General features: G+C 38.8%; 1 protein-coding gene across 2 annotated transcripts; it reads right to left on the bottom strand.

Annotated features, from left to right (window-relative positions):
- Nucleotides 1–22,968: 22,968 nt before the first annotated feature.
- Nucleotides 22,969–71,216, bottom strand: ATP6V1C1 (ATPase H+ transporting V1 subunit C1). Of its 2 annotated transcripts, none has more exons than XM_001155312.6 (13): nt 70,968–71,216; nt 51,199–51,369; nt 49,759–49,826; nt 43,224–43,309; nt 41,032–41,126; nt 39,350–39,441; nt 38,189–38,287; nt 36,234–36,302; nt 29,140–29,232; nt 28,959–29,052; nt 27,375–27,472; nt 25,809–25,935; nt 22,969–23,600 (listed from the first exon to the last, which is right to left on the bottom strand). In XM_001155312.6, the coding sequence occupies exons 2-13, from the start codon at nt 51,328–51,330 to the stop codon at nt 23,505–23,507; spliced, it is 1,149 nt and encodes a 382-aa protein (XP_001155312.1). In that variant the 5' UTR covers nt 51,331–51,369; nt 70,968–71,216; the 3' UTR covers nt 22,969–23,504. The 2 variants fall into 2 exon arrangements, with proteins under 2 accessions (XP_001155312.1, XP_009454031.1); XM_009455756.5 differs by having other exon boundaries at nt 70,631–71,134.
- Between the last annotated feature and the right edge of the window lie 823 nt (nt 71,217–72,039).

Genomic DNA, 72,039 nt, shown 5'->3' with positions numbered 1-72,039 from the left:
GGAGTTTGAAAGAAATTGATTCTAACCCTCATGGGTGACTTTGAGGGGTTCAAGACTTCAGTGGAGGAAGTAACTATAGATTTAGTAGAAATTGCAAGAGAACTAGCATTAGATAGAAGTAAAGCCTGAAGATGTGACTGAATTGCTGCAATCTTATGACCAAACTTGAACAGATGAGGGGTTGCTTCTTATGGTTGAGTAGAGAAAGTGTTTCTTATGATGGAATCTACTCCTGGTGAAGATGCTGTGAACAATGTTGAAATGACAACAAAGGATTTAGAATATTACATAACTTAGTTGATAAAACAGCGGCAGGGTTTGACTCCAATTTTGAAGGACTGTCTACTATGGAGACAATGCTATCAAATAGCATCACATGCTACGGAAATCTTTTGTGAAGGAAAGAGTCAATGTGGCCAATTTCATTGTTCTCTTATTTTAATAAATTGCCACAGCCACCCCAGCCTTCAGCAACTACCATCCTGATTGGTCAGTAGCCACCAACACTTCAACACTGAGCCAAGATCCTCCATCAGCAAAAAGATTATGACTCACTGAAGGCTCGGATGATGGTTAGTATTTTTTAGCAATAAAGTATTTTTAAATTAACGTGTGTACTTTTTAAAGACATAATGCTATTGCAGACTTTAAGTCTTTTAAAGACTATGTAAACATAACTTTTATATGCACTGGGGAACCAAAAAATTCATGTGACTCACTTTATTGCAGTGGTCTGGAACCAAACCCATAATATTTCTGAGGTATGCCTACATAGGATTTGTAAAGGTGGTAAAGCAGTTAGGATTAAAATAATATCAGTAGGGTAGTTCATGTAGTTTTTACTTCTTGAGTATATACAGTACTCATGTGGGCTAGTTTAGTTGTTACTATTAATGAAATGATATAAAGGACTGAAGAGCTAATTAAGAAAATGATGATTAAAGTGTAATCATGGAAGTGTAGAAGTTCTATCACAGGTGATGTTGCATCTTGAAAGCCTAATTGGAATGGGTATGCCATAAAAATATAAAGAATTTTAACCTATAAATTAACTTTGCCAAAGTTATGTAATTATTTTTCCTAATGTCTTACTTGTTGAAAAAGTCATAATTGTGATGAAATCGGCTTGAAACCAGTTAAGAAGTACGTTTCCTTCCTTCCTTCCTTTTTCTTTCGTTTCTTTTTTTTTTTTTTTTGAGTTTTACTCTTGTTGCCCAAGCTGGAGTGCAATGGCGCCATCTCCACTCACTGCAACCTCTGCCTCCCAGAGTCAAGCGATTCTCCTGCCTCAGCCTCCAGAGTAGCTGGGATTACAGGCGTGCGCCACCATTCCTGGCTAATTTTGTGTATTTTTAGTAGAAACGGGGTTTCACCATGTTAGCCAGGCTGCTCTCAAACTCCTGACCTCAGGTGATCCGCCCACCTCGGCCTCCCAAAGTGCTGAGATTACAGGCGTGAGCCATTGTGCCAGGCCCCTTTGTTTCTTACTTTAAGCTCTTGCGTAAGCAGGCTCTTCAAATGTCTGATATGCTAATGGGCAGCCAGGAGGCCATTCAAGTTGTAGTTGAAAGTTCCACTACTGAGAATTCTCGGTACTTTCTTGGCAGTTCTTGGCTTCTTTCCACTACCATGAAAGTCTCTCAGATTGTGAAGATTATTAATATTACTGTCATTGATGAAATATATAAGCCTATCAATGAGATGGAATTGCATGTTTTATATGCATCAGGGTAATTGGAGTAACTCAGAGAATTCTTGATAAATTAAGGAAGTATTGTGGAAAGCAAGCTAAATTAATACCTACAAATAAAATGGTAAAATAAATTTTGGCTTGGGTTGAATTGAGTGTGTAACCTGAAAATAGTGGGAATCAGTGAACAAATCCTCTTATAATGGCAAAGGCTGCTCCTATTGATAGAACATAGTGGAAATGTGCTGCCACATAATATGTTTTGTCAAGAGCAATGTCTAGCAATGAGTCAGCTGATGCCATTTCTATGAGGCCTCCAACTGTAAATAAGAAGATAAAGCCTAAAGCTCATAATATAGCTGGAGATCATTTAATGTTACTTCTGCAAGCGGTTGCCAGTTGGCTGAACCCTAACTCCTATGGGAATAGCAGTGATTATAGTGGCCGGCGTAAAATATGCATGAGTGTCAATGTCTATCCCTATTGTAAATATACGATGAGCCCATATGATAAAGCCTAGAAAACCAATTAATATCACGGCTCACACCATTCCTATATAACCAAATGGTTCTTTTTCCCCAGGATTATAGGTTATAATATGTGAGATTATTTCAAAGCCAGGGAAGATAAGAATATACACTTCCAGGTGGCAAAAAAATAAGAATAAATGTTGATATAAAATTAGATCTCTTGCAGCTAGATTTTTTTAAAAAGTGATATTAGGGTTTCAGTCTTTTAAGAATATGGCTGTTAGAACAGAGTGGGAGAGAAGTGATAATACAGCTGTGATTAGCACTTATCAGACAAATAGTGGTGCCTGAGATTGGGACATGGCTGGTGGTTTAATGTTAATAATTGTAATAAATTAATAGCTTCTAAGGTTGATGAGACACCTACTAGGTGTAATGAGAAAATGGCAAAATCTACAGAGGCTCCTGCGTGCTCAAGATTTCTGCCTAAAGGTGGCTTATCCTGTGCCAGTGCTGGTTTCCACTGTTGAGGAAGCAGGAGTAGAAATGATGGTGGGAGAAGTCAGAATCATATGTTATTTATTCAGGGAGATGCTACATCAGGGTCTCTGATTAATAAGGGGACTAATCAGTTGCCAAGTCCTCTCACTAAAATAGGCATAACTATTGAAACGATTATTATGGACACAAGAACTGATTAAAGTGTAATCATGGAAGTGTGGAAGTTCTTCTATCATAGGTGATATTGCATATTGAAAGCCTAATTGGAATAGGTATGCCATAAAGATATAGTGCTGATGACATTATAAATTTGATTGTCACTTGGCCAGGTGCGGTGGCTCACACCTATAATCCCAGCACTTTGTGAGGCCAAGGCGGGTGGATCATCTGAGGTCAGGAGTTCAAGACCAGCCTACCCAACACGGCAAAACCCTGTCTCAACTAAAACTACAAAAATTAGCCAGATGTGGTGGTGGTGCACACCTGTAGTCCCACCTACTCAGAAGGCTGAGGCAGGAGAATCGCTCGAGCCCAGGGGGCGGAGGTTGCAGTGAGCTGAGATCGCACCACTGCACTCCAGCCTGGGCAACAGAGCGAGGCTCTGTCTATAAATAAATAAATAAATTTGATTGTCACTTAATAGGACTCCTGGTTGACCTAACTCTGCTCAGATTACAAGATTTAGGGCAGTCCCTACTATTCTGGCTCAAACACCACGTGGAAAATTATAGTGTCACTATCCTGTGTTGTTTGTTGAGATTGATGAAGGGTTAACGAGCACAGGTAGAGGATAAAGTAGCTGAATAAGCATTGGATTGTAAATTTAAAGACAGAGGTTGAACCCTCTTTCGACCCCGTCTTGAGGTGAATGTTCACACTGAATTGCCAATTCAAAGGAGCAGCTTCAATTCTGCCCGGGCTGCTTCTGCCTTTTTTCTCTCGACAGCGGGAGAAGTAGATGGAAGCTAACTGATTAGAATGTTTTGGCTTTTAACTAAGTTTTTGTGACGTTGGATCTCACCAATCTACTACGGATTTCACTTAATTAAAGTTTTTTTTTTCATTCAATTGATGTAAGAGTCTTGGAATCCTTATGTTTCAAGAATTAAGTATAGGGTACTTGCTTAGAGCTTTGAAGGCTCTTAGTCTATCTAACCTAAATCGCTAGTTTGATGTTGAAAATATTGGTGAAAGTGGGAGGAAAAGAGTTGATAGTAAAACAAGTGATGGGAGAAAGAACATTTGTTTTATACATATATATTTTAATTTTTTTATTGAGACAGGGTCTCCCTCTGTCACCCAGGCTGGAGTGCAGTGGCATGATCACAGCTCACTGCAGCCTTGATCTCCCAGGATCAAGTGATCCTCCCGCCTCAGTCTCCTTGTAGCTGGGATTACAGGTGCATGCCACCATGCCCAGCTACTTTTTTTTTTTTAATTTTTAGTAGAGATGAAGTCTCACTATGTTACCCAAGCCATTTTATATTTTTCAATTGTCATTTTGTTTTTGTTATTGGTTGTTGAAAATATAGTTAATAATAAAGAATAGTCATACATAAAAATATAAGTTGAGAAATACTATAATAGTTATGAATGGGGGGCAAGAAAAAAAGAAAATAATTATGAATGCTGGCATAATAACATTCTTGAATGTTAATTTACTTGGGTAGAAATCCTGTAAGTAGGGGTAGGCCTCCTAAGAATAATAGTTATAAGGATTATAGAAGTTATTATTGGTAGTTCATTTCATGTGTGCAATAGTGATAGTGTTGTGGTATTTATGTTTTAACTAAATATTATTAATATGGTAATCATTGGAATGATATAACTTAGAAGGTTTATGATTATTGTGGGGGATTATAAATAAGGATAGTTATTATTCAGCCTATATGTGCAACTGGTGAATAAATAGGCTAAGAGTTTTCATAGTTGCATTTGATTAAATTCTCCTCATCGTCTTATTAGAATAGATAATATGGCAATTATTTGTATTATATTTAGATTAATTGATGGATTAATCGATGATAATGATACTGAAAATATAATTGAACTTGGTCCCAGTTTTTGTCATGTTAATAGGATTATGCTCGATATTAGTGAAATTCTTTGTGTTACTTCTGGGACTCAGAAATGGAATGGGGAGAGTCCAGGTTTTATCATTAGTGCTATGGTAACTACCGGGGATGCTGTTTGTTTGGGAATTTTTATGACTGTTAATTGCCCAGAATACAATATGTTAATGATGCTGTCTATCATTAGGGGTATAAATATGGTTGCTTGTGTTAAGAAATATTTGGTAGCTGCTTCTGTGGATCATGGATTTGCTTTTTTCATTAAAATGGGAATCATGGCTAATATATTTATTTCTAATCCCATTTAGATTATTAGTCAATGTGAGCTAAATATTATGATTGTTTTCCTATGAAGACAGTAAATAGAATGGTAGAAAAAATAGGGGATTAATTAGTATGGAAAGAATATAAACCAATGTTTTTGGGGATATGGGCCTGGTAGCTTATTTAGCTGACCTTACTATAGAATATGGTATATTAGGCAGCACAGAGATTTTTGAATTTTTTTTGTTTTTTTTGAGATGGAGTCTCTGTCTGCCTCCCAGGCTGGAGTGCAGTGGCCAGATCTCGGCCTACTGCAACCTTTGCCTCCCAGGTTCAAGTGATTCTCCTATCTTAGCCTCCAGAGTAGTAGCTGGGATTATAGGCATGTGCCACCACACCCAGCTAATTTTTGTATTGTTGGTAGAGATGGGGTTTCACCATGTTGGCCAGGCTGCTCTCGAACTCCTGACTTCGGGTGATCCACCCGCCTTGGCCTCCCAAAGTGCTGAGATTGCAGGTGGGAGCCACCATGCCCAGCTGATTTTTGAATTCTTTAGAGTAGGTTCAATTCGTAACATTCTGGAAATAAGAGGACTTAAATCTCTATCATTTACTCTCTTAAAGTAACTATTTTATCAGACAAATTTCTTATGTGTGTGGTGGAATATGCAGTAGTAAAATAGGTACTGAGATGTGTCATATGCATAAGGCTAATTTGAGTGGTTAGAAATTTTTTCATAGAAGGTACATGAGTTCATCATACTGGAATCATGGGTATAATGCTCAAAGTCAAGAACTGTAAGATAGGAAAATGGTGTTCACGATGAAGTTGAGTATATAAATTTCTGGTATGTGAATATCATGGAGTTCTTCTAGGCAATGGATAATGGTTAGGGCATTTATTATAATGACGTTGGTGTACTCTGCTATATAAAAAAAAAAGGACAAATTGGCCTGCAGCATATTGGATGTTAAAGCCTGACACAAGTTTCAACACCTTGTGTCAAGTTCAATGAGGCTCCATTAGTTTTTGCTACTGTTGAAGTAAATTATATTATGGCTAAGGATCATGATGAAAAAAATAGTCGTATGTATTCTCAGGTATCAATTAAAGTTGTTAATGTAAATGATTTGCTTATTGAGAGAACTAATAATGGTGGCTGGGATAACTTCATATAAATTTGTTTGTGCTACTGCTCATAGTGCACCAATTAACGCACATTTTAAAACTGATGTTCATCCTGATTGAAGGATGGAATATATGGTTAGGCTTCATGTGGTTAAAATGAATAGTGTTCCTATATTCATGTTAATTAGTGGGTACAGTAAGATTAGTAGAATTCACATAGTAAGTGCAAGGGCCAGGGCCAGGGTGAGTGCAATGGCATATGATAGTATAGAAGATGTTGGTGGTCGTAATGGTTCTTTAGTGAATAGTTTTATGGCATTAGTGAAGAAGTGAAGTGGGCCATAGGGGCCTACAGTATTAGGTCCTTTATGAAACTGTATATAATCTAATACTTTTTATTCAGCTGTTAGCAATGCTATTGCAAGGAGGGGGTGGCTAATAGGTAGAAGATTAACTATAAACATGCTGTTAAGAAGGAGTTGAGCTGATTGTAAAGTTTTAAGTTTTATGCAATAACTGGGCTCTGCCATCTTAATAAGCCCTTGTTCTTGGCAGGACATTTAATAGTATATTAGGTTGAGATTATATATAATCTATTAAAATTGAGGAAGTTTTTTGAAATGGGCTCTATTTCTCTTATTCTTTTGTGCTAAGAGAAATACTGAATAGGTAGAAATAGATCTGGATTGCTCCGGTCTGAACTCAGACCACGTAGGACTTTAATTATTGAACAAACGAACCATTCATTAATAGTAGTTACACCTTTGGAATGTCCTGATCCAACATTGAGGTTGCAAACCCTGTTGTTGATAACAAACTCTAAAATAGGGTTGTGTTGTTATCCCTAGGGTAATTTGTTCCATTGATTAAATTGCTTAGGTTAATAAGTGATTATGTTACTTTGACTGGTCTAGTCTAGATTTTAATCATTTGGATGTTGTGTTGTACTCTGAAGTCACCTCAACCAAAATTTTTAGTCTGGTAGATTAGGTGTTATTCCTTTGAATAGTTAGGTTAAAGTTGTGTTACGTAAACTAATTCATTTATGTTCCATAGGGTCTTCTTGTTTTATTTTAATATCCCTGCCTTTCCGCAGGGGCAGGAAGGTCAATTTCACTAATTGGAAGTAAGAGAAACTTGAACCCTCTTGTGGTCATTCATGCAAGTCCCTATTTAGGGAACAAATGATTATGCTACCTTTGCACTGGTCACAATACTGCAGCGTTAAACATGTGTCACAAGGCAGGTGACATACTAGTCTGATACTAGTTATATGAGAGGTAATGTTTTTGGTAAATAGGCAGGGTTTGTATTTGCTGAGCTCCTTTTAGTTTCTTTAATCTTTCCTTAAGTAGTGCAGTAGTGGATGCCTGTGTAGGATTAACAATTGGTCTTTTTTGTTTTTTAGAGAAAAGGTCTCACTCTGTCACCCAGAATGGAGTGCAAGTGGCGTGATCATGGCTCACTGCAACCTCCAACTCTGGGCCCAAGGGATCCTCCTACCTCAGTTTCCCAAGTAGTGAAGACTACAGGCACATGCCACCACACCTGGCTAATTGGCTTATTTTTTGTAAAGATGGGGTCTGGAACTCCTGGCCTCAAACAATCCTCCCCCCTTGGACTCCTAAAACATTGGAATTATAGGTGTGAGCCACTGAACCCTGCAATATTTGTTTAGATAAACAGTCAATTGATCAGTTTAATTTATTGAGTTGGTAACTATCAGCTAACATTAGGAATGCTATTGTATCCGATATAAGCTTATGCAAGGATAAATTTTTTCTTGTTACTTATATTAACAGAATCGCCTCTATTTATACATAGGTAGTCCGGTAAAATATTAGGAGTTTATATAAATAGTTGGAATTAAGATATCGATTGTTGAGCTTGAACCCTTTCTTAATTGGTGGCTGCTTTTAGGCCAGTTATGAGAATTTAACAGTTTACATTCTATAAAAGGTTGTTTCCTGTTTCTAAAGTGTTGTCCCTCTTTAGATTAACGTTTGAATTTACATTAAGGTTAAATATTTCTTTAGGTAAATTTAAGGTTGAATTGAAATTCAGCGCTCACCCAGCTCGACTGGCATTTTACCTCTACTCAAGGATATTCTCACAATTTCACCACATGAACAAGTTTGTTCTTGTAACTGTCCATGAGTAGCTCATCTGGTTTTGGGGTTTTTAGCTAAAGTTTTCTTTGTAAAATTGTTCTAGTTAATTCATTATGCAAAAGGCGTAAGGGGTAAGCTTTGTTTTGTTTTTTTTTTCAGTTTATTCTTTCATCTTTCCCTTACAGTACTTTTTCTATAGCATCTAAATAAATTTCTATCTCCTATCCTCCCTGTTGTAAATAATGTTTTGGTTAAAATGTGTATGTAGTTGTTAAATTTTGTTAGTTTTAGTTCAAAGTGGTCAGATTAATATGAAATCTTCCAGGCATAAGCCAGGTGCCTTGAGTTAAACTACACTTTGGTTTGTCCAAGCACACCTTCCAGTATTCTTTGTTCTGACATCTCCTCTTATAGATGGGTCTGTGTTAATTATAAACTTGAGTTTATTGAAGCATTTGAGGAAGGTAATGGGCGGTCTATGTGTGCTTCACAACCTTATTCAATTAAGCTCTCTATTCTTAATTTACTACTAAATCCTCCTTTGGCCTGTAGTTTCATAAGGCTTATCATGGGTTGGGTGTACTTTAATCAGACAATGTAAGTCATTTCTTTCCATCTCATAAGCTACATGTTGACCTAATGTTTCCATGTAAGTACTTGTGCTTACTTTATGACCTTTTTAGGGCTTGCTGAAGATGGTAGTATACAGGCTGAATTGACAAGAAATAGGTTTATCATTGCTTATTAATTATGAACCAGGCTAGGCTCCTCTAGGGGGGATGGAAACACCATACCACCAAGTCCTTTGAGTTTTAAGCTGTTGCTGATAGTACTCTAGTGAATAACTTTAAGTTTATGGCTAAACATAGTGGGGTATTTAATCCCAGTTTAGGTCTTAGCTATTGTGTATTCAGATCATATTAAAGTCATTTTTGTAGTTTATTTGTATTATCCTAAACACAAACGTGCTTTTCAGATTTTATTAATTTGGGTTTATGACTGTGGTGGCTGACACAAAATTTACTGACCCTAAGGAAAATTAGCATATTTTAGTCAAACTTTTTGTTTATTGCTTTTTATTATTGCTATTTCCTGTAGGAGTGTGGCTGAGCAAGATGTTAGTTGCTACCAATTAGTGTGCTTGACGCCTGCTCCTTTTGCTCTTTTGCTGATTACACATGCAATGCAGATACTTGCACATGTAATCTTACTAAGAATTAATAGAAGGGCCAGAACCAAACCTGTGTGTTTATGCAGTTACATGAACTCATCTAGGCATTTTCAGTGCCTTACTTTAGTGGACTGAGCTACATCAACTTATATCTAGAAAATTTTCTCCTGGGGAAAAAACTGCTAAATTATGTGCTATGTTAGCATTGGGGGCTCTTTTGGTAATCTTAGTAAGAAAAAAACTTTTAGCCTAGAAAGCCTAATTTTTAATTGATGTTTGGATTTTTGAAAAATGCTTTAATTAGGAGTTGGGTTAATGCTAGATGAACTTATAACTAAATTTAATAGCATGTGAGTATATATAGGAGCCTTAGCTAGCAGTCAATAGATACAAGGTTTCTTATTTGGGCAGGGTTGGCAAGAATAAAAGACTTATTCAGATACTATAAGAGCTTAAGGAGGGTAGAGGGGTTTACAAAGTTAATCATACATGGCAGGAAGAACTGCTTGTATGTGTCTGTGTCTATATCTTGTTTTTATTATGTCCATTGAGATGAATCAATTAGCACCAAATGATTTTATGTGAGTAAAGAATATTCCATTTAAGCGCAGCTACGATCTAGCTGACTGTGTCAAGGCATTGACAGCCATGTTGGATCACAGCACCCCCCAAAATTAAAAAATACCAAATGCATGACCCCACAGTTCCATGTCATCTTGTGCTAGTTAGTCATTAGACACTGAGATGTCTTATTTAGGGGGAACAAATGAGTGGTTTCAAATCCATGGCCCTGAAGTAAGAACCAGATGCTAGGTATAGTTTCAAGTCTAGAAGCCCCTAGGTTTTATGGGCCCAAAGCAAGAAGGACATTTCCTGAGTAGGTTGCTGGTTTCTCAAAGCTTGGTGGCACAGAAATCCTATTGGAAGTGATAAGCATGTTGTTAAGGATTGATGTGACTTAATGTGCCATGCACAATCAATGATATTATGTCCTATGTAAAAGAAAGGAATTAATGTACTGGACAATATCCAAGTGTTGAATCTATTTTATGTAATCTTGCAATATAACATGCTGTGCACTGTAATTAGTGCAATGTATGTGCGCATATGCATGGGGAATGGACCTTAATGCACAATAAAACATTTATGTAAAATCAAGCATACATAGCACTAGTACATTATTAATGGGGCAAGGCACGTAATGCAGGTGGAGGGCCTCTTTGGAGGTGAAAAAGAATAAAGAATGTGGAGGAAAATGAAAAGATAGATAGTTCCTCAAATGAGAGGGACATAGGGGTCAAAGAAAAGGGCTGTCTTTTTTTTTTTTTTTTTTTTTTTGAGACAGGGTCTGGTTCTGTCGCCCAGGCTGGAGTGCAGTGGTGTGATCCTGGCTCACTGCAGCCTCAACCTCCTGGGCTCAAACCATCCTCCTGTCTTAGCCTCTTGAGTAGCTGAGACTACAGGTGTGCACCATTACGCCTGGCTAATTTTTTTTTTTTTTAATAGAGATGGGGTCTCACTATGTTACTCAGACTGGTCTTGAACTCCTGGGCTCAAGCAATCCTCCCACCTCAGCCTCCCAAAGTGCTAAGATTATAGATGTGAGCCATTGTGCCTGTGAGAGGTGTTTTCTTAATGAAAGAAACAGAACAGTTTATATAACGCAAATAAAAAGGAGAGAATTAAACAGAAAATAGAAGAAAATTATAGGAGCAAACAAAGCGCCAAAGGCCTGTGTGCAGAGGGACGGGTGCTGGGCGGAAGATCAGAGCAGAGTGTGGCATGCAGAAGGGGCAGGGCATGCTGGCTGGAAGAGTACACACCCTCCCAGCACGAGGAGGACCCAGCATGGGGAAGTCTGGGGCGTTTAGCACGTGGCACAGTGCCTAGCACCCAGCACCCAGTGGGCTCCCATGACTACCAAGACCAACTGCTTCAAATTAAATCCCAGTCTTACCATACAGTAGCTGTGTGACCTTAGCAAGGTAAACAACCTCTCCTATCTGGGAAGAGGCCAGATCTTAAGCAAAGCACAAAAGAACTGGAGTTTTGGAAAGGGACCCTGTGAAAAGGGGAGAAGATTTGGAACAATTCTTGTGAAGAATGGGAGACAGATGACCAGAGACCAGTAAAAAGAATGCATACAAAATGTGGTAAACAGGCATCAGAGTGGTATATATGTAAAAATAATGCCATGGTTAGGAATTGAGATTTCAGTCCCTTTTTTTTTAAATTTGGGTTTAATTTCTGTATATATCAAAGAACAAATAACCCCAAGGCCAGGATCGGGGCCTGTTGTAACTGAGAAAGCAAGAGCTGCCTGAGATGTTCATTTTATGCATCAAGTTGACAGGGCCTCAAGGTGCCCAGATGGTCAGTCAAACATTATTCTGGGTGTTTTTGTGAGGGTGTGTTAGTCCGTTTTCAGGCTGCTGATAAAGACATACCCAAGACTAAGCAATTTACAAAAGAAAGAGATTTAATGAACTCACAGTTCCATGTGGCTGGAGAGGCCTCACAATCATGGTGGAGGGTGAAAGGTACATCTCATATGGCAGCAGACAAGAAGAATGAGAGCCAAGTGAAAGGGGTTTCCCCTTATAAAGCCATCAGACCTTGTGAGACTTATTCACTACCATGAGAACAGTATGGTGGAAACCACCTCCATGATTCAATTATCTCCCACTGAGTCCCTCCCACAGCACGAAGGAATTATGGAAGCTACAATTCAAGATGAGATTTGGGTGGGGTCACAGCCCAGCCATATCAGTGTTTTACATGAAATTAACATTTAAATTAGTAGTTATCTTGAGTAAAGCAGACATAATGTGGGTGGGCCTCACCCAATCAGTTGAAGGGCTGAATAGAATAAAAGACTGACCCTGATAAGACTGAACTCTCCTGCCTGATGCCTTTGCACCGGGACATCAGCTCTTCTGGGTTCTACAGCAGCTTCCAGCTTTCAGACTCAAACCAGGACATCTACTCAGCAGATTTTGGACTTGCCAGCCTCTGTAATCATGTGAGCCAGTTTCTTATAATAAACCTCTTCATATACTAGTTCTTGTCTTTGGAGAACTCAGAACTCTGAACTCTTGTCTTTAGAGAACTAACACACTGCCTCACTGCGTGATTTTATCATTTATTGCCCTCAACCTCAGAAAGAATTTGAAATAGCTGCTTAGCTACATAAAGTTTCAGACCAGTGGGCTTTCTTTTAAACTACAATCTTTGCAGGAAAAAATGGCAGGTTCATTGGAAAGGAGTCCTGAAATGAAGCAAGGAAAAGGCAAGAAAGAATAGAAACAGAAGAATTCCCAAGGTTGAAGAGGAAACAAAATGTTAAAAGAAAGATTTTGACCAACCAAAATTAAGAAGCAAAGAACAGGGGGGAAACTAGGCAACAAAAAAGACAAAAGAAAAATAAGTAAATAAAATAAAAAATCAATGGATAAACAATGGCAGCCCGGGCAACATAGTCTCTACAAAAAATTTTTAAAATATGAGTGTGCCTGTGGTCCCACCTACTCAGGAGGCTGAGGCAGGAAGACCACTTGGGCCTGGGAGGTTGAGGCTGTAGTGAGCCCTGATGGTACCACTGCACTATAGCCTGGGCAACAGAGCGAGATCTGCTCTCAGAGAAAAAAAAAATCAGGCACCTAATAAATGTTACTATCTCCTTGCAGCTCTAATGTGGGATTTAATGAATGTTCAAGGGCTGCTGAGCAGGGACAACATTGTGTACCACCATGTAGCTGAAGAGTTAACTTTCCTAGTCAGGAGGAAATGAAGCTGTGTGCCTGGTTGTAAAGATAAGAGCCATCCAAAACATTTATTTTAGAAAAGAAAGTCTGACACGAGGGCAAGCAGCCAATTAAAATCTGGAAAGCTGTGACTATGGAAAATTCTACATTTCCTTTCAACATAAGTACCTAATGACACAGGACTCCATTCCAGAACTAACACTAACACTTCTCAAGCAATCAATTCATATATTCCCATGTTCATATCTCTCCAAAGTTGCCGTATTTCCCCTGGAAAAACGGAAGAAATGCAATATAGCTACCCAAACAAATACCATAAATGACTTAAGAGGCAGGGACAGAGAGAAGTTAGAGCGGCAACAATTTATATGATAGACTTAAACCCTTCTTCTACTGAGTGGGGATCATAGCCTCTTGTCTCTCAGTAAAAGCCTATAATAATTTGAAGCAAAAAGACAACCCTCCCCTCTAAGAAAAGTGGAAGTGAGAAATATGACATATTGGAAAAATGAAAAGGAAACCAGAATGCTCCCCACCTCGTGCAAAAAATCCCTGCTGTCACGTTGGCTATTATCAAAAGACTACCGTGTGACTAATTTGGAGCTGTGGAGTCAGCCAGTTATGTGTCAAATATTATTTAAAATGCCAATTTGATAAACAGATGATGACTATGTTTGTGAAAAAATCAAGAGAGTTGCAAAAGAATTTAATAAAAAATTTTACAAATTTCTATTACTAAATTCTGCCTGGATCTTCACAGGAAGATCCAGGCAAAGCATTCAGTGTGTTTGCAGAACACTCTTAAAGTTTGAGAAGCTGCAGAGAACTTTCGGGTGCAGAGTCTGGCACACTTCCGGGTTTAGTACATTCTCCATGAATTCATCCACTTCAGTTCTGAACCAGAACCCAGTGCCTACTATGAACGTGCCAAGCACGACGTAAGAAATTGGGGTTACAAACACACAAGTATGACCACTGCTGCAGTGATCCTTGAAACATGCACATGAGACCCTAAAATGGGTTCCCTTTGCTAGAAGAAAAAAGTCTGAGTTCTTCACCATGTTCTGAAGACCCCGCCTAGGTGCATCTGCTGCACATCCCACACCCTTCACTCACTCACTCAGCTATTGCCACGCTGATCCTCTATTACCCAACCTCTATGAGACACTTCCTTCCCCTAGGTCTTCACGTGGCTGGCATCCTCTGGGGTATATCTAGACACCCCTCTGAAGCAGCTCTTCCTACCCATTCCCAGCCCAGGTCAGTCCTCAATGGCCTTACAGGTGCAGAGGGCGAAAAGTCTTACCTTGTTCGCTATGTTTATTGTGTATCGTCCACCAGCAGGTAGGCTCCATGTGGACAGAGTCCTTTTTCTCATTTGGCTGCTCCTGCCCTAGTACCAAGGTATTCAACAATTACTAAGTATTCACTAAGTGAATGAGGATTCTGCCCTCAGTAAATGGTTGTTGAACAAATGAAGGAACTATGGGCACTTTTACCTAAGCAAGTTGTCAGTGACACATGTACTGAAACAACAGAAAGATATCATCAGACCAGCAAAGTTTCAGATGCTTTATCCCCAGCCAGCCAGCTATCTTTTCTTCGGGGACTGCTGACATGAGTGACTGCTAATGTGATAACCAGTGAGATGAGCTACTCTGGGACAGATTTGCAACCTAACCCCCAAGTGGAGGAGGCGGCTGCAGACGGCTGCAGCTAAGGCCAACTGAGATGCTGAGCGGACAAACGAAAACAACAAAAAAGGCAAACGGACAGAATCGACAGCAAGAGCACTGGACGGAATGAAACCCCAAAGGGCAAATCTCCTTACCATTCGTAAAAGGAAATTCAAATTAATTTTTAAAAATTTTATCGATATAAACAGATAAGCAAAGAATTAAGAGAATTTGTAGAAAATCTGAGCTAATTCCTGGTAGGTTTTTTAAATTGAGAAACAATTCATATACCACAAAATTCACCTTCTAAAGTATACAATTCGGTGATTTTTAATATATTCATAAAGTTGCGTGATTATCAGCACTATCTTAACCCCAGAACGTGATTGCCCCTAAAGAAACCCTGTACCCATTAGCAGTCACTACTAAATCCCTTCCCATCCTGGTTCCTGGCAACCACGAATCTTCTTTCTATACCGATGTATTTGACTATGCATGACATTTCCCATAAATGAAGTCATCTGTGACCTTTTGTGTCTGGCTTCTTGCACTTGGCACGATGTTTTCTAGGTTCATCCATGTTGTGGCGTGGGTCAGTACTTCCATTTCTTTTTATGGCTAATATTCCATTGTGTGGATAAACCGGATTTTGTTCATCCACTCATTCATCAGTTGATGCACACTTGGGTTGTTTCCAGTTTTAGCTATTATGAATAATGCTGTTATCAACTTTTGTGTACAGGTTTTTGTGTGAATATATGGTTTCAGTTTTCTTGGGTTTACACGTTGGTGTGAATTTGCTGGTCATGTGATGCCAGCAGGTTTTTAATGGGAAATCTGCCTTCTAAACAGATGCAGTTAAAGAGGAACTAATTTCATCTCACATAGATATGAGTCAGTAGGCAAAAAAGAAACACAAATCATGCAGCATGGAAAAGGGTAGTACACAATAACAACAGCAGTTAATATGTTGAGCCCCTCCTCTGCACCATGTACCATGCTAGAAAATTTGGACCTGCGGTTTAATCCTCATTCTCACAATAGTCCTATAGTGTTATCCTCATTATCCTTCTTCTACAGAGGAAGCAATGATTCAGACCCTGGGATGCTAGTCTGCCCACGATTTTACATCCTGAGAGAGCACAGATGTGAAGTTGGCTCATGTGGCCTGCTTGGAGGAGGTAGGAAAGGAGAGGAGACTGCTGGAGCATCCCTAGGAACCATCTATGGTCTAAATTCCTCCTCCAAAGCGGCCCCCATCAAATCAACAACAGTAAACGATATTCTTCTTTCAGAGAACACATAGAGAAGCCAATTCTAAAAGGGAAGAAAGTCCAGTTTGAACAGAGCCTCTATCCCGAGGGCAAGTGAGCAGCAATTCGGAATTTGTGAGAAGTGACTTGCCAGTCCTCTGGTCCCAGAACTGGGGTGAGCTGAAGGTGACCAGAGACTGGGGACAAATGGCCAGTTAGGAGGCTGTCAGAACAGACTAGGAAAGAAATATGGCCAGTGGGGATGCCAAAGGAAGAGCCGGGAGTGGAGGATGGGGTGGGGGGGCCTCCAGAATGCTTCACAAGCCTGAATGCAGAGGGTGGCCAGCTAACGGTAGGAGGTAAAATCCATGCCACATGTCACCGATGGAAAACAAGTCTGACAGAGGGCTCTCCCCTTCCTATTTGCCTCTTTCCAAGGGCAACTGTGAGTTGCTAGACTTCTCAAATAAGGCCTTAACGGCTTCAATGTTTTATGAACCTCTTACATTTCTTAGAGTCAATAAAGACAAATAATATCATTCAAAAGCACGTGGTGAGCATCTCCCTGATGTCTCCCTGCAGAGGCTGGAATAGTGAATGCTCTGCACACAATGGATACTAAGTGAGCACTGATTGACAGAAGAAATTATATTCCCATTAGAACCACACAGCTGTGTTTTCAATTCTGCTGATTCAATATTTCCCATCAGAAACAGCTTCTGGTCTTTCAGTATGACAACCAGTTTACTCTCATGCACATCAATGCACAAAGTATATGTAGTTGTCTTTTGTGATCAAAGAGAATGCTGTCCTGCGTAGCAATCTGAGGCACATCAACAATGATTCCAAGAGCAATCCTTTCCTCTCTTTGTTTCTCAGGCTTGTGGGGATGTTAAATCTAGCAATCAAAGTAAACAGAAGCAAGGCTGGCTCTTCCAGTCATAAAAATCAAACAAAAAAAAGCCAAAGGATATGGGATATATTGGAAACTCAAGGTCAAAAAGGCTCATTAGCCAGGTGTGACCAACTAGACCTCTAAGTCCAGCGCAGTAGCCACCAGCCACATGTAGCTATTTGATTAGTTAAATAAGATTGGTCAGGTGCAGTGGCTTTCACCTGTAATCCCAGCACTTTGGGAGGCCAAGTCAGGCCAATTGCTTGAGCTCAGGAACTTGAGATCAGCCTAGACAACATGGTGAGCAGTCTCTACCGGGAAAAAAAAAAATAGCCGGATGTGGTGGCATGTGCCTGTGGTCCCAGTTACTTGGGAGGCTGAGGAGGGAGGACGGCTTGAGCCCAGAAGGCAGCCTGGGCAACAATGCCAGACCTTGTCTCAAAAAAAAAAATTAGATAAAAAAATTCAGTTCCTCAGTCACACTAGCCACATTTCAAGTGATCTTCAGTCACATGTGACTAGGGGCATTGGGTAGCACAGGTATAGAATGTCCATCATCATAAGAAATTATTTTGGACACTGCTAAGCCAGGCCGACTAGGTGGTCAAACGTGATAAAATGATGTGTCTATTCTTTACCCACTGACTGATAACATAGGTTGACTTTTCTGGACAGATACCCTTAAGTCAGTTTGTTTTCAGACTGTGGGTTTCACAGATCAGTAAAATCCTTTTCCTAACTTAGGGCTGCCGGGTTTGTGTTTTGTCCAGTAAGATTGCCACCAGATCACTAGGCTGCACGCCCCATCAAGGTAGGTAGGCACTGTGCCCATCTGACTGCTTGCATTAAATCCCCAGCGCCTAACACAATGCCTGGTTCACAGCACATGCTCAGTAACTATCTGAGTAAGTGATTATATACGCACACGCACATGCACACACATACATATATCCTTACCTTTTTAATTTGATCTTCAGTGAAAACTGTCACTGGCTGGCACTGGTCTGCTCAAAGATGTGTGGGTTTTATGCACACACACACAGAGGCTAGAGTGTCACAAAATAAGTCATCTAACATTTTTTGAGAACTTTATATTAATAAACGCTTGTCACAAAATATACCAAACCAGAATGCAGAGAGTGTAGGTTTCTCTAAACTGACTGTACAAGTCAGAACCAAAAATGCAGGGAGGAGAAACTACCGGTTTGCTTTTCAGTGGCACCAGAGTGCCCTCTTGTGGTAAAACATGGTATCTGCATAGTCACAATTTCTATTTAAAAAACAAGGGTCTTTATGCTTCTAACAATGCATAAAACCCGTACTCAACTATAAAGCACTCTTGAGAAACAGTCTAAATATGTATCTAAGTAGTTTATATAAAATATGGCAAGTTGTGTTGGTGAAAAAAATAATTAAGATTTGTCACGGGACTATGTGGTGAGGCCATCCACATACCTAGGAAACAGCAAAATACATGAAAGCTGCTCTTGGGATTTGATATTCTAAATAGTTCCTGTTCATCTTCTGGTTAAAAAACAAATGACTTTCAAGTTCAAGGTGGTGTCATACAGTTTATTCCTTCCTTTGTCCAACATCAACAATAACCTTTGCTGCCTCCAACTCCTTCTTCCACTTTCATCTTAATAGCCCTTTTCTGGGGGGGGGGGGGGGGGGGGGAGGGCTTCCTCATATAAACCATTCTTTCAGAGTCTGTTTTGGTTGTTTCTTTTTACACTTTACAAGCAGTGACAAATTATGTCCACAATGAGTTCTCAATTAAAAGATGAAAATGTGACCTTGATCATTTTAGAGTTTTTGCAAATTTCAACTTGATATTCTATGGCCTTCCAAGGGCAAAAGACATCTTTATTGATCAATTCCTGCTGAGACAGAACTCTCCAGTTCTACTGATTTAACGACGTGGAATATTTCTTCAAGTGACAGTAGAAAAAGCTGATTTACCCATGATGATTCTATTAAGTGTGGTCTCTGTCAATAGAGAAGAATCACTATTTGAATGAGACCTCAAGATGCTTACAAATTCTAAATCAACACCCCAATCTGAGGGTTCAGAGGAAGAATCATTAAAAGGTAGTATCCGATTACAACTAACCCCTAGCCTCTGATTCTCCTGGGTATTTGTTTAAAATGTAGGTTATTCCTTGGATCTACTTAAGACTTTAAACCACATCTCTCTGGAGCTTGGTAATGAGCATTTTTATTAAATTCCCCAAGTACAAGCCCCGGTGTACACAATAAGCAATTTCAGTTTTGAGTAACTGCCAGGGAAGGAATGTCCCCCTTTCTGTTTGTTGACTGCCTTCTGATTTGTTTGAAAGCTTTTTTCTTCTTGCATTATCTTGACCATTCCTGGTATGAAGGATGTTGTCTTGTTTCTCCTCAGTTTCATCTTCTGCAGAAGAAGAAACCATGCCAGGCGGCAGTCTCTTACTGTTTATGGCTTCCATGGCTTTACTCTGTTCCCTTTTTCTCTCACAAGTCATCAGCTCAGATCTAAAAATACTCTAAGGGTAAATCCACTGGTGAATAAAATGGTTCCAATGTGCCATATTCCTTTCTTTAGAAAGCAAGAATTACCTCCATATATGAATCTAAAGAATCAATTGTTATCTATGCTAGAAAAATAAAGACCATTAATAAGTGCAATATTGAAATGGGTGAACATCAATTTAGAGACAAGTACTAAACTAGGAAAGTTTTTGCTAGGTTTCCTCCAGAACATAATACCATTTATAGACCTTCTAGGACAAACCATCTTTTATTGACATTAACAGAAGAAGATAATCACATTTTTTATAAAGGCAGGCAAGGTTTTCATTATAAGCTGTTCTATAGTATTTGTATATGTGGTTTTTAACCTTGTGCATATGCTACTTTGATTTCTTCGACAGCTGAGAATGAAGGAGAAAAACCTCATATCTAGATCAATGTCTTATATTTTATTTCCAACATTTTGGACTAATTTTGAAGTAAGAGCAAATAAAGTTTCACATTTGCTGAGTATTCGTTATGTACAAAGTGTTACTTTAAAGGTACTACTGGATATGCACTCATTCAAAAAGCTGGAATATGCTCCACAAAGATTGGTTCCACAAATATCTTTTGTTCCACGAAGATTTCAAAGTGTGGAATGTGTTCCACAAAGATTTTCTGCTGAAGAGCAACTTCAGCAGGGTAGTAAAGAGGTAGAAAAATCTCCTAGGTTGAATAACTGAGGCTACTGAAATTGGCATGCAAACAACTAGACACATTATCTAATCCATCATAGATGAAATGTTCTGGACTCTGGGTTCCTGCCAAATATAATGGCAACACAGGCCAGGCGTGGTGGCTTATGCCTGTAACACCAGCACTTTGGGAGGCTGAGGCGGGAGGATCCCTTGAGCTCAGGAGTTCGAGACCAGCCCGGGCAACATAGTGAGACCTCATCTGTGCTAAAATTTTAAAAATTGGCCAGGCGTGGCAGCGCGCACCTGTAGGCCCAGCTAGTTGGGGGCTGAGGTGGGAGGATTGCTTGAGCCCAGGAAGTCGAGGGTGAGGCTGCAGTAAGCCCTGATCATGCCACTGCACTCCAGCCTGGGTGACAGAGCAAGATCTTGTCTCAAAAACAAAACAAAACAAAACAAAACAAAAATAGCAACACAAGTTAACATCTGATTCTCCATACCGAATATCTTTCCTATACCATTGTCCATCTCGGACTCAGGTTAAGCAATGTGTCTGGCTCATTCACACAACAGTTGAGTGTGGGGCGGGAAGTGTGACAACCAGCAGTCAAAAATCTTAGGTTCAAATTCTGACTGGCTCAAAATTTGTGACTCAACAAAGAATTCACTTAACTTCTTTCACCTGAAGTCTCCATACATGAAAATGGGGACCGTCAGTATTCCCTCCATGAACAACACGGGGAGGGGCCGCGAGGATGATGTGGATGTGAATGATCCCTGACAGACACTCAGTAAATGTTTAATGAGTCTGTTATCTAACCACTATCCTCAAGGAGAACCAGCAGACTCCTCGGGAAGGTAAGTGGCTTGGGACAGTCCCTTTCCAGGAATGGTGACCGCCACCAACAATATCAATAATCCAGCACAGACTGGAGCTCAGTGACACAAACTGCTCTGTTGTTATGTTAGACACAATGACTTCCTTCTAACCCTCAGACTCTACAATGATGTGGATCTGGATTTTCCCAAATTAAACACAGTGAAAAGGAACTGCATGTGTTCCCCAAGGGCTAAGTACCTGCATCAACCTCTCACCATGCACCACTCGCAGCACTTTCTGTGCACGTGGGGTCACACTGACTCACCCCAACATCCCTAATGTGGTGGTGGGCACTCTAATCATGCCCATTTTACAGAGGAGGGACTGGAACTCGGAGACCACTCTGCCCAGGACCACACAGCTCGTCAGCAGCAGAGCTGGGGCCTGGCCTCAGAGCACATGCTCAGCCACTCTGCTATAATTTCTCTGGTGGAAATCACAGTGAAAGTCCCGTCGTTTCAGACATATGCTGGGATTCTAAACCTTATGCAGTCTGTACCTACTCTCATGAGAACAACAGTAAAGTCTAAATAAAACCTTAAAAGTCACTGCATGGCTGAGCTTCAGGTTAGTGACATGTTTTTCTTAAAAGTCAATTTAATGTCAAAACATGCCCCCCTATGATAGAGAGAGTAGCGCCATGTTACAGATACTAAGACTCAAAGAACATGTGCAAAAGACAAAGAACCAAAATTTTCTGATAGCAAAATCTTTCACAGCTTCCTCTTGTCCAAAGAAAAACTGAAGATAAATCCACACTCCAAACATGTCTTTAGTTTAGAATTCTGACAGATGACTCGGCAGTGAGTGTCAAAAACTTAAGTGTACATAACCTATGACCCTACAAATTCCACTTCTCGGATCTTACAGAAATACTAATACAAGTATACAAAGAAATCTGTGCAAGGATGCTGACTGCAGCAGTGTTTGTTAAGAGCAAAAACTAAAAACAAGCCGACTATCCATCCACTCGGCTAAACACATGATGACAGACACTCAATGGAACACCACGCAGCCAGTTAAAAGAATGAGGTAGCTCCAGCTTCATTGACACAAAGGATTCTCTTAGATATACTATTAAGCAAAAAAGCAAGTGACAGGATGTGTGTAGTATAATCCTATTTTATTAAAAATAAACTGTGTGTGTGTATACGTGTGTGTGTGTGAGAGAGATGTAAAGACACAGAAAAGGGCCTAGAAAAATACATAAACTTCCCTTGGGAGGTGGAAATTGAGGGAGGGGGTCTCTCATGTTCTACATTGTGGATGTCTGTATTTGCTTGAAATTATTTATGAAATAATATAAAATTTTGAAACAAAAGATTTTGGAGGCTAATTTTCTAAAGGGAATAGCATAGCTTAGACATGCCCCTAAACTGAAATGTAAACTTCTTTTTCCCATTTGCAAACCTGTGAGTACATAGTAAGAGAAACATTGCCACAAAATCCTCTTTTAAAAGCTCTTTCAGGACACTAAATTAAGTCATTCATTTCTGAGATTTTAAAGGCCAACAATGTCTCTATTTTCAGACTATGTCACAAATGACATAAATGCCAAAATTATAGATCTTAAGAAGACAACACATAAAATACAGACTTAGACAAAACAAATGACTAAAGCTGCATAGTTCTGCTAGACTTTATTCAAAACTGGCTCTATTCTTAATTATTTGAGAGACCTAAAATTCTAGTGCTCAAATGTAAATACCCATCATATACTGAAAAGTCATCTTCAAATTTGTGTTCTGACCCAAATTTGGCTCAATTAAATCATACGAAAGTCAGACAACACAAATGGTTACACCTCAGTAAAAACAAAATCCTGGAAGTCGCATAGCAAGTGAGCTATGACATCATTTAACTCTCAAACCGAACTGTAATCTTAAGTTACACACACCACAATACACCTTTGCACAGGTAATTTTATTCTCTCCTGTGGGTGTTGACAGTGCTCACTGATTGAAATTTGAAACATTCAGAAATCCCATACCTGAAGATGGTCACATATTCTTTACATCATGATTCAGTAACTATTCAACAGTTATGTCTACTAAATACAGTGAACAAAACAGTATAAATGTTTACACCATTCCCCTGTGAACAGGGCTTTTGTGCACAATAGTAACAAATGGAATTAATGCATACCATGATATCAATAAGGAAAAGACCTTCTCTTTAAATAAACTATTCTGTTTATAAATAAACTCTGATTTTTTTAGTACACATTTACAGACCTGATCAATAAAAAGAAACAATATATATATATTTTTTCCTTTAAAAAGAAAATGTTGAGATACAGACCACTGTGGGAGAATTCACCTAGGAAAGGGGGTAAGAAGCAAGCAAAGGATACTAGAGTTAAAAGTACGACCATACTGCAACTTATTTCCGTTAGCACACACAAACACAAGGACAGGATTGTCGGGGGAGGAGCCCATTTTCACTTGAATTCCAGCAAGTTGCAATCAATCTTGTAGTACACATAGGGGTAGTATTCTTGTTGACTCAGGTTTAAACCTGGAATATCCATAGGAGCCTATGGAAAAAACAGACAATTATTCAATTTTGTATTTACAGAACTCAAAAAAAGAAAGCAAGTATTAACATTTACCTTTTTATTGAACATCTACTCTGGGCTAAATGTATGCACTTAAGGCTAATTTACCTGAGTTAGACATTATTCCCATTTTGCAAATGAGAAAACAATCTCTGAAAGACTGACTTCTCCTAGGAAACACAGACAGTGAGTGGTAAAGCCAGGTTCAAGCGTTCTGACTGCATATGTATTTAGCATGATCCCACCAACCTTTTTTATGTATACTGTAAAAATTAACTTTTTAGATCTTGGACTTAGAATACTGAGTTGATGGGATACAAGACTTACAAAATGTGGAGTAAAAATAAAGCAAGTATGATTTATAAGTAATACTTATTCTGTGATATCAGCACTTTGAGAGGCCAAGGCCTTGAGCCCAGGAGTTCAAGACCAGTCTGGGCAACATAGTGAGACTCTATTGCTACAAAAAATAAAAATAAAAACATTAACCAGGAGTGGTATTGCGTGCCTATAGTCCCAACTACTTGGAAGGCTGAGGTGGGAGGATCACTTGAGCATAGAGGTTGAGGCTGCAGTGAGCCAAAACCATGCCACTGCATTCTAGCCTGAGCAACAGAGCCAAAAAAACAAGCAAGGATAACACTTATTATAAATGCATGTTATAAGAATTTACTGCTAGAACATTTATGTATCAAATAATTATACCTCTCATTTTATCCACAATTGCATGATAAGTGTAGCAAGTTGGCCGGGGGCAAGGTGGCTCACGCCTGTAATCTTAGCACTTTGGGAGGCCGAGGTGGGCGGATCACCTGAGGTCAGGAGTTCAAGACCAGCCTGGCCAACATGGTGAAACCACATCTCTACTAAAAATACAAAAATTAGCCAGGCATAATCCCAGCTACTCGGGAGGCTGAGGCAGGAGAACTGCCTGAACCCAGGAGGCAGAGACTGCAGTGAGCCAAGATAACGCCACTTCACTCCAGCCTGGGCAAAAGAGCGAAACTCCATCTCGAAAAAAAAAAAAAAAAGAAAAAGAAAAAGAAAAAAAGTGTAGCAAGTCATTTCCCGCATTTCCTTCTATCAAGAAAAACTGATTTTTCATAGTTCTAATTAATGCCTATGTGAGATGCTACCATCTACCCTAAACTTTTAAAGAGAAAAAAAAAAAATCAGCAAGATATTTAAAACCAAAAATATAAAGTAAAAGCCCACTACAATTTTTTTTTTTTTTTTTTTTTTGGGACGGAGTCTCCCTCTGTCACCCAGGCTGGAGTGCAGTGGTGCAATCTTGGCTCACTGCAACCACCCCCCCAGGTTCAAGCGATTCTCCTGCCTCAGGCTCCAGAGTAGCTGGGATTATAGGTGACCACTGCCACGCCAAGCTAATTATTGTATTTCTAGTAGAGACGGGGTTTCACCATGTTGGCCAGGCCGGTCTCAAACTCCTGACTTAAGGTGATCCCCCCGCCTCGGCCTCCCAAAGTGCTGGGATTACAGGCGTGAGCCACCACGCCCAGCGGCCCACTACAATTTTAAACAGCAACAACAAAAAAACACAAGTAACTCTGTTTATATCTTCTTTTGTTTAAAAAATAACAGTTTTGTTTAAAAGAAGATATAAACACATAATACATTTTTTGGTCTGTTTTTTTTTTTCTTTTTTCAGATGGGTTCTTGCTATGTTACCCAGGTTGGTCTCGAAGGCCTGGGCTCAAGTGATCCTCCCGCCTCAGCCTCCTCAGTTGCTGGGACTACCGGCATGTCCCACCATGCCCAGCTACGCCATTTTAGAAAAATGAACCTACCTTGAAAATACTCATCTATTGACTCTATCGCTTCTACCAAATAAAATTAAAATAACTGCTTATTTTCTTCCTCTCTGCAATTTATAGTTTTTGTAAATAACTAGTATCACTGGTTTCTGTATTTCTGCAGCTATAAACATCTGATACACAGCAAGATAATTACTAGCTTGTGGAAATGCCAAGAAGCAAAACACAGATATAATTAGTATAAAACAGGGTAAATGATGTAAATTACTATGTTTACATAACAAATTGAGAACCTCAAAGTAATAAAAAATGATTAAGTATCATACTTACTCTCCCTTTTCTGTCTTCTTTCAATCATTTTTTTTCTGAAATTCACTTCAATTCTTACTCTACTGGGCTAATAAGTACTTACATCAATAATAGCTGCTGCACTGCTGTCTAGATGTTTATACAATTCATGTAATACTTCTCTCAGTTTCTTCAAAGTTTTCTTATTGGGCTGAAGTAGCATTGCTTGGAAGTTCACTGGCAAGCCATACCTTACAAAAAAGCAGAAATACAGTACGCAATACAAGCAAACATGTAAAGAGATTTTTCTTTTCAAAGCAAATATTCTCATACTCTTTAATCATGGTTAACGGGGAGAGAATATCTCCCTTTACAAGTTCAACTAATATATATAGAAACTGAAACTAATATACACAAAAAACTTCAATATAAACAGAAACGCAAACCTTTGGTCCCCACTGTCCACTAGAAATCTCTACGCCAATTACTAGGAATTACTTCAATTACCATTCATTTTTTTTTTCTTTTGAGACGGCTTCTTACTGTTGCCAGGCTGGAGTGCAGTGGTGCAATCCTGGCTCACTGCAATCTCCGCCTCCTGGGTTCAAGCCATTCTCCTGCCTCAGCCTCCTGAGTAGCTGGGATTACAGGCACGTACCACCATGCCCAGCTGATTTTTCTATTTTTAGTAGAGACGGGGTTTCACCATGTTGGCCAGCATGGTCTCCATCTCTTGACCTTGTGATCTGCCCGCCTTGGCCTCCCAAAGTGCTGGGACTACAGGCATGAGCCACCACGCCCAGCTTACCATTCAATTTTTAAGGTAATATATGAATATCCTCAGGAAATAAGAAGAAGTAAGGTCAGCAGATACTTTTATGGTTACATGTAAGTTTTGGGGTGTTTTTTTGTTTGTTTTGTGTTTTGTTTTTTCAGGCGGAGTCTCGCTCTGTTGCCCAGGCTGGAGTGCAGTGGTGCAATAGTGCAGTGGCACAATCTCGGCTCACTGCAACCTCCACCTCCTGGGTTCAAGTGATTCTCTGCCTCAGTCTCCCAAGTAGCCAGCACTACAGGCGCGTGCCACCACGCTTGGCTAATTTTTTTATATTTTTAGTAGAGACAGGATTTCACCCTGTTAGCCAGGATGGTCTCAATCTGACCTCGTGATCAGCCTGCCTCAGCCTCCCAAAGTGCTGGGATTACAGGCGTGAGCCACTGCACCCGGCCAAGTTTTGGGTTTTTTAAAACTATTTCTAATATGAGCAACCCATACATTGGACCAGAATATGATTTTTAAAATATCTCAAAATATTAAAATACTTTAGGTTAATATGAAATGATTTCAATAAGTCATTAGCATACTATGTATCCAATGACATATAAAACACCTGAAGGATCTTCCTTTTAAACAAATATTGGTTAATATTTAATCTACTTTTAAGTACCTACACAAGAAAAAGAACCTGAGGGTATGGCAGCATAAATCTCTTTTTCTAAACCTGGTGCTAAAGAACAAGACTAATATGCATTTTATAAGCTGTATGATGATACTGACAATCTCTGTCTCATGATTGGCCCTTCGGTTTCTCCAAATCAATTTCCTATTGCTGGACTGTGTTATAATAAAGAGGTCCAATGTAAGGAATCTATGAACTCTTCAGTTCCAAGTTTGGCAATTAACTTGCTTTACCTTAAAACAGACTCAACGAAAACCCGTAATGCTTTCACGTGAATCCATGCAATAAATGCTTCACTAAAATTCACTTTCAGCCACCGTACAAGTGGTCCCTATAAAAAGAAAAAAAATTACCACAAATTTGGTCTTAGAAATAGCAATTAGATAGACCAAATATTTTTTTAAGTGACTACCTATTAGGAATCTATAGAAGAATTAAGTCGCATAATTCACTTTCTACATGTTTCACTATTATTCTCATTATCTCAGATACCTTATCTTAAATTAGATTAAAAGGTTCGCCACTACAGAGAGATCTCAACAGACACTAAAATGCATTGAACCAATTCACTAACACAGAAAAAGGTATATATTTTAATAAAAGTAGTTAAAATGGTACAAAATATAGAAATGCCTTAGGTTGGAAAATCAAAATATAAAGATCTGAATTTACTACACAACACTCTAAAACATTTAATACATGTAAAATGAAATTCAACTTACAAACAACTTCTTAGTAACAAAGATAAACAGTTATGTAGGCAAGTCATTTAACAGCACTAGCTCTTTGTTTTCCCATCTGTAAAAAAGGGAGTTGGTCTAGACATCTAAAACCTCTTTACGTTCTAAATTATATAGCGTTAAGTTCTTTTTAAACTTCAAATATTTAGTAGGATTAAGCGGATTTCAAATACCTCCTCTCTCCATACTTAAAAGATTCAGCTAACACTTCCTTGGATAACATTATTAGGCTCATTTGGATGTATCAAACAATTAATTTAAGCAAAAGGATAGCAAAACAAGTGAAAATCTTTAGTCAAAATATCTATTTTTTAAAAGGATTTTGGGTTTGCCCTAAAAAGCTGGTTATTTTGACATTACTTGGTTAGAATGAGTTTCCTCCTAGTTGAGATGATATGGCTTATAAAGTACTTGGAAATAATTTTCAATATTTCCCTTAATTTCCTCTTACAGTATTAAGAGAAACACATTTTCACTCATTATGTTTCCCTTTCCAAACAAGCTTTTACTCTTCACAGTAATCCCACACTTGAAGATGGCAAGAAAGTTAACACCATCTTTGATTTTCACAATTCCACTCGTTTCCCATTACACCTAGAACACACCAATTCTCCAATAGCTTAAATACAAATTGCTTCAATAAAAGATTGAGGCATTGAAAAAATCTGCCTCAAGAAAGTGAAAAGTCTTACTGAAAAGAACTTCGTTACTTAACTAAAATCACCCTTCACCTACAAGGATGTTAACCAGAATACTGCATTTAAAATTAATGTCTGATATGGATTTAGGTGGAGTAATTTCTTTTTAAGTATGTATTTTAGGATAACTATTCTATCTACTCTATTCTATCTCAGATAGACATAAGCTTTAGAAGAAAGCTTTCTTAGAAATAGAATAGTTATCTCTAGAACAGTTAAGCTTTAGAGGAAATTCATTCTGATTATTCAATTAAAAAAAAAACTAAAATCAAATGTCTTAAAACCAAAGCAGATTTTTACTTTCTTTTAAATCAAAGGAAAGCAATACCACTTTTTCTTCTGCTTAGTACTGATAATACTAAATATTAAAAACACATACAAATTGTTTTTTCTTATCAGTAGAAAGCCTGTTCATTTCTTCTTTATCTGCTTTCATCTCCTCTTCATTATACTGGAAGTCACGAACAATGAATCTAAATTTGGGGGAAAAAAAACAAAATTGTTCACATTGTATACAGCTGATCTAACAAAGTAAATAAACAAAAAAACAATAATCTTACTTGTTTTCTCTGGCTTTGTGTCTGAAGTCATCAACTGCCTTCCTAAACAAGGTGACATTACACAGGTAACTGTCTTGGTCCTCTGAAAGAACACTATGGAAAAAAAAAAGTCCATTTAAAGATTTATACGTATTGCTGTCTTTCATATTAAGGGCAAAATTCAGAAACAGGTGGAAGAGAAAAGTAGGGTATAATAGCCCTTCCCAAATCACCTCAATGCTTTTCAATCTGGATTGCCTCAAACACCGAAGATACTGAATGTTTATGATTTATTTTGCTTATGATACCTTAACACTCTACATTTATTTCTTACTAACCAACAAAATTAGACATTAACTCCAGTAAAGCATCCAAACGCTAAGAACCACACTTTTCAATCAACATCAGCGCCAAGCTGCTTTGTTTCCAGTGTCTCCTTGATAAGCACACTCTTCTTTTCTGGAAGCCTAATTCTTTCTTCCTTTCTCCAGGCCAACTCAGCCCCACTGAGGCCCAGCCTAGCCTCTCTGCATTGCCAGTACCTTAAACCTTGGATCTTTCCTTTGCTCCCATGACATCTCTCAATCAAAAACTGACAGGCTGGGTGCAGTGGCTTATGTCTGTAATCCCAACACTTTGGCAGGCTGAGGTGGGTGATTGCTTGAGTTCAGGACTTTGAGACCAGCCTGGGCAACATGGCAAGACTGTGTCTGTACAAAAAATACAAAAACTAGCCAGGCGTGATGGTGCACGCCTGTAGTCCTAGCTACTCGGGAGGCTGAGGTGGGAGGATCACTGGAGCTGGGGAGGTTGAGGCTACAGTGAGCTGAGATTGCACCACTGCACTCCAGCCTGGGTGACAGAGTGAGTCCCTGTCAAAAAAAAAAAAAAAAAAAAAAAAAACCCTGATGAACACAACTGTCTAAGTAATCTCTGAATAAATGTGCCTGTATGCATCTCATGGCTCCATTTTAGGCTTTAGAAGGTCCCAGTGAGGTCAGAACTTCCATTCAGTCACAGCTCCATGGACATCACTAGAAAGACCTTTCCAGACACAACTGCCAGGAAATTTTAATGGTCATTTAAATCTGTAATACCTTGGGTGAAAGTCCACTGTTTGAAAGGTGAATGGTATCGCTTGTGATAGTATGGTCCAAATTTGGCTTTCAGAATTTATCTATAGTGCCTCCTGTATAGAAGTCCTTATGTGAGGTCCACAAGGCTGCACAGGCAGCTGTTCCACAGCGATAACCTTGGGGCAGGGGAATGTTACTGAGGGGAATCTCTTCTCCTTTCTGTCTTTCACATACTGGAGTTCTTCTAATGTTTAGTGTTTTTTAAACAGCTTTACTGAGATATAATCATTATACAGAAAACTGTACGCATTTAATGTCTATAATCTGAAGTGTGGACATATGCATATACCCATGAAACCATCACCACAATCTAGACAATAAACATACCCCTCACTACCAAAAGGGTCCTTGTGCCCTTTTGTTGGTTGTTTTCTTTGTTTTTTAATGTTCAGTTTTACAATGTGGTACTTCTGAAATCAGAAAAAGGAAATTTTACAAAATGGAGGAATGCTGGGGAATTTAAAGATACTATATTAAAAAAATGTTTAAAGCAAGTGTAGTTTTTCCTGAAGCCTAAGAACCACCTGTTTAGCCAAGTAAATTCAGGAGGCAATTACAGTGTTAATCACAGAATGGCTTTAAGTACTGAATCTACCCTACTCCTCGTCAGCCAGCCAGCAGGGGCACCTCCCTAGTGTATGACCAGCAGACACCTCCAGGAGTACTGATCACTGTAATCGCTGACATGCAGAGAAAACTCAAGTACTCTGGATTTAGAACCTCCTGTTAAACTGTATCGTCTCAAAATGATTACCCTTAATTCTTGCTCCTGGTGTCCATCAAACCCAATGAAGGGCAGCTACCAAGTGGACAGAGCTCGATTTAAAAAACCGTTTAAGGATCTTCTGCTTTGCCAAGATTTACTCAGTGATGTGTGAACTGCTTGAGATCAAAACAAATCCAAATCTAACTTGACAGGCTATTTCAGGGCCACAAATAACGTTTTACTGTTATCATAGTAATCTTTTAAACTTATCCAACACTTTGCTGTTTTGAAGACCCTTCCAAAAGCATTTGGTGCTTGACATGGCCCTGTGTCAATGAACAGGTTACCAATTAAGCAGGTTCCTAGCTATTGTGCAGAGATCTGGGACACAGCAAATTCCTATGGCTTACTCAAAATCCTGATGGTGAAAAAAGCCAAGATAAAACTTCCATCTTATCTTATAACTAAATCCTACTATGCCACCTTATTATGAAAAATAAATAAAAGCCACTTGCTTTCCCTCTTTCCCCTAAGGAAAGGTATTTCTTAAAACTGTTTAAAAAATAAACCACGAGTCCTTACTATAACAGACTTGTAGTCATTTAACATGTACTGAGACTCTGTAATGCAAGCGCTTGCTAGATATTAGTATAAAACTAAGACAGCATTTCCTGATCTCCAGGTATGGGTTTAGTAAAGGAAACAGGCATACACAAGTAACTGCAATATAGAGTTGTAAGTGCTGCAATAGAAAATATACATGATACACTGGGGAATTAGTAACTTTATCTGAGGGGATTCAAAGGAGTTTCACCAAAGTGGTGATACCAGGTGGAAGTTTGAAAGAAAGACAAAAAAGAGAAGAACGTTCCAGACAGAACCCCATATGCAAATGAATATAGATGTGGAATAACATGGTGCATCTGAGGAATTGCCAGAAATAAGTATAACTGGGGCTCAGCATGGTAGCTCATGCCTGTAATCCCAGCACTTTGGGAGGCCAAGGTAGGCAGATCACTTAGAGGTCAGGAGCTCGAGACCAGTCTGGCCGACATAGTGAAACCTCACCTCTACTAAAAATACAAAAATCAGCTGAGTGTGGTGGCACATGCCTGTAATCCCAGCTACTTGGGAAGCTGGGGAAGGAGACTCACTTGAACCCGGGAGGCAGAGGTTGCGGTGAGCCAAGATCACACCTCTGCACTCCAGCCTGGGTGAGAGAGACTGTGTCTCAAAAATAAAAAAAAAGGAAAGAAAAACAATATATATATACATATATGGCTGGGACATAGGGTACAAGGAGAGGGTGTGTGTGTGTGTGTGTGCTGGGGGCAGGCAGTCAAAATGGGGAGGGACAAGCAGGGTTTTAGACGGGAAAGCAACACATTTGTATGTCACAAAGATGAAAACAGCAGCAATGTGGAGGACTGATGAGAGGAGAAAAGGAGACCAGCTAGGGTCAGTTACCATGGTCCAGGCAAGGGATGAGGGAGTCAGAGCTGGAGCAGTGGCAGTGGGTCTTGGGGGAGTGGGGAGAGTAGATTTAACCCTATGAAATTGTAGATATTTGACCATTTTCTGACCTACAAAACAGCAATTTTTAACGGTTCAACCAAATACTATGGAAGGTGGAAATGACATAACTGATTAGACTATTGCAGGCGGGGGGCCGGTGGGGGGAGGGGGGTGCAAGGGCAAAGGAAGATTCCAGAATCACTGACTACCACACTTGCGGTTTGGATCACTGGGCAGACGTTGCTGCCATATACTACAGGGCAACTAGAGAGTTTGAGTCTGAGAGTGCGGTGATAGTGTCAGTTACCTAGGAAATACCACATGGAGTGGTCCAGTAGGAACCAGGTATGTGGTTGGGGGGAAGGCTGGCTACAGACAAAGATTTAGCAGTCCGAAAACTGCAGGTGAGGCTAGAGCCATGGGTGTGGTTGAAGTGGTACTGACAGGAGAACAGACCATCTCCCTCAGAAACTCTGAAACATAAAGAAACTTCTGGACAGTGGCCAGTATCATTCTTCCTGCACTTCTTAGCTAGGCTCCTCTGCTTCACTGGGGACTCCAGATCCCTAAAGAAAAACCTCTGTGAAGCATCCATGAGTTTTTGATGTTGCTTCCAATGACAGAGAAAAGGCAAAAGTTAACCAGTGATCTGACTCAATCAGACTATTTTAACAAGCAAAAGCAGACCAAAAAAAAAAAAAAAAAAAAAAAAAAGGAAAGTGGTAATTCTGAAAGGACAAGTGAAAAGCACCTCTTTCTGAACAGTGTTTCAACAAAAAAAAGCAGAACAGCAGCACAGCCTCCACTTCTTTGGCCACAGCCTTGGCACGGCATTTATACACATTGCTGCATTTAGCCTCACAGCAATGGTAGTATTTCAAAACTGTCCAATCTTTGTAGAATATTTTATAAATAGTTACATTTTGTGAACTTTAAAATTCTTTCAGGTTTGAGGACAGTTAGAAGAATAGATTGAAAAATACTAGATTGAATATTAAAGTGAATATTTTTCAATCTACCTCAAAATTCCACTTTCATCTTCACTGCTCCCAACAATAATCACTCAAGTTATCATACCAAAAAGTAATGTGTTACTACCTATAATTAATTAACTTGTGTAAAGCACATAGAACAAAGACTAGCTCACAGTAATTACTCAAAAATGCTGGTTGTGATGATAAGCCAAAAATTCAGCATCAGGTCATAGAGATCTTTCCTAAATGGCAGACAATATTCCAGGCTCACTCAAAAAAGCCTATTTGCCCCTACATGAACTGCACATACTCTTGATGGTGCTATTTGAGCTAGTGCTATGTTCTCTCTGACTAAATTTAAACAGGTAAGTTTTTGAGTCAGTGATTCCAAATGTACTTTGAACTGAGAAATAGGTAGAAAAGACGTTTTCACTGAGCAAGGAAAGGCTGGAAGCTCTAGGAAGATTAGTGTGCACTTACAAGTCACTTGCAAACAAGTCTTGACTGCATTAAACTGTTCCCTTCCTGAAATTTGCCCTTTAAACTACTAAAGTGACTGTCCAAAGATCTAAATCTCTGATGGAATATTTTTAAAGTCTTTCTATCAGAGTAAATCTGAGCTTACTTAATGAGCCTACACACCATCCCCCTGGACATCTGGGTTGGCGTATGTCCATCTCTGGAGGACATTCTGTGTGCACCACGTCCTCACTCTCCTCCTCTATCTGCCTCCTAGACACAGAGTCAACCTCTACAGCTCTAATGCCCTAAAGATCTGTCAGTATCAACAGCCTAAGTGAGCCACCAATATCAAGACACAACTGTAGTCTTCAGTTTACCATGTGAAGAGGTGGTATGAAGGAAAGATATTCCTCCAAATGAAAAAAAAAAACATTCATGATGAGCACAAGTTTGTTGTTCAGTTCCTAAAAGATCAACATATGTGAAAATACAGTAATATTATCTTGTATTTTGAATACTCCATTAAGTCTTAAAATAACTTCATAATATATACAAGGAAGGTGCTATGCTCCATTTACAGACAAAGAAAATGAGGCCCAGAGAAGTTAAAAGACTTACCCCAGGTCACACAGCAAGTTGGTAGCAGAACTGAGGCAGGAAATAGGGTCTGGAGGCAGGGAACCTAAGGTTGTTTCACCCCGGTTTCCTAGAACTAAATTGAAAGGAAAACCCTAACTTTCCACGCCTAAGTAACAAAAGGACCAGAGGCTACTCCTTTTGACCTTTCCTGCATGGCAGATGGGAAATTGGCTGTCTGCAACAAATCAGACTGATTGGGAGGCCAAGTCTTCATTCGCATAGAAGTATAACTTTGTAACTTCACCCTAGCCTCTGATTGGTTGCTTTCTGCAACCAATCAGATATTTGCACAGGAGTGTGACCTTTGTAACTTCACTTCAGCCTCTGGTTGGCTGCTTTCTGCAACCAATGAGGCTCACTGCAGGCTACCACGTCATTTACATGAGGTGAGCATGAAGTGGCCAATGGGAAACTTGTAGGAGTTATTTGGACCCAAGAAGATTCTGTATCCAGGCCCTTGAGCCACTGCTCAGGTCTGCTCCTACACTGTGGAGTGTACTTTCTTTCGTTTTTAATAAATCCCTGCTTTCGTTCTTTTGTTGCTTCATTTTTATTTTGCTTTGCTGGGCATTTTGTCCAATTTTTTGTTCAAAACACCAAGAACCTGGACAACTCGAAGTCACAACCCTACCAGTGACGGACCCTACCAGTGACAGACTCTACTGGTGACAGAAACAGCAATAGAACTCAGATCCCTGGGTCCAGGACTCTTTCCATCATACTAAGCTACTTCCCACATGACACAATGAAACTGGAAAAGAAAATATTTCATGGGCCTGACCTTACTAATTCCACTTCTTTACTGCCTCCTATATCTTCCACCCTGCTGCCTCCCCTTGAAGCACATATATATCTATAAGAATCCTTTGGGGTGGAGATACACTGTATTTATATTTTCTCAAAGAATATCTGGTGTGGCAATGGCAGAACACAGAAAAATGACATGAAATAGTGTTAAAAGGGTACAGGACCTGGAGCTAAAAGATGTGAGTTCTAGCCCTAACTCTGCCATTGGATACTTTACACAGCCATATGCCTCAGGCAACTATTTAAGCATTTTAACTTCTTCTTCCATGAGAATAAGAATGATAACTGTCCATACTTCTTCACAGACTTGTTGTAAATTTCAAATTAGACAATGCATGTTAAATCTATAAATTTAAAAAGTGCTTAATAAAAACAGGTTTGTTTTTTAAATAAAAGGAACACACAGATTAGGTAAAATCTAAGCTCAAAGTGATGGTGAACATCTGGAGATCAACACGGCAGTCCAGTAGCCATTCTGGTACACTTCCTTTGCCAGGTAAAATGAGGAATTATAGACACATAGTAGGTATGCAATAATGAATAAAGAATTTTCAAAAGGCAGCACAGTGAGGCAGAAAAAGTACCACACCAAAGACCTAGGTTCTAGTTCTAGCCCTGCCAAATGAGATGTGTGATCCTGGGCAAACTATTAATACCTCACTGGCCTCAAACTTCTAAGTCTATAAACAGGAGGTTGTCAAACAGACTGTGCCAAGTCCCTTCTAGGTCTAAAATTATTACAACTAGAGTTCATAGAACTCACTCATGAGGTTAATTTATCACAAAGGCAAGACAGCAAACATATTTCCTAAGCCAACATCCAAACTCTAAAAGGAATTCTAGGAAACAAATGGTTTTACAAAGACTTCTACTTACTTGCTAGACCTTGGAACTACCATTTCGGCTAGTGTTTCATACTGCTTAATCCAGTCGTTGTGGTTTAACCTGCAGAAAAGGTACAATACACATTGGAAAAGAAAAACAAGTCCCATTTCCTGCCATATCCAGGAAGAGAAAAAATTATGAGACAAATAGGAAATCTGGCTATACTAAGTATACTTCAACTCTATTTAACAAAAAAAATTCGGGTTTCCTACTGAGAATGAATTTCAAATACACTGAGTAATGCAGGAAATAGTGATCACCACCCTACCTCCAGTAACTATTGCAAAAGAGGCACATCCTAGAACTATGTGTGGAAAGGAAGTAAAGCACAGTATAGATTCTAAATTATTTTCAAGCTGCATAGTTCATATGTATTGTGCCTCATTTTTAAAAAATGGTCATGCTAAAATCACTATCATTCCTGCTCAGTGGCCATTATGAAGGACTGAAAAAAAACTATATTTATGGAAAGCACAGAGTACCATGAGGTAGTAAGTAAATGAAGTGACAGTAAACTATGTTGCCACAAAACATTGTGCAACAACCTTCTCTAGAGGCCACTGGCTTCCAGGGGTGTGGGGAGAGACAACTATGTTTGAGATTGAAAACAAAGAATTATAGTGTGTATAGGCCAGAATAGAGAATAATTCATCATGTAAGATGTCCTAGGTCCTATGTTTCAATTACAAGGTACAGAAAACTGTAAAAATTTCTGGTTTTGAACTCAAGTTTTAAATAAAGGTTGAGTGAGTCAAATATTTCATCTGGGCAAAAGTTATTTTCCTACATAGTATAAAAGCACAGATACACAGAATTTGTTATAAATAATCAGTGTTTCAGTGTAGCAGACGGGAGTTATGTAACTAGAACACAAAATAAAATTTCTGGAGTGAAATCCTTAGATTTAAGGCCTTCTCCCTGTGCAAAGAAAAATCCAAAATTTTTTCTAGCATACTGCAATAAAGGGGAAAAAAATGCAGAATTGAGATACTACTGTAGCCACTGTAAATTCCATGGAGGCATCATTTTCTAGTACTCCAAATCTCTGAACCAGATAAAAATGCAGAGCACAGCAAGGAAGTCTTCACACAATGATACTCTGAAAAAGACCCAAATCTCCCACCTGAGTTTGGATCCCCCAAACATTCCCTGATAGCAAGACTCAGTGTAAGTCAAAAGTGAAACCATTAATAGTGCTATGCAGACACACACAAAGTCCAGGTCTTCCTACAAGTACCCAAAGGTTTCATTTCATTTAAGATTAACTATGATCAAATATTAAATAACATAGAAGGCCTAATCCTAAGGAGATTTCAAAGGTTATCTAGTCCAGGGGTTAGCAAACTATGCCCATAGCCAAGCCTGTTTTGTAAATAAAGTTTTATTGAAACAGCCACATTCATTCGTTCACATATCATCTATGGCTACTTCAGCTATAACCACAAAGTTGCCACAGTGGAGTAGTTGTGACAAAGATCACATTGTTTACAAAGCCTACAATACTTACTATCTAGCCCTTTATAGAAAAAAATTGCTAATCTCTGATCTAATCCATTCTTTGCTTCTTACAGTGCTTAATTAAACCTAACCAGTCATAAAGATTTTTTCAGGAAAAAAAATGCAAAGACCTTCCTATTTTGAGAAATCTAAAATCTGTATTTTTAAAACAATCAATAATTTAGCATTACTTACGTTTGAATGAGCCAATTCTACCAAGCTGCTAAATTTGATTTGGAAACTCAATTTATAATTGAAGTCTCCATTGCCAGGTTATGATCTAATTTCTACTTTATGTGCCACATGAGCAAATGTTGATGACAGAATGAATGGCAAGGTTATATTCCTTTTACGCTTGGATTTTATGGAAAACTTCAAACTACAATACTAGATACTAACATTTTTCTTGTATTTTAGCAAGTAAAACCTTTTATAGTAGAAAGACTTACTTGGGAACTACTACCAGTAATGTGACGAGATACTCTGAATCAAGAACAAAGTCATCCTTCTTCACAATTTCTGCTAGACTTCTAGTTAGCAAACTTCCTCTGAGGAATTAAAACAAATCATTAGGCTGATAATTATGTGCTTCTGTAACACAAGTAAAGAAACAGCAGGCTAATCATTTTCACATATACTATATATATTGAGAGGGATTAGTCTTAGTCAACATTTTTACTTTGTAAGAAGTCACCATTTAGCTGAATATATCCTACCCTTGCAACCAACGAAATATATTCTATCAAAATTTGCCTCTAGTGTTTTGTGTTTGCTTTAATTATTATAACTCAGCTCTTCTCTTGCCTACATATATAATATCTTGACTGGAAAACTGCTATCTACTCATTAGATATCAATTAAAGTCTATTCCATCATATAATTATGAAACTATGTCATCTAAGCACAATACCTTCAGTGTTCTTCCCTCCCTTGGGTATCATTTGATACTAGGCAATTTTGGTAGCTAACCCAATAATTAACTCTTTCAAATCAGTCTTCATTTGTCTTCCAGTAATCACTTTCCCATAATAAATATGTCTTGCCCTGTTTGTATCACTCACAGTATCCAACCAACTTTCCCTCTAGGATATGAAGGCACAACTTGAATACTTTCATGCTTAAAGTTGCACTTGTAGTAGTCATAGTACAAGGGGATCAACCAAAAAAATTCAGTCCTATTTTAAAAAACCTAACGAGTGAAAAACCTAAATTCTGAAAACAGATAAGAGAATAACTATTATATCATAAAAGGATTATTCTATAGTTAAGCGATAGGTAATTACTATGCAGTTAAACTATGATTTCATTTAAAACAATTAATTTTAGACTATTTTTCAGTGAAATATCAAATGGATAAAGGGTTAAGCCAGGACCCAGTTCACAAGTATTATTTATAAAACAAGTATAATAAATCAGCCTCACATCTGTTTGGACTAGTCTGAATTCTATAAACTTACCTTAGTGAGCTTTTCTCCATGAAGTAAAAGAAATACCATTTTGATTACAGAACAACATAAACTGAAACTAACTAAATCCCAACAATATCTCCTTCGGTGCATGCTAGTATGCTTCCCCAGTTCTTAGTACTCAAATATACTTGATCTGCTTACGCATTCTTTCGTTCCAAATTCTGAAGATTTCCTTTCAGGTTATTGTATGCAGATGCTCGAGATTTCAGGTCATTATCAATCTGAGTTACTCCCTTTGAAAAAGAAAAAGAAGAAAAATAGATAAAATTTTCCTAAATCTGCCTCTACTAATACTATCAAAGAAGCTAAACTTTAGCTTCTACAAAAAAACCCACTAGTTTCTAGTGTAAGAATATTCTATTATTTTAAAAGCATGACTTTAGGAGGTCATTTAAAAAACAGCCGACTTCATTTTAAATATAATTTCCACATAAATCTTTTCAACTAAAAATAATGTTTTAGTCCACATGTATTTTAATTATCATATTACTTCTTAAACCATGGAAATGGAATCTAGGCCACTGGGTTTGGAGATTACTATTTACAAGGCTTCAATTCACAAGACTGAAGGATATTTTCCAAAATAAACTAAATTACATGAAGAGTTTTGACTACTGCAAACATCACTATTACACAGAGTATTTTTCTATGAAATTAAAATTATAGTTGAATTTATTCATAAATGTTACAAAAGCTGTTTTTCTCAGAAGAATACTAAACTAACTACATGGGGAGAAAATGTGAAGTAAACAACATTCGAAGAACTGACTTTAACATAGCTCTAGCATTATTAGCTGTGTAGCACGAGGGTAAGTCACTTCACCTCTCTAAGCCTGCTTCCCTATCTACAACAGCATCAGGAAGCAAATGATCAAATCCTTAAGGATACAGAAAAAAAGGCTCAGTCATAGTAAGAACACCACTTTATATTATCAAGTAATGTAAATAATAGTTTCTTAAACTATAGTCATCAAATTACATGATGACTTTAGTTAAAATCTTTGATAGTCTATTTATTTACATTTAACTATACAGCACACCGCATAACTAAAGTTACTGGGAGCCAAGGAAAGTCTGTCCAATAATTTAAACTACACTTCTTGCCCCAGCCAGGTCAAATGCTGGCAAACAATTAACAGGTCCTTGTCTATTTGTCTCATTATAGTTACTATTAAGACTTTTATTCCACAAACAGATCTTGGGGGAAAAAAGACTTTTTTTTCCTCTCAAGTTCTAGGATTTCCTTTCAAGTTCAAGGATTTCTCAATATAAAAGGAGCTCTTAACTTGGTGGGTTCATGCATCGGCTTCAAGGTCCATGTACTCCCTGAAACTACATAAAATTATGTGGCACACGAATACGGGAATTTTTCCAGGCAGAGGATCAAAACTAAATAGTCGGAAGGGGTCAGAGAACCCATAGAGTTTAATGTTTGAACAAGTATTGTAGGCACATAAACATACTTCAGTGACTACTATCACCTACCTGAATGACTTAGAAATCTTAATAGACTCCAATTTCCTATTCTACACAATCTCGGGTACCCTTAAAATTTGTATAAATACAGAATTTTCACACTTTCTTAAACACTGTTGATGTAATATTTAAGTTAATTACATAACTAAGTATTCAACTTAGATAATCTACACATTAAAGTGTTATACTTTTTAACATCTTTTAATGTCTAAAGTTGTAAGGATTTCTTCTGTGAAATATAATTAAGTTGCCTTATCAAAACCTAAAAAGTATTTCATAGTGAAATTATAAAATAAGCAAAGCCACTACAAATCAATGTGTCCTACTTGTCTCAAGTATTATCTTACCTTGGCAATTATTTCAGAAATATTTTTCAGGGACTGCTTGATTGGATATTTGGCCATGTCCCACTGAAACCTTGTTATATAAGTAACCAAGTCCACTGAAATAAGGGAATAAATTAATTACTGAAGAAAAACAATAGAATTGTTCAGTTTTTTACACAGCGATATATTTTAATGCTGAAATTGGCATTGAGGAAATCAGCAAAGATGTCATTTCTGAAGAATCCTGATTAAATGTGAACTATATTAAGTAACATGGATTAATCAAAATTTCTACCTTGTAATCTCTTCTCCTTACTCAAACTTTAATACATATTAAGATGCTCCTTCTAATTTGATTACTTTAAAAATGAAATATGTACATATTCCTAATATGCCTCATATGTAGGAGACATAAAGATTAAGAAACTACTTCAAATTATCTCCTCAAACAGTAGAATTGCATAAGAGTATGTTCTTTCTTTGATAACTTACCCAAACAAACTGAAAATAAACTTGTCGGTTAAAACCATGTGATGATTGTTTCCAGGAGTCCACATTTTAACAATTTTCAAAACACGGACCCCCTTTCACTTTCAAATGGAAAGAATAAAACATGTAGAGCTAAAAAAAATACTCAACAACTTATTCCTCGGAAGTTTAGTAATCAAAGTGACTTCACCCCTAAAGGGATCAAGAACGGTGAAACCAAATGGTAATTATGGCAGCGCCAACTGACGGAAGTAATTCATATAAAAATATCTTTCTCTTCTCAATATCTCCTTACATAATACCAGTCAGTCAACAACACAGATGGTATTTCCAAAAGCAACTCTGTCTAGATGCACTGCCCCTCTTGGTCAACCACCATTCCACCTACTAGACTGACTGCCCTGGTTCATAAAATACGTAGAAGATCAGTAAAGGCAACACAAATTAACTTATTAATATCTAACATACCTTCGTTGTTTCTCAAAACACAAATTAACAGACACAGCAAACAATGAGATCAGAATTACTTGATAACAAAGAGCAAGAATAAGTTACTACATTTTTAACTGATTAAAAATTTATTGAGCAGCTATTATTTGCAAGAAGAAATGAGATTTCAGGAACACTGGATTTAAAATATAGTAACCTTATCAGAGTAGGTGATCCTGTAGAGAATGAAAGGAAAAGGTTATAAAGGGTTATATCCTTCTTCCTTTTTTTTTTGAGACAGGGTCTTGCTCTGTCACCCAGACTAGAGTACAGTGGTACAATCGTAGCTCACTGCAGCCTTGAACTCCTGGGCTCAAGCAATCCCCCCTCCTCAGCCTCCTGACTAGCTGAGACTACAGGCATATGCCACTACTTCCAGGTAACTTTTTTCTTTTTCTTTATTTTTGTTTGGGTTTTTTAGAGACAGGGTCTCCCTATGTTGTCCAGGCTTGTCTTGAACTCCTGCACTCAAGAGATCCTCCTGCCACAGCCTCCCAATGTGCTGGGATTACAGGCATGAGCCACCATGCCCAGCTCATTATTTCCTATTATAAAAACATACCACTAGAGATGGGCTGATTTTAAATGAAGCAAAATGCTAAAATGACATTTCATAAGAAAACAAGAAATGCAAGTACAAATGACAACAATGGGGTCAGAATCATCTTTCTAAAGTCATTACTACATAGAGCAAACTCTATGTAAATACTGGCTTCTAGCTACAGAGAAGTCAGTAGGCTATTTTACGGGTATTAAGTAAAGAAATGCCAAAATCATACTGAGGGGGCACTATTCTGCAATAAAATTAATAATTTCTGTTCTAAAGCTTTAACAGTTACATACTATTAAATACAAAAACCTACATAAGACAGCAGGTATTCAACTGGAACAATGCTGAGATATACAACTTGGAAACTTACTTGTAAATGAGTGAATAAATAGAACCTGGAAAGAACTAAGGCAAACCTTTACAATACTGCTCTTGCAGGAGACTTGGCATCATATTATAAGCTATATTACATATTATGTAAGACTGTCTTCTATGAGACTATGTTTCAGGGAACAGGATGTACCTGGAAGTATCACCAAATTCAGTAATAATAATTGTATTTTAATGGCTTTCTATTGTATTTAGTGTCCCTTTCTGTAGACTTTTTTACATTACTTTTTGTTTCTGTAGCTTAGTTATTTGCTTTGTATGAGTTAATAATGATCAATCATGAGCATTAGCTTACCTCCATTAGCCAACAGATTCTCTTGAACTTTGTCTTTGCTATCTTCCAATACATCAGCCATGTATTGAGCTACTTTCTTAACCACTCTGGGGAAGAAAAAATATCAACAACCATTCTCAGGAAAAAGATCTAAATTCCATTCTATACAATGAACATATTACATAAAGACATGAATTTGACTCTATGTTCCCATTATACCTATCCATATAATACACAATAAATGGATCTTACCTTATAATGTTTTAAGGATAAAATGGACCAAGACTTTGTTACATGCAAAAATCAACAGAGTAACTGTAGGGTTTTAAGGAGACTACATGCAATGTGTCTCCTAGTCTAGAAAGTAAGTCATGGGAAGCTAGTGAGAAAGAGTCTGTAAATAGCCATATATTTATATGCCAAGAAACTAGACAATTTAAAGACTGACAACAAAGGAGGAGGCTGAGAACTAGCATTCACTATGTTCCTATGACATGCAAGACACTGTGCTTTCCCTTAGGAAGAAAGGGACCTGACAGGCAAGAGAACGTAAGCAATAGTCATGATGAAAAACTAAGTCCTACATTATTAATTCATTAACTGTTTATTGAGCATCTACTATTTACAAGGAGCTATGCTATAGAGGAAGCCATAATGCCAAAACTATTAGGTTGGTGCAAAAGTAACTGTGGTTCTGGCCATTACTTTAGGGGGGAAAAAAATGGCAAAAACTCCATTACTTTTGCACCAACCTAAACCAAGTCACCTACATATGACCTTGTCAATTCTTTCATTTATAAGACACTGAGGTATAAAAGAATAAGTGGCTTTTTCAAAGTCACAAGACCAGTTAACGGCAGAGCTGTGACTAGAAACATGTTGTCCTGACTTTGGAATCCAGCGTTCTCTTCCTTATTCCATGTCTGCCTCTAGGCCCTGGGTGGGATTCAAAATCATACAAGACAAAATCACTACCTTCACACATTGCTTAAAATCTCATTGGAAAGATCCAAAAATATATAAATTACTAAATACAAAGCAATCTGAGGTCAGTGCCAGCTGAGATTGCCAGGTTGCAGACAGAGAGAGAGAAAGGAAAAAGGGATCATAGCAGCTACCCAATCAAGAAAGCCCAAAGGCTCATGAGTAGGGCGATGAAGGACAGAAATGGTTTTACAAGGATGATTACATGGGAAGAAAGCATATCGTTGCCATGGGGCATATTATGAGTCATGATAAGAGGTGGAAAAGCAGTAGGCATCCAGAGAATGGTGAGAAGTCCAGACTGATGGGAGCAGCAGGCTGAGAAGTAGGGGAGCTTAGGCTAGGAAAGTGGGATGCCAGATTGCAGATACACAGCCTCTGAAGCCACACTCTAGACAGGGACATAACACAGTCGAAACAGGGCTCAGGACAAGTATTCTGATGACTACATGCTCAACAGCTAGGAGGGGAAACTGGAAGACAAATTAAGAAATTCCTGTAATGGTTTTTTTTCCTTAAAAAAAAAAATGTGTGTGTGTGTGTGTGTGTGTGTGTGTGTGTGTGTATTTTTTTTTTTTAAAGAGAGAGTCTCACTCTACTGCCCATGTTGGAATGCAGTGGTGCAATCACAGTGCATTGCAGCTTTGAACATCTGGGCTCAAGCGATCCTCTTGCCTTGGCCCCTCAAGCAGGAGGGATTACAGGTGTGAGCCACAAGCCTGGCTTGTTAACAGTTTAAACAAGAGCCAATATGAGCCAGGAAAGGTGACAGAAGAGCTAAATTTAAATGACAATCCTATGCTGAGTGGTCTCAAACCTAAAAATCAGAACAATTTCAGAAATAATGATGTAAGTCCTAAATCTTCAACATGTTTAACTTGAGGTTTATACATATACTTGCCTATGTCTCCAAAATTCACCCATTCCTTCAAAAGGGACAAATCATTCTCATAAAATTTGGCAAGCATCTTCTAAACAGAACCATTTGCTACGAACATTCTAAAATGTTGCATGTTTACCCATAGAAGTACTTCAGAGTGTAGAATCACCTGGTGTCAAATTTATAAACGTAATGTCGCATAACCCAGAACTTCAAGATCTCCGTATGCCTATTTACAAGAGGATCTGTGTCAATGTACACAATGTCACCTCAAAAATATCTGCTCTAATGATTACATTTTTAAGAAAGTACAAACTATGATTTACCACATATATCATATTCTACAATATTTGGCCTTTAACACTTGGAGCATTTAAGTCATTAAGCTATCATCTGTCAATACTACCAAAGTCTAACAACGACATGATTTTTAAATTCCTCTTATCATTCAGGAGGACTGAAGAAGATGTGCTTGTCGAACAATGAAGAAAAGAACAGCTGACACACTGCATAGGTAACTTTAAATTCTACTCACCAAACTAACTACATTTGTCCTTAATACTTTTCAGATTCCTTCCCTAAAAAATCTGAGCTGGCTAGGCACAGTGACTCATGCCTGAAATCTCAGCACTTTGGGAGGCTGAGGTGGGAGGATCACTTGAGGCCAAGAGTTTGAGACCAGCCTAGGCAACATAGCAAGACCCCATGTCCACAAAAATAAAAATAAAAAAATTAGCTGGGTGTGGTGGTGCAAGCCTATAGTCCTAACTACTCAGGAAACTGAGGTAAAAGGACTGCTTGAGCCCAGGAGTTCCAGGATGCAATGAGCTATGATTGCACCACTGCACTCTAGCCTGGGTGACACCAAGACCCTGTCTCTGAAAAATAAATAAATAAAATTTAAAATCTGAGCAAACTTTAAATTATATTCAGGACATCCCATTAACAATTTAAAGATAAAGAACTATAAAGCCATCAAGGTGACTAATAAGGGTGTAAATAAATGTTAATAATTATATTCTCAGGGACCTCCTTTCTCAGTGTCTCTTTGGTTGTCATAACTTGTAACTGTAATGAGGTAGATGAGACCTCAGGGAAGACTCACTCCAGGGATGACAACTAAAAAAAAAAGTTCCCTCACATTTTTTTCTTTTCTTTTTTTTTTTTTTTTGAGACGGAGTCACGCTCTGTCACCCAGGCTGGAGTGCAGTGGCGCTACCTCAGCTCACTGCAAGCTCCACCTCCCGAGTTCACACCATTCTCCTGCCTCAGCCTCCCGAGTAGCTGGGACTACAGGCGCCCGCCACCACACCTGGATAATTTTTTGTATTTTTAGTACAGACGGGGTTTCATCGTGTTAGTCAGGATGGTCTCGATTTCCTGACCTCATGATCCGCCCACCTTGGCCTCCCAAAGTGCTGGGATTACAGGCGTGAGCCACCGTGCCTGGCCCATTTTTTTCTTAATTAAAAATGTATAAGCAAGGAACCAAGAGACTATTCTTTCCATCAGTTAGTGCTTTGAGTGCATCATAATTATTTTCACTATATTTATAATAATTCATAATAATCATTTGCTCTATATGAATATATGGAATTATAATCCTAAAAGTTGCTTTTCCTTTCATCTTCTCTTTCCATTCTAAGAGCCAAGTGTCTGGTCCCAACTGAGCTTTTACTATCTCCTAACTAACCTACTGTGAAACTGCTAAGTGGCCTTCTTGACTCCAATATTAAAGAACATCAATACATCCTTAGATCTGTTTACTTCCTCACTACATGGTGTTATATTAAAAGATTTCTCTCTCTCTCTGTAACCCTGACCTCAGTCTCTATTGCCACAGCATCGCTTTGAGGTGGTTCTATCAATTCAGAAAAGCATTTTAACAGCAGAAATGAGAAAATCTTCTGGATAGATTTCAAGAAAAAATTCCCTTCTATCCAAGCCTATTATTCCCTTAAAGGTTCAATCAAATGTACATTTCTGAGAGTCTCCAAATTCTGTACTTTACAAATTACACCTGTGTACCTAAACTCTAAAATAAAATCTTTGTATCCCCAGAGTTGAAGGAACTGTAGACTGATTCTGCCAACTAATCAAAATGCAGTTATCAAAGAGCCTATAACCATTTTCAGCTCAAATACACATGTACCTGAATTTCAAAAGTAATAAAAACTGCAATTTAGAAAAACTCTTCCAACTGAATTTTGAAGACAAAAGCATAACCATCTTCAAATAAATGGAGTAACATCTGATGTTCATGGATAAAGACAATAATATTAGGATGATACTACTCCCCAACTGATACATAGATTCAACACTATCCTCATCAAAATTCCAGCTGACTTATTTGCAGAAATTTGACACTGTGATCCTAAAATTCATACAAAAAGACAAAGAACCCAGAATGGCCAATCTTGAAAAAAAAAAAAAAGTTGGAGAATTCACACTTTCTGATTTTAAAACTTACTACAAAGTTACAATAAACAAGACAATGTGGTACTGGCATAGGAGAGAAACATAGATCAGTGAAACAGAACTGAGAGTCCAGAAATAAACCCTCATATTTATGTTCAATTGATTTTCAGTAAGGGTGCCAGGACAATTCAAAGGGGAAAAAAAAGTCTTTTCAACAAATGGTGCTGGGACAACCAGATATTCACATCCAAAAGAATCAAGTTGGACCCTTACCTCACAACATACACAAAACTTAACTCAAAATGAATCAAAGACCTCACTGTGAAAGCTAAAACTATAAATCTCTTAGAAGAAAACATAGACATAAAACATTACAACCCTGGATTAGACAATGGTGTCTTAGATATGATGCCAAAAACACAAGCAACAAAAGAAAAAAATAAATTGGACTTCATCAAAATTTAAAACTTTTGTGCTTCACAGATACAATCAAGAAAACGAAGACATGGCCAGGCGCGGTGGCTCACGCCTGTAATCCCAGCACTTTGGGAGGCTGAGGCACGTGCATCATGTCAGGAGTTCGAGACCAGCCTGTCCAACATGGTGAAACCCCATCTCTATTAAAAATACAAAAACTAGCTGCGCATTGTGGCAGGGACCTGTAATCTCAGCTACTCAGGAGGCTGAGGCAGGAGAATCATTTGAACCCAGGAGGCGGAGGCTGCAGTGAGCCAACATCTGGCCACTGCATTCCAGCCTGGGCAACAGAGCGAGACTCTGTCTGAAGAAGAAAAAAAGAAAATGAAGACAACTCACAGAACAGGAGAAAATATTTGCAAGTTATATCTGATAGGGGATTTATATCTTGCATATTCTGTATAAAGAACTTCTACAATTCAATAATAAAAAGGCTAGCCAATTAAAAATGGGCAAAGGATCTGAATAGACATTTCTCCAAGGAAGAAAAACAAATGGCAAAAAAACACATGAAAAGATACTCAACACATCACATCACATCAGCCAACAGGGAAACGCAAATTTTTAAAAATGAGATATTATCAGCCGGGCGCGGTGGCTCACGCCTGTAATCCCAGCACTTTGGGAGGCCAAGGTGGGTGGATCACGAGGTCAGGGGTTTGAGATCAGCCTGACCAACATGGTGAAACCCCGTCTCTACTAAAAATACAAAAAAAAAAATTAGCTGGGCGTGGTGGTGGCTGCCTGTAATCCCAGCTACTCAGGAGGCTGAGGGAGGAGAATTGCTTGAACCCAGGAGGTGGAGGTTGCAGTGAGCCGAGATCGTGCCACTGCACTCCAGCCTGGGTGACAGAGCGAGACTCCGCCTCAAAAAAAACAAAGATATTATCTCATACCCCCTGGGATGGCTATAATCAAAAAGACAAATAATAAAAATAATAACAAGTGCTGGCAAGGATGTAGAGAAATGAGAATCTTCATACACTGCCGGCGGGAATATTACACGGTACAGCCACTCTGGGAAACAGTTTGTCAGTTCCTCAAAAAGCAAAGCATAGAGTTACCATATGACCCAGAAATTCCACTCTTAGGTACATACCCAAGAAAAATGAAAACATTTAAGAACACAAACTTCTACACAAATATGCACAGCAGCATTATTCTTATAAGCCAAAAAGTGGAAACAAAATAAACGCCCATCAACTGATGAACGGATTAATGTGATATGTATGTATACATATATAGTGGAATATTAGTTAGTAATAAAAAGAAATGAAATACTGATACATGCAACAGCTTGGATAAACTTCAAAACATTATGCTAAGCAAAAGAAGACAGTCACAAAAGACCATGTATTGTATTCCATTTACAAGAAATGTCCAGACCAAGCAAATCTACAGTGGCAGAACAATTTGTGGGTGGTGGGGACAGTAAGTGACTGCTAATGGGAACAGGAATAGAGGATGATGAAATATGTAAAACTGATTGTGGCAATGGTTACACAAGTCTGAATACACTAAGAATCACTGAATTGTACACCTGAAATAGGTGAAATGCATGGCATGTAAACTATATCCCATTAAAGATAGTAAAAAGAGAATCAGCATTTTCATATTTCAAACAGGTGCATTTTATGTAAATTGTACCTTCATAAAATTGATATACGAAGGGAAAAAAGTCGTTTTCTAAAACCATTCCAATAAGCAGAGTATACATGTGATAATAAACCCAGTGTCCATGAAGCCTGATAATAGTGTCTCCCATTTTGCTCTACTCCATGCATATAAGTACATTACCCTTCTACAAATGCATCCAGTTTAGCCAGTTCATCTGACAAGCCAACCAAGACATCCAACGTGCCAACCTAAAAGGAAAATATATTGTTATTTAGGTGGCATGCTTTTTAAAAAAAAAAAAAACAAGATGATTCATCTTGACCTAAAGTTCTCACAAATCTTAAATTCTCCCTATTTTATTTCATAATGTGTAAGTACAGTTAAAAGATGTTTGCCAGACATTTCAAAGCTATTTATATGTACAAGATAATCCTTTAATTCATGGTTATAAGCACCACTTAAGACTTGAAGACTCCTCAAAGACAGGTCTGTGCTTGTACTATTCAATGACACTGGATCATTTGAAGTCTTAGTTTACAACACAGGCTCTTAAGTAGGAGGTCCACGGATGTGCGCTAGAGGGTCTGTAATTAAATTTGCATGCAAAACTGTGCATAAGTGAGTACGTTTTGGAGGAAACATCTTGTCTCAAAGGTATCCGTAACTCCAAAAATATTAAAAATCGGTCATTTTATTGCATTTATTATTTATATTTTTGAGACGGAGTCTCACTCTGTCTCCCAGGCTGGAGTGCAGTGGTATGATCTTGGCTCACTGCAACCTCCACCTCCTAGATTCAAGCGATTCTCTTGCCTCAGCCTCCCAAGTAGCTGGGATTACAGGTGCCCACCAACATGCCTGGCTAATTTTTGTATTTTTAGTAGAGACTGGGTTTCACCATGTTGGCCATGCTGGTCTCAAACTCCTGACCTCAAGTGATCCGCCCACCTCAGCCTCCCAAAGTGCTGGGTTTACAGGTGTGAGCCATGATGCCCCACCAAGAATCAGTCATTTTAAATATTTCTTAAATGAATGCTGCCTACGACTCCCTCATTCAGTTAACCAGCAAAATGTCAGTATCATGATCTTTTCCATTCTTTACAAATGTTCCATCAACTGATTACTGGACACCTGCTTTACTTTGAGGCTGCTAGATGACTGATCTTTGATAAGAGTGAATCTTACATAGATTAACCAGATTAAGTAACTGGGTTAGATTTGCCAAGTGTGATTAAGTAGGTGCCATGGTAACACATTTACAATGTAAGAATCAGCATAATATAAATTTACTAACAAAAACTTCACTATGATATTTAAGAATATATATTACTAAGAGTTTTAATTTCTGAAAATCATATTTGTGAATGTAACACATCAAACATTTTCATAAGATTTTTCATTGCAATTTAGAAGAGCACAAAAAGCCTAAGTAGAGAGACATTATTTCAATTTGGTAGTTTACTTCTAAAATTTCAAAGAAGACACATTTTAAATCATGCCAATGGCTGGAGAGGAGGTTTTCTTTGGAAGGAACCTGGGTATCTCATTTCCACTAAAAGAGAGAACTGGCCCTCCCCTGGATGATGAACTCATATATAATTTTGCACAGTGCAGCTTCACCTTTAAGTCAGGAATATTGAACTTGGAAGTGACAGCAAGATTATTGTTCTTTGAAGTTGCCGCATGCAATTTCTCCCATGTTTGCTGACAGGTTTTCTCCCCAGGAGCAGATATAAGCCAGAACTCAGTCATGTTTGTTACTAGGTATTTCCTCAAAAATCAAGAGAGATTCTGAAATGTAAAACAAACAAAAAAATACATTTAAAATCATTTGTTTCTAAAGTGTTTCAGAATCATAGGAGAAGTTATAACATATAACCTGTTTCAAAACTAATCTAATGTTGGCATAGGATCTCAAGCAAAGTGAAATTTACCTACCTCGAAGTAAATCTATACAAATGGTGAAAAAACGATTTATTTATGATACTAGGAAAGTGAGGTGATAAAAACCTAGTATGTGAAGTACCTACTTTTTTTCATTATAAAACATCCTTAACGGGAGTTAGCCAAGAAGTGAGATTACCCAAAATACCAGCCACCAATAGTTTCCTTCAACCAACAAAGTTGGAGAGTTACAAATTTATAGGTTTATCTTAAACTTTTTTTTTTTTTGAGACAGTGTCTCACTCTGTCACCCAGGCTGGAGTACAGTGGCATAATCTCAGCTCACTGCAACCTCCGCCTCCCGGGTTCAAGCAATTTTTGTGCCTCAGCCTCCTGAGTAGCTGGGATTACAGCCATGCACCATCACACCCAGCTAATTTTTGTATTTTTAGTAGAAACAGGTTTTTGCCATGTTAGCCAGGCTGCTCTTGAACTCCTGGCCTCAAGTGATCCACCACACCCAACCTATCTCAAACTTTTAAAGCATACAACCAAAATAGGAAATTTAAAAAAAGAAAAAAAAAGCATAAATTTTATCTTGGAGAAAGAATTTAATTGAATCAATGCATTTATAAACAGAAGTCACCAAATAAATTTGTCACATTGGCTTAGCAAATCCTACATGGCTAGTAAATTTGGTGGTTAATTCTAATCCATAGTCAACCTAGAGAAATCTCCTCAAATCTTTGATGCATAGACTTAGTTGCCATCGAACATTTACAAATCTGAAAAAAAAAATCTTGCCAATCTGCTTAGCTATTTTAAAATATAGGGAGCTGAGAGGGTGGCGTTAATATAACATTTTTGGATCTGAGAGGCAGGCTGCAGTTCTCCCTTTCCAAAGAGTCCCATTAAGATTCACCTAACCCTCTTCTATAATCTCTTTTCCTCCTCCTCCTCCTTCCCCTTCCCACACACACAGAAGGGGGAAAAAAGTACAGAGACAAATCTATTCAGAATCTAGGTAGGTAAAGCACATAAACACAAATGATAAAAATCAAAGTATTATGGTATCATTATTTCCATTTTAATCTGCCTTCATGAGAACCAACATAAGCTTTCTGCTAACACTGCTTATTTAACCTCTCCTGAAACTAATATTCAATGTCTCTAAATTGAATATAACTATCTTACAAAGTTGTCCTGAGAACAAAATCAGATAATTAATGTGAAAAGAGTTTATAAATGTAAATTTCCTTTAAAATGTAAAGTATTATAGTTAATAATGGACTTTCATAATTACAGTAGTCCTAAAATTTAATTAAAGTACCTACTTAAAGTACCTATGAGTAGGTAATCAATGCTACCTACTCACTACAATACCATTGAAAGTGAACTTAACATAGATGCCATCCTATATACTTGTTAATTTTTCTAACTACTGTTTATAGAGGATCTACCATATAAAAGGTACTGCTCTAAATGCATTATTATCTCAATTCATCTTCCCAACACCTCTACGAGGTAAATATCATGCTTCCCATTTACAGATAAGAAATGCAGGTTAAACCTGGTACAGATGCAGACGGTGGTATTAAATGAATATGTTAAGAAACTATATTCTAGAAAAAAAATTTAAAAAAAGAAACTGTACTGTATGTGGACTTTTCTAACATTACTGATGAAGTTAAACCTTTATCAGCTCTACCTACACCTTCTCAAATGAAAGAGCTACACTTTCCCAAATGGCCAACAAGCTAAACACAAGCTTTTTAGTGACAGCCCGTCTGGTCAGAGAACAGCACAGCTTAACTGGCCATCCAAGGATGGAAGCTACTCATGAGCACCATGCTCTAATGAGGCCATCCAAAGATAAGTTTTGATTTCAAAACAGAAGCAAAAGCAAAACCTTCATTAGCCTACCCAAGAAACTTCAAATATTGAACTTTAAGGCTATTATACTATCATATTCTTTTCCAACCTGATTTTTTCATTCAACCTATTTTTAGAATTATCCAGTGATCATTAATTTTAATTGATATATAGTATTCCATTATATGAATAAACTAAAATTTATTATCTGCTTCTTCCTGGAATGACTTAAATTGTTTTTACTTTTTTGCTATTATAAACAATTCTGCTGTGAACAATGTGTACGTATCTCTCTATCTGTGAAAGATTTTTTCTGGGATAGATAAAAGTAAAATAGCTGAATTACAGGATATGTCTTCAAAGATGGAGGTGAGATGTCTTTCCATGCTCCTATGCAGTGTGACTTTGCCACTCCTTCCATCAAAAGGTGGAGCTGGCCTTGTGACTTGGTTTGACCAACAAAACGCATGGAAGCCACACTATGCGAGTTCAGGGCTCAGACCTCAAGAGGCCTTGCGTCTTGGACCACTGCCCTCAGACTACCACATAAGGAAGTCTATTGCAAGTGATAAGGCCACATGTAGAGAACCAACAACCAGCATGAACCACCAGACATGTGACTGAGGCCATTTTGAGCCCTCCAGCCCAGCCAATCTCCCAGCTGAATGCAGCTGCATCAATGAGTCCAGGCAAAACAAGCAGAGGGACTACCCCAGCAACTCACAGAATTAGGAGAAATAAGAAATCACTGTTTTAAGCCACTAGGTTTGGGGTAGTTTGTTGTGCAGCATGAGACAACTGACACAGACCACTGCCAACTCTTTTGGGTATTGCCAAATTGTTCTCCAAAGCCCCTACCAACTTAAGTTCCTGCCAGCAGAGTAAGAGTTTCTATTTCCACAACTGAAAAACACATAATAGTATATAGTGTTCAGAGTTATATATACTTACAGAAAATACTAAAATATGCATAGGAGAAAGGAGCTTTAGTTTTGTATGTAAGATTTCATTTAAAAAATCAGGCAAATAGAGCAAAATATTCATACTTGCTAAATCTGCATGGATGACATAATTGGCAATATTTAACATTTTTCTGTATATCTGAAATACTTCAAAACTAAATATTTTTAAAATTTTTATGAGAATGTATTTAATTTACAAGTTAAAACATAACATTGCATGGCAAATTTATTAAAAATAAAATTTTAGTGAACTTTAAAATGGATATTCAGAGAATAATCTAGATACCAAATTAATCCTCAAAGTACAACCTTTTTGTTTTACACCTAGTAGAAATGCTTACTAGTTTGTTTATATCTTCTTATGACCAAGTATAATACATTGCAGACAATGCTTTTAGAGTTTGGGATTTATTTTAAAAGTATTTTTGGATCCTGAGGCAGGAGGATCACTTGAGCTCTGGAGTTCAAGATCAGCCTGGTCAACATAGCGAGACCCTGTCTCTCTTTTTTTTAAATTATTTTTATTTTTAAAAAATAAATTTAAAAAAGTATTTCGGGGGTCAATATGTCCAACAATCTAACTGCATAATGTTGCAAGTGTGGGAGTTCAGGCTACACCTGTACTAACTCCAGAACCTATCTCAAGAAGTTGCTTTTAAAAATAAATCACTGCTGAAATCTCGTGGACCTATATCCTGCCTTCTTGTCATCCTGTCTCTGTTCTTCACAACACCTGGATTACATCACCACCTATCGCCGGTTGCTTCCAGTTAATACTCTTGCACTTAGCGAATCTAGCTTTTTTAGCACAAACTGTCTTGAACTTTAACATTTTCAGTTATTAGAAAATCTAATAGCATCTTTAAACCTCTTTTGTAATCCAGATCTAAGCGATCGTGGTTTCTGGAAAAATTGAGATTTTATTATAATAATTTTATGCAAGTGGTTTTCTGTTAGTATATCAAAGGATACATTTTTATACCTCCTCTCCCCCCAAAATGGCAGGTAATAAAATCAACTGTTAAATTCTTCCTGATGATTGTGATAAATTATCTAAACTGCAGCTTCCTCAAAGATTGTAATAATATGAGCTATTACAGTAGATGTCACTATCATACTACTTAGAGTTCCAGAAAATCTTTTCTTCTAACAGGCTTCCAAAGGATTTCAAGGAATAGAAAAGAGGACCCCATTTCTCATCTATAAATAATACCTGCCCTATCTACTTCACTGAGCTTTTATTAGGATCAAAGGAAATAATGTCATGATAAATTCTGATCAAAACTACAGTCTAAAAATATGATAGAAGTTCTCTAATTTAGCTTTTAAAAAATTTATTTTTTGTAGAGATGGAGTCTTGATATGTTGTTCAGGTTGGTCTCAAACTCCCAGCCTCAAGCAATCCCCCTGCCTTAGCCTCCCAAAGTGTTGAGATTACAAGTGTGAGCCACTGTGCTCATAATTCTAGCTTTTAACTGAGACCTCCCTAGAGCCTAGGTGTTGGAAAATGAGGAGGAAAGGAAGGAAAAGGTGCCTTCTAAGTCTGATGTTGTGCTTTTCACTTCTCATACATCATTTTATTCCATTCTCACTACAACCCATGAGATAGGCGGTAATACACAGAGAGGTTAGTAGTTTACCCAAGGCTGCACGACTGGCAGATGGGGTTCAAATTTAGTTGTGTTTGACTCTAAAGGCCATTGTCTCTCTATTGTGTCACACTAGGAGAAAAGAATGTTCTGTGCTCTGGTGCACCTGGGCTCTCCTATTTGAAGAGAAATCCACATGTAAGCTTCAACACCTTCACCCTATGTTTGGTTCCAGGCTCAGAGCACCCTGTTGGTCCAGTGAATTCTGATAAAGGGATCCAAGCTTCCTTTCCTTGTTCCCTTCGTCCAGGATCATCACAATTTCTAAAGTAGCATCACCCAGCATCCAAAACTATCCTACCTTCTAGAAGGAACAACGATTCCTCCAAACGAAAGGACACACACACAAAATTCAAGATTCAAAGTACACTTTGAGACTAGAGATCAGATACTAGAGATTCGATGGACCTGCCAGATCATGGAGGAAGGAACACAAACTTTGGAGTCCTGCAACAGTTAAAACTCTGACTCTACCCCCTTACTAGTTTCCTCATCTGTAAAGTGGGAATACGACACATCTTTTCACCCAGCTGTTGGAAAGTATGAATAAAATAATGTACCTAGACCTTCCCCTTTCCATGCGGCCGCCCTTCCTGCGGATGATTGTATTAGCTGCTGCCCCACCCCATCCTACCTCCCAAGACTCTCCCCCATATCCCAGATGAGAAATATCCTTTGCTTACTTATACTTTATAAATGCCCCTACTACGCACTCATCGTATTCTCCCTCATTTTTATAACATATTTTCCTCTCCACCTTACTGAGAAATCCTGAAGAGCTAGAATCATATCTTCTTCTCTGTGAAACCCTGAGAGCCAGAATACACTAAATTCCTGGCAATAGCAGGGACTTAATAAATGCCTGTTGAATTAATAAATAAAATTCAAATTCAAATACAACAATGATGGAACCAATCAAAAAGTCTGATTTAGAGATAAAACAAACGCAAAAAAAATCATGTTTTTTAAAAGTGTTTTTTAGTCTTCCAGAAAACCCTTATTTTACAGTAAAAATTAAAAACTGGTAGAGTTGCAGGTTCCTAAGTAAGCCTTTGTCTTTTATGTCAAGGGTGAATAAAGTCAAAAATATAAAAAAGAGGGTTTGATAAAGAACCTATCTGTACTTCAGGCAAAGCCATGGCCTCAGTTCTTCTACCCCTCGTCAAAGCAAACTAACTCTAAGTAAAGAGCCTAACAGGAAAGACAAGCTACTTAAGTACCTAAGGAGGAATGTAACAACTTCCTATGACAGTTAACATCATAAGTATTTTGCAAAATCTGTTTTTTCCATTTTTAAACTATGTCCGCTCTCAACTTGTCACTTACACAAGTCAGGTAAAAAAATTTCTCCTTGAGGCCAGGCACAGTGGCTCACACCTGTAATCCCAGCACTTTGGGAGGCTGAGGTAGGCAGATCACCTGAGATCAAGAGTCCAAGACCTGCCTGCCCAACATGACAAAACCATGTCTTTACTAAAAATACAAAAAAATTAGCCAGGCATGGTGGCATGCGCCTGTAATCCCAGCTACTCGGGAGGCTGAGGCAAGAGAATCACTTGAACCCTGGAGGCAAAGATTGCAGTGAGCCAAGATGGAGCCACTGCACCCTAGCCTGGGTGACAGACCAAGACTTCATCTCAAAAAAAAAAAAAAAAAAAAATTATCCTTGAAATTTAAGAACAATTTAAGTTTAGTTTCAAACAAAATTTATCTTTGCAGATGAATATGTATGTCTTTATTCATCAGAAAATGGAATCCATAATCCATATTGCTAAACATATTTCCCTTTTTCTCTCAGCTGCAAGGAAACAAATTGTCAAAATTAGTGGCCATTTGTTATCAACTTGCCAAGAACCTGACACCACCTTCTCCACTGCTTGTTTTTACTCGTAATTATTTCCCTTTATTTTATCTTGAATACGAAGGAAGTCAGGCCTAAATGTAGCAAAATCATATGCTAAACAGAGGAGATGATGATCAAAAAGGCACCCTGATTAAATCGTAGTTTCTCAAGGCTCATATCCAGGTCTATGTCCTTCTTCTCTTTCTGCGTGTGTGTGAATGTGTGTGTATAGCACCTTTCTTGATGATGATCTCTACAGTTGAGGCAATTCTAGTCTAGATGCTGGACACTTTCTGAAATGTATGTCTCCAGCCCAGGGCCCTCTGCAGCATCTAGAGTTGTACTCAACCAGTATCCACATCTGACTACAAGACATTTTCCACTTGAATGTCTCAAAAGCAGCTAAAACCCAACACTTCTAGTCAAACTTATCATCTCTTCCCCAATATGTAGTCCTACTCCACTGTTCCCTGAGTTAGTATAGGTGTACCCCTGCAGTATTAGACAATTAGAACTGTCAAATGTTCATAGCAGCCAACACTTACTGGGCACTTCCTATCTACTAGCACCAGTCAAAACACTTCACGTGTATTAACTCACTTAGTAGTTAGAGAAACCCCATTAGAGGGGTAGTAGTTACAAAGAAACCGGGGCACATAAAGCATCTTATATATTATACAAGGTATATTATGTAGTATGTGTCTCGTTATATATCATATGACAGCATATATTATATGCTAAGGATGAATGTATTATATGCTCTCATAGCACCTTCTTTGCAGTATTTCTCTGGGGGTGGGGGAGCACTTTTTACTAGTATCTGTCTTTCAAATAAACTGCCCAGGAGGGTAAGTGGAAATCATGATAGTTTTTGCTCACCACTTTATCCTCAGTACCTGGCACAGAGACCAGCATGGTAGAATCTCAGAAGATATTTGCTGAATATTCTTCAATAAAAATTACTGTGAGGATTAAATGAGATAACATCAAGCACCTGGATTATAGTTGGTTAGCTTCCCTCACTTCCCCTGTTTTTTCTATAAAATCAACTTTATTAAAATATAATTTATATAGAATTAAATGCACCCATTGTAAGAGTTTGATGAGTTTTTGACAAATGTATACACCTGTGTGAGCACTGTCAAAACCAAGATTAAGGACACTTCTATCATCCCCAAACCTTCCCTCACACTCAGTCCAGTCAATCCCTACCTCACTGCCAGCCCTGGGCAAATGTTGGTCTGCTTTCTGTCACTATAGATTGGTTTTGCCTGATCTAGAATTTCCTTGTAAATGGAAGCATGCATTAGATACTCTTTTGTACCTGGCTTTTGCTCAGCAAGTCTTTGATATCTGTCCATGTTGTATGTATTAGTAGTTCAATCTGTTTTATTACTTAGTATTCTACCACATACATCTACTATAGTCTGTTCATACATTCACCAGTTGATGAACATTTGGATTGTTACTACTGGTTTGGGACCACTAAGAATAGAGATTCTATGAACATTCCTCTACAAAGCTTTTTGTGAAGATATATTTTTCTCTTGGATAAAAAATTCTAAAAGTAGAATTTCTAAGTTGAATGATCAATGTATATTTACCTTTATAAGAAATTGGCCAGGTGTGGTGGCTCACACCTGTAATCCCAACACTTTGGGAGGCTGAGGCAGGTGGATCACTTGAGGCCAGGAGTTCGAAACCAGTCTAGCCAACATGCTGAAACCCCGTCTCTACTAAAATTACAAAAATTAGCCAGGTGCGGTGGTGCAGGCCTGTAATCCCAGCTACATATGAGGCTGAGGCACAAGAATTGCTTGAACCCAAAAGGTGGAGGTTGCAGTGAGCCATGCCACTGCACTCCAGCCTGGACAGCAGAGTGAGGAAAGAAAGAAAAGAAAAAGAAAAAGAAAAAAAGGAAGGGGAGGGGAGGAGAGGGGAGACTGCCAAACTGTTTTCCAAAGCAGATATATAACATTTTATACTCCTATTAGCAAAGTATTCAGGCTCCAGATGCTCCACCAACACTTAGTGTTCTTGGTCTTTTCATTTTTAGCCATTCCAGTGGGTTGCAGGGTTATGTTGCATTTCCATGATGCATTTCTATGCGGACTAATGAAGTTCAGGAGCTCTTCATGTTATTTGCCATTTGTATATTTTCTATTCAAGTCTTTTGCCCAGTTTTTAAAAAACTGGATTCACTTATTGAGTTGCACAAAATTTTTATATGATCTTGACACAATTTCCTTGTGAAATATATATACATATTTACATATTTTCTCTCATTCTGTGGCTTGACTTAATGATGCTTTTGAAAAGAAGTTTGCAATTCTGCCAATGTCCGATTTATCAGTTTTTGGGTTTCTTTTTTTGTTGTTGTTGTTGTTGTTGTTTTTTTACAATATATGCTTTCTGTAGCATGTGAAAAACCTGCCTATCCCAAGGTCACAAGTATTTACTCTGCTTCGAGTTTGTTGAGTTTCTTGGATCCATTCATAGTTTTCATCAAATTTGAAATGTTTTCAGCCATTATTTTTCCTCAATTTTTTTTGCCTTCACTTCCTTCTTTTGAAACAAAATCACATGTATGTTAAACCATTTGATACTGCTCCACAGGTCACCGAGCTTTCATTCATTTTTCTCAGTTGTTTTTCTCACTGTGTTTTACTTTGGATAGTGATATAGTTTGGATGTCTGTCCTCCCCAGATCTCATGTTGAATAAACCCCAATGTTGGAGCTGGGGCCTGGTGGGAGGTGTCTGGGTCATGGGGCAGATCCCTCATAAATGGCTTGGTGCCCTCCCTGTAGTAACGTTACCTTGAAATCTGATTGTTAAAAAGAGAATGCCCTCCCCATAGTAAGAAGTTATCATGAGATCTGACTGTTACCTTCCCCCTGACTCTTGCTCCTTCTCTCACCATGTGACACTCCTGCTCCCCTTCCCCTCTGCCATGACTCAAGAGCTTCCTGAAGCCTCATGAGAAGCTGAGATCCGGATGCCATGCTTGTACAGCCTACAGAACTGTGAGCCAAAAAAACCTCTTTTCTTTATAAATTATCCAGTCTCACAGATTCCTTTATGGCAACAAATAAGACTAACACAGTCTCTTGCTGTATCTTCTAGTTTGCTGACCTTTTCTTTGGAGTATCTAATCTGTTATTCTTCTCACCAGTGAATATTTCACTTCTTATGTATTTTTCTGCTTTAAGTTCCATTTTTAAAATATCTTCCATTTCTTTCCTCATTATGTTCATGTTTTCTGTTAAAACACTGAGCATATTTGTAAAAATGCTGCACTGTGTATCACTGGACTTTGCTGTCTTCCTTTTAAGAGTGTTGTACTTTGTTGTGGTGGGCAGGTAAGTTAGGGGAGGATCAGCTTGATCCACCCAAGGCTTGTTTTCAAACGTTGTTAGGATAGATCTAAGGCCTTACTCTAGGGCTAACTTAGTCTCTGATACTAAGGTCTAACCTTTTGGGGATTCTATTGAATGTCCCAGGTATTCAACAAGTTCTCTCTCCCATATCTGGTCAGAATTCAAATGCCTCCCAGCACCATAAGCTCTGGCAATTCTTCAGTTTAAAGCTCTCTGGTCATTCTTTGTTAGATCTCCTGCAGAGACCCCCCCCATAAGTTTCTGGTGTTTATTTCTCTGCCTAGCTCCCTCTCTCTGTCAATCCCACCTGTAAATTCCAGCCAGATAAACCTTCCCCAAGTCCAGTCTCCTCGACTCAGCAAGACCAAGATGCTCTGCACGGGTGTTCCCTTCCTAAAACACGGTGCAGAGAGTGTCTACAGGAAAAAGCAGGAGGAATTACACAGCTCATTTCCTTTCGCTCAGCTCCCGTACTGCCTATTGTCCGATGTCTGGAAGCAGTTTTTTAATATATCTTGTCCAGATTTGTAATTGTTTATGGTGGGAAAGCAAATATGGTACCAGTTACTCCATCGCAGACAAAAACTGAAGTCTCATCTGGTTTTGTTGTATGTATTATTCACGAGTGTTCGGTTTTTCTAATTGTTCTGATTGTTTCTATGCAGGGATTCAGCCACAACCTCACAGCCTCTCTCAGCCCCATGTTTTAACATTTAACAGAAAACAGGACTGACAACAATAAATGCCAAAAATTTACCAAATCTAGGCTAAAAGACTGGAGTACTACTGTGTTTGTGAAAAATGGAACACAATGAACATGTATTGCTTTTGTACTAACAAGGAAAAATGTTCATTTTTGTTTAAAAAAAAAAACAGCTGCAGCTTGAATAAATGTCTCCAACATTCATTTATGTGCCATTAATTTGCAAATGTATGGCGTGCTATCTTGATAAGTAAAACATGAATTTATTTAAAAGCATTAATAGGCTAGGTGAAGTGGCTTCACACCTTTAATCCCAGCACTTTGGGAGGCCAAGACAGGCGGATCACTTGAGCTCAGGAGTTCAAGACCAGCCACAGCCAACATAGTAAAACCCTGTCTCTACTAAAAATACAAAAATCAGCTGGGCATGGTGGTGCATGCCTATAGTCCCAGCTACTCAGGAAGCTGAGGTGGGAGAATCACTTGAACCCGGGAGGCAGAGGTTGCAGTGAGCCGAGATTGTGCCACTGCACTCCAACCTGGGCGACAAAGCAAGACTCCATCTCAAAAAAAAAAAATTTTTTTTAAATAAAATAAAGCATGAATACAGCTATAACAATTTGTCATCATTAATAAAATATCTAAAATATATCTTAGATATACTACATCATCTATTTCTAAAGTAATCTAAAATAGTTACACATCACATGGGAGCCCAAGAAAATTCTGCAGATGAGAAACAACAGATGGGCTGGGTGCAGTGGCTCATGCCTGTAATCCCAACACTTTGGGAGGCTGAGGCGGGTGGATCACCTGAGGTCAGGAATTCAAGACCAGCCTGGGCAACAGGGTGAAACCCCATCTCTACTAAATACAAAAATTAGCAAGACATGGTGGCACGCATCTGTAATCTCAGCTACTTGGGAGGCTGAGGCAAGAGAATCGCTTGAACTCAGGAGGCAGAGGTTGCAGTGAGCCAAGATCACGCCTCTCACTCCAGCCTGGGTGACAGAGGGTCTTGAAAAAAAAAAAGAAGAGAGAGAGAAAAGAAGGAAGGAAGGAAGGAAGGAAGAAAGAACAAAAGATAGACAATTTCTGGAACACAATTTGGCAATATTTATCAAAACCCACAAAATGTGCATATCCTTTGGCCTAGCTATGCCGATCTTAAGAAAGAAAATAAGGATATGCATAGGTATAAACATTAAATTATAAAAAAAAAACCTGTCAACAATTATCTCTTGGGAGTGATTATGAATGTTTGTTTTCATCCTTTCTGTATACTTTTTCCTAATTTTTAAATAATAAATTATTACATGTAAACACAAACAAAAAAATGCCCCACCGCATCCTTACTAGGGCAGTATCCTCATATTTGAAAACACTGAAAAGTTTAGAGACCATTAAATGGCATCATAACAAAGAGCCCTGGAGTTCATACAAAAGAGAAGGGCAAAGCTGGTTAATTGTAGCTACTTCTGAAGATGTGATCAAAGTTGGTAAACGGCCCTTTTACCTCACTGGGAATCATAGTCAAAGAAAACCCAAATGTCAATTTCAGGAAGCACAATGTAATCGCCAGAGCACTGCGCTGAGGATATGAAGACTTGGAATCTAATCCCAGTTCTGCATATAATTGTCTGCATAAATGTCTTCACTTGTAAAATGAGAGGACTGGATTACAATATCCAGGATCCTCTTCTGCTCCTATACTCACTACCTGAACCTATACTAGGTGAGGCCCAGGATTCTTTTTTCCTATTTTAAGTCCCTCAGGTAATTCACCCAAATTTCAGAACCACTGTAACAAGACAGGCATTTCTATGATTATACGGTATATTTAATGTTACAAGAAATGGCAATACTCTTGAAGGCTATGGACAGAAGGCTGAACAACTCACCAAAACAGACACCCCTAGTCCTGCTTCTTTCTTGGAAACAAAACTCACATCTGCCAATCTTCACTGTCATCACTACTAGCGTCCCTGTCTGAGTTTTTCTGCCTTATCCTCGCATTCCTCCTGAGCTCTCTTTATCCATCTTGACCTCAGGCCTCCTTCTCTTTCCTACCCTGCCTTTGCTCGTTTCGCACAAAACAAATTTCTCTCTTCCAGTTTAAGCCAACCCAAGCCTCCCTTAACAAAATGATTTTCCCAACTAAGTCCATCCATGCACCAAACCTGTTACTATAATCCCACTACTTCTCCCACATGTCTACTTACACTCATGTCATTAACAGCATTAGGCAGACATCTATTTTATGTTTTGTCACACATCTCATCTGACTGTAACTGTTCTCAATTAAAGCTCTTATTCATCTCACAAAATATTTTGGGTGCTTAAGTTCCCAAAACTGTAATAGACTCTGAGAAACAAAACAAACAAAATGTAGACCCTATCCTCATGGAGCTTACAATTGGGGGTGGGAGAGGGTGGCAGGTCTTACGAGCAGGCAGGTCTGTGTGTGTGCAGGGAGGGTGGAAGACTTCATGTAGATGTCAAGACAGAAAAAAACACTGAAGAATATAGGGAGGCACAAGGGAAACACTAGTCAATTCTGTAGGCACTTCTATTTTGTCTGACTGCAATAAGTGTGCTGCTTAAAAAAAAAAAAAGTAACAATTATTTTTCAACATGGAAGGGAAAAAGTGGGAGGAAAGGAAAAAAAAAAAGAACCCTAGATCCAAAGCTATGGGACTGTTAATTTTATTTACTTTATCTCCCACTTCTGAGAGTTTGAAGGCTATGGATTATTTTCCTACCACAATTGATTTGCATATAAAGACAATAAAACAATAACTATTACAACATAAAAGGTGAGGGGGGGTTGGTTATAAGCCTGAACAAGACATCTGCTGGCACTGCTTCTGTGAATGGAAGGTATGGGATTGATCCAAGATAGGGGCAACCACAGAAAACAGTACCGCACTCCACTAAGTGCTCCGACACTTAACTGATTTTAATGCTTTCAAGAAAACCAAACTGTGGTCTCTGAAATGCAATCACCTTTCACAGTAAATTAAATTTCACAATAAATTAAGCCTAGAAGGTGGTCTCCATGCAAAACAACTTCCTTTTCAGTACTTGAAAATACCAAGTTTACTAAAGCAGCTTATTTTAAGAAGCACAAGAAGGCGTACCTCAGCTATCAGTGAAATATCACATAGCCTTCCAAATGTGCACATCAACTTTTAACAGAATTGATCTGTGCGAACATTTACCACAATCCACTCAGTTAAAAAGTTGCCACATCCTACCCTAGAAATCACTAACACCATACATATAAAAAGTAAAAATAACTGCTTCCTCTTTGAATGTAAAAATTCTATCCTTTGAAACAGAAGCATCTTAATTGGGATTGTGGGAGGGGCTTGCTCATAATACAACTTGTTTAAACATTTTCAGTAACTAAAAGGGGGATTTTACCTTTCAAGGAATACGTCCATGATTCATACGAAATGAGATTTTAAAACTGTCAGAAAATATGCCTTTTTATTTTTTTGGAGACGGAGTCTCACTCTGTTGCCCAGGCTGGAGTGCATTGGCGCGATCTCGGCTCACTGTAACTTCTGCCTCCTGGGTTTAAGCGATTCTTCTGCCTCAGCCTCCTGAGTAGCCGGGATTATAGGCACGAGCCACCATGCCCAGCTATTTTTTGTATTTTCAGTAGAGACAGGGTTTCACCATGTTGGCCAGGCTGGTCTTGAACTCCTGACCTCAAGTGATCCGCCCGCCCTTTGCCTCCGCTTCCCAAAGTGCTGGGATTACAGGCGTGAGCCACCACACCCAGCCCCGCCTTTCTTAAATAAATCTTAAATATTCCGTGTTTTGTTTTCAATGGAAACAATACCCATAAATGCTCTATAATCCTATTAAAACTACCATAATTTCTTGCCATAAATATACTTATATATGAAAGGCAATTTAATCTTTATTAGACACATTTTATCAACTACAATTTTTTTATTCCACATTTGCCTAGAAAGCAATCTGTAAAAGCAAAGCCTTACTTTCACACAGATACCTATCACAAAAATTGGAAACACACTGTGACATTGTGGAGTGGGGGCTGGGGATGTAATACATAATACAATGTTGGAAAATTTCTAGTAACTTCTGGTAAAGCTACTGAATTGGCAGACATGGCCAGGAGGGCCCTGTCGTACAACCATTACTGCAAGTAATCACCAAAACCTTCTCAGCTTCTAGAGACTCCTCCTCTGCACAGGCAACTCAGCAGTGACCCAGTGGGCAAATAATTCCTTCCATGCCAGGGGATTCCCTGAATCTACACTCATGGCTCCCAAAACATGACTTCCCTTTTCTTCATGGCTGGCAATTTATAATAGTGACTGGACCACGGTACCACATTCTGCTAGAAGGTGCTGATATCTCCAATACAATGTATTTTGGCCTGAAATTCACCAACTTAAAGACTTTAAGATTAGTTTTCTCCAACTCATGACCCTAAGTAAGCTTGAGATTCTGTTTACTGGTAACAACTATCACTGAATATGTACCACATGTTGTGCCCAGTGATAAGCACTTGCATCTACTAAAGCAATTTTGTACTTAATTCCCTCACAAGATGTGTTATCACCACCCCCACTTGCAAATGAGGGAACAGCTGGTGAAATTAGTTGCCCAAAGACATTTAGTGACTACATTTTATTGGGATTAAGGGGACTCTATTTGAGTTATTCATGCAGTTTTACAAAAGACAAGTGCCTCAAAGAAATATTAGGATATAGTTTCAGTAATTTTACACTAAAGGAGTTACATTAAAACATCAAACACTAGATTTTAAATTACTTGAATTCCATTATATGCAGTTTATTAAAATATTACTTTTAACCTCTGTATCCTCAACATCTTAATATTTGTCCAACAAATAAACTGACACCACATGCATGTTTTGCACCAAATGGTGCCTCTCTCCTCCAGGAGGAGTCTGGAAATGTATGGGAGCATTTTGGGTTTCCCAATGTGGAGATCGCTAATCAGCATTTAGTGGGTAGGGGCGAAACAGACCTCCAAACTGCCAATAGCACCCACATAGAAACACTAAACTATGGGCTGATTCAAAAGGAAAACCTTTCATGGTAAAGTTAAACCACCTGTTAACACGCCTTAATTTACAACTTCCTATTCATTGATAGTCTGTTTAAAATATCTTAGAAGATACATTGATCCCTTTCTATAAAACACCACTTACCTAGCATTTTATTTTCAAATACACACACATACTCACACAGACACACACACACACACACCCCACATTTTAGATATACAGTTAATACTCTTTTATCCCCGATGTAATCAAAGCACTTCTCCTCCACTGCCTACCTGGCTCATTTTTTAACTCAATAAATGCATAGTAACCAAAGCACCTCTCCTCCACTGCCTACCTGGCTCATTTTTTTAACTCAATAAACGCATAGTACATTTGCACATGGTATAATCTTAGAAGTAGATGTCCTGCTGGATAAAAAATTTTGTTTCAGCATCAAGAATATAGTTTGAAATTTCTAGTTCCAAGAATCACTCACGTCAATAGAAAATTTTAGACTGCCTTGGTTCACTGCCTAAACGTCCCAAGGGCACTATGCTAATGTTTATACTATGTCTGTCTTTAAAAATTGATGAAACGTGGAAATCTAACATGAATTAATTTATAAATGATATATAATTCCACACCCAAAGAGTGAAAAAGATGTAACCTGTAGACAGATTTAAATATGTACAAGAGCAAAACTTTAAGTAGGAGGTACTCAGTCAAAACTGTAGTACTCCTAAGCAGAATCAAGTTCAAAAGAAGACTTGCTGCTTAGGGACGGGTAAACTACATGGAGACCTTTGGCAAAGGTTTACTTTGGCATTCCAGTTGGCCAATGGTATTATCTCATGAGTTGTGGAAATAATCACAAAATCAGATTTTTGAAGCCCTGAAGTTTCTTTTTAGGTTGCAAAAACTAATGTACATGAGGCTCCTAAGACTAATATACCAAAAAAATAAAAATGAGTATTTTGTGCCAAGTTTTAAAAGCTGAATTACACTATCTAGCTCTCAGCATTTAGTTAGATCCTGAGTACTGTTTCTTTAGATTTTATCTAGTCCCTACAAGGTATACCAAAAGAGAAAAAGATCCAGGACTTCTGAGACAGAACCCTGAGGCTCAGTCTTCAGCATGATTTGAGACTCACTTGTTGCCAAAGAACTGTGATTGACAACCTGAGCACTTTCAGTTCACCTTATTGTTCATTATTTCCTCCAGATGAACTGTAAATTGAACAGCTCTACCCAAGATTATTATAGATAAAGACATAGCCCACCACTGCCAATTCCTTTGAAGCTGTTCTACTAGAAAAAGTTCATCAAAAGTGCTGAATCTTCAGGGAGAAGTTCCCAAAAAAAAAAAAAAAAAATGCTGAATCAAAGACTACTGTGCACTTCAAAAAACTCGCCCTTTTCTCTAGATGTGACTGTGGTTAGTACTGTGTAGGTAATCAGCAGGAATACATCAGCAGTCAGAAAACTGTGGCAGTTACTCCGGACTCAGCCAAATCACTTTACGTGTTTCTCTAGCTCCAGGTTCCCATCTATACAATGAATAGCATTTTCATCCACTGTCTTTCAAAGAACTGTGAGAACAAAATAAATATGAAAGTGATCCCTCCCTGTAACTATATTTCAATAAAAGATATTCTGAAATAGATGACCTTACAAAAGGATAAATTTGAAAAGCCAAAACAAATTTTTGCAAAAGAGCCTCCGCTATGTACTTCAGGACTGCCTCGAGGGTAGTTACGACTACCCTGTGAAGGGTACAAATAGAATCGAATCATTCTTTCCCTTCCCCAAGTCCTGAACCCTCTAAAAGTGAATACAGTTAAACATTCTGAAGTCCTCAGTGGAGAGAGAAGGTATCTTGTCTTCAAATCCTTCAGTGGATTACAACAATGTTCCCCTGAGCGGGTCTCCCCTCATTCACTTTTGCCACCCTCCACATTATTTCCCCCCCACCAAAAAAAAAAAAAAAAAAAAAAGCCACAACCTGTCTCAATCCACTGCCTGTAATCTTCACTGGCTTCCCTCTGTTTTTAGAATAAAAGCTCTGCTTGGCGTGACCCCAGCTTTCTCCACCTGCCTCTCTCCCTCCCCGTTTCAGCCATGCTAGCCTTTCAAAAAGGCTGAAAAGCTTTCTTCCTCTTCACATTTCAGGGCCTTGACATACGCTGTTGCTTCAGCCTGAAATGTTCCTTTTTCGTTTTTCAGAGACAGGGTCTAGCTCTGTTTCCCAGGAGGGAGTGCAGTGGCATGATCACAGCTCACTGCAGCCTCGAACTACTGGGCTCAAATGATCCTCTCGCCTCAGCCTCTCAAGCAGCTAGGACTACAAGCACACACCACCACTCCCAGCTAGTTATTTTTTTATTTTTGGTAGAGACGGTGGTCTCACTATGTTGCCCAGGCTGGTCCTGAACTCCTGGCCTCAGGCAATCCTCCCACCTCAGCCTCCCAAAATGTTGGGATTATAGTCATGAGCCACCCTGCCAGGCCTGGAATGTTCTTTTCACTCACACCTTCACATTCCCTTTTCAGTCTCTTTTCAGATCTCAGGTCAAAAGTCATACCCTCTCAGAGCGAGAGGGTATGAAGAATATAAATAAAATTGTTTTAATCTTTAAAAAGTCATATTCTTAGCAATGCCTTTTTAAAATCTTCCATAATACACATGCCCCTACTACACTCTTTCATACCACTGTTATTCCTTCAAAGCACATTTCACGCTTGCTTGATTTTTAAAATCCATCCCCTCTGCTTGCCTGTAAGCTCTATAAAGACAATTTTCTAAACCCTACCATCAGCACTGTACCTGCATATAGCATGTATTCAATACACATTATTTGCATGAATAAGTAAACGACTACCATTCAAAAGTCCTCGTTACCTGACTCCCAACTTTCTTTCCCACTTCTCCGCAGTGCAATCCACTATAAAAGCTACTTCTGACTCCACCAGAAGCATTCCCTACCCCCATCTTCAGGCTTTCAAATCCTGTGGCTTTCCCTGCCTGTAAAATTATCCCCATTTCTCTCAACCTGTTCAAATCCTGAGGGCTTGCCAAGACTCAAGTTTTCTTTCCTCCAGAATATCTTCCCATAGTGCCAGTTTACACGTGTCGTTGCTCCACACTTTCAAAGCACTTCGCATTCTCTTTTTGGTAATTATACATAAACTACATCGTATTTTAACGTGTCCTGTGTGTAGACTTTTCTCTCCAACATTAGTGCTAACTCCTAAGGATAGACTGTTCACATCCCACCCGTTCCATTCCCAGAGCGGTGCTAAGTACTGGGCTCGCACTGAAGCATGTGATTTTTCCCTAACATACCAGAATTTTCCTCTGAAAAGAATACTAGCTTCCCCCTTACTCCTATTTCTCAAGTGATTCAATATGCCTTATGTGACTCTCACCAAGTTCTTTTCTAGGGGTTTGTTTTGTTTTGTTTTGTTTGCCTACCCTCCCCCATTCTACTAAAAAATAGTTGAGTTCTCTGGATTCCTGTTCTTTCTCATTCCTAGAGGGACCTTGTGTACTCTGTGAGGGTTCCTTGCCTGCAGTTAGGGGCTCCTAGGCCTTTAAACTGTCATCCCACCACCCCCGACCCCCCGACACCCGCGCCCCCCCCCAACACACACCCAGTGAAGGCACTTGCGCTAGCTGTGACCTCACACACACCACTCCATAGCCTCACCTGGACCTGTCACTTCATTCCCCTCAATCAGTCAGGCGGCGTGCATTCCTACCCAAGAAGAAAGATCCCAGACCGCTGTATCTCTCCTTTCTGCCTGTCATTAACTACCCACGAGAGCTCTTTCTCTTTTTCCCTCCTTCTCTTCCTTAGAGACGGAACCTAGGCCCAAGACGGTGAATTGGCGCCGAGAAAGCAGACACAGCCACCCAGCCAGCTCCAGCTCCAACGCCACGGTCTCTGCCCCCGCACCCACCCCCGTCCCTCCCAGGCAGCGACCGCGGCGCAAGCTTCGGCCTGACCAGGACTCCCCATCCGGGGAGAGCCATCGCTCACTGACCCAGGAAGGTGTCAAACGAGGAAGTAGCAGCAGTAACAAGTACGGAGGCAGGCAGCCTAGCGGACGCTATCGGCTCAGCGCTCCATCCCTTCCCGACCTAAGCTCCGGCCTCACGGCTTCCTCTACCCAAGCGAACACAGAACAAGTCACGTGCCAGCCCAGCAGTCAGCTGACCGCGGCGCGCGCTGCTCCGCCTACGCCCGCGCCACTGCGCAGCCGCAGCCGCTGCCACTGCCGGGCCTTGGGAGAGGGGCGGGACTAGGAGGCTACGGGGCGGCAAGGGGCCCCTAGATTCGGGGCTGATTGCTGTTGTTCCAGAGTGGGTGGGGTTTTCCGCTTCTTCCAGTGTTGCAAGTGGCGTTTTGTCCACCACTTGTAAACGTCAGCGCCACTTCAGGTTTCTGCGGGTCAGAAATTGTCTCCAGCCCCCTACAAGGGCTTCTCCACTTGGGGTTTTCTTCGTCAGCTAGGTTTTCTACCTAGTATACTGGCTAGTAGTTCATTTTAGCAGATTCACATTTTCCTGAAGTCCACTTAGACTTAATTTCATAAATGGTCCATGGAGCATTTACTGTGCGCCAAGCACTGCGCTCGTTCTTAGGATTGCCTACTGGAGAGAATCACTCCTTGCCACGAAAGCGCCTCATAAATAGTTGAAACCACATTAGATAGTGGGAAACCAAAGGTTTTAGGACAGAGGCATAGACAGGGGAAGGCATCTCCTTTGGAGAAAAATAGGTAACAAGCTCCTCCCAGGAACCCTGCTTATTTCATTAGCTTGGGGAGATAGATAGTAATGTCCTAATTTAGAACACAGAGTTTTAGAAGTAGTAGAAATTTTGAGATGTTCTAATTTAATCCTTTTAGATCTACAGATGAAGAAAGTGAGGGCACGGAGTTGTTCAGCGCAAGGGAATAGATACCAGGTGTTGAATCCAGGCTCTCCTACTTACTAGTTGTGTGACTTTACTCCTCTGAATTTCAGCCTGTTCACATGCAAAGTGGTGGTAATAATACCTTACACAGGTATTGTGAGGATTAAATGAAGCCTGTGGTTAGCACAGTGCCTGGT

Source organism: Pan troglodytes, chromosome 7, assembly GCF_028858775.2.
Source record: "Pan troglodytes isolate AG18354 chromosome 7, NHGRI_mPanTro3-v2.0_pri, whole genome shotgun sequence".
In the NCBI taxonomy this organism is placed as follows: Eukaryota; Metazoa; Chordata; class Mammalia; order Primates; family Hominidae; genus Pan; species Pan troglodytes.
Note: the sequence above shows the minus strand (reverse complement) of the source record. Positions and strands in the feature narration are given on the sequence as shown.

Excerpts from the sequence above, each read along its gene's own strand:
- ATP6V1C1 (XM_001155312.6), bottom strand. The coding sequence starts at position 51,330 with ATGACTGAGTTCTGGCTTATATCTGCTCCTGGGGAGAAAACCTGTCAG. Across the intron at positions 49,827-51,198 it reads TCAATATTCCTGACTTAAAG|GTTGGCACGTTGGATGTCTT; the intron begins GTGAAGCTGCAC and ends TTTTCCTTTTAG. Across the intron at positions 29,053-29,139 it reads CACAAAGCCAGAGAAAACAA|ATTCATTGTTCGTGACTTCC; the intron begins GTAAGATTATTG and ends CCCCAAATTTAG.